We start from the raw sequence: 72,089 nt of genomic DNA, 5'->3' as shown, positions 1-72,089 counted from the left end.
CTTTGTTATTATAATTCTGAAAATTTTTGTTTCAAATCTGTATTGGCCACTGCCCAAAAGAATTTTTTTTTTGTGGGGAGCATGGGGGCTATGTAAGTAGGCTGTTTATGTTTTCTTATTGGCAACGTTACGTAGCGCTGTGTATGAAAATCACTGGCTGTGCTGTGTGCAGTCTGTGGTTAGTTTGCATTGTTGTCTGCCATTGTAGTGTTGGGCAGCTGGATGCGAACAGCGCGTAGCGTTGCGCAGTTGGAGGTGAGCCGCCAGCAGTGGTGGATGTGGGGAGGGAAATTTGTAAGACTGGATGTCATGAACTGCTATATATATTATGACTTTTGAACACTAGTAAGGTAAATACATTGTTTGTTCTCTATCAAAATCTTTCATTTGCTAACTATGCCTACCAGTAGTTAGAGCCTTCAAAAGTTTCAATCTTTTATTTAGCTGGCAGTAGTGGCGCTCGCTGTATTGCAGTAGTTCGAGTAACGAAGATTTTTGGTGAGGTAAGTGATTTGTGAAAGGTATAGGCTAATGTTAGTCAGGGCCATTCTTTTGTAGGGGTTTTTGAAAGTCAGATTGCGTTGCGCTAAAAATATTGTGTGTCACTTTAAACACAGTCATGTATAATTTTTCTAAGGGGACGTATCAACCTATACGTGTGAAGCGCTCAACACGTTCATCACCCATCTTTTAATCGGTTACTATTTGGCTCTTTCTCGTTAACTGCATGCATGCTCTTGCACTTATCCGCTTTTAGAGACAGTTACCATACCATGTATTACATCAAACGGAAATTTCTGTGCAGGTCTTTCCACATATCCTCATGATCGTCCATCGTCGATGCTGTTACTGTAAACCACAGGTGGGGAACATACGATCAGCAATCGGTTGCAGTCCGGCCCAGGGGTGAGTGACAGACAGAGATAGAGGCGCTCGCACAGTATTACGCCCGTTACGCCTTTTCAGATACTTGCCACTCTTTTGCTCATATTATTCTAGCTTTGCCTCAGTGTAGTACAGAAGATGCATGCCAAGTTCAAGCGATTTAGCCATTTAATTATTTTAAAAAGGAACAGGGGAATGTTGGCTTAATTTATTTAGTGTTACAGAAACGACTCATGCCTATGCAGTCAGTCAGAAAACATATACATTTTTATAATGTCAACTAACTGTACTTGTGGCTACTAATGCACTGAATTTTAAACACTCGGATGACGTGCATGTGGTCAAATATGGCAAAGTTACTCCTGATTGCTTATAAACCGAGACTGCTGTATTTTTTTCTGTTCTTTCTCGTATTAACCTTAGAAAAATATTCTTCTCCGTTGTGAACGTGCTAGAATACTGAAACTGTAGAAACTGAAGGTAATTTATAATGAATTAGTTGGAACCAATTGCTTTTTAGAGGTATTTATTCTTCCGTGATCACATTTCAAGCTGCCTGGCATAACAATTTCAGATATATACATTATTTATGTGCCGCAAACGTTATTTCTTTAGTATAAGCGTTGCAGAATTTTGCAACGGTTGTTTTTATGGTAAAACACTGTAAGTAAATAAACACTGCTGACAAAACATAAATACGCGTGCCCGCTACGTTCGCAGGTTCGAATCCTGCCTCGGTCATGTATATGTGTGATGTCCTTAGGTTAGTTAGGTTTAAGTAGTTCTAACTTCTAGGGGAATAATGACCTTAGATGTTAAGTCCCATAGTGCTCAGAGCCATTTGAACCAAAACATAAATGAATATGAACATCTACAGATGAAGAGAACATAAAATGTATGAAGTCTCAAAAAGGTGTGTTTAACGCTCAGTTTGTTTGCGTGGCTTGTCTAGAAATGGGTGCCATTGATACTGGTGCGTTATCCCGTAAACATAAACGTCACGGGTGCTATAGTTTTGACTTGAGGAGCGCTGCTGTCACATCACGTGACGAGCAGGCGTACGATCTTAAGTAAGTATGTGTATCAGACCAGCGGGTCACCAAAGATTGTCCATACCTGCTGTAAACAATAAATTCGTCAGCGGATAATCTTTTAGTGTAGGGGGGGGGGAGTAGGAGGATATTATTGTTTAACGTCCCGTTAACAACGAGGTCATTGGAGCACAGGCTCTGAGTAGGGGAGGACGGAGAAGGAAAGCGGCCGTGCCCTTTCGAAGGAATCATCCCGGCATTTGCCTTAAGCGATTGAGGCAAATCACTGAAAACATAAATCAAGATAGCCGGACGAAGGTTTGAATCGTCGCGCTCGCTAATGCGAATCCAATGGGCTAATCACTGCGCCACCTCGCTCGGTAATTGGTGTCTTCCTTTATCTAGGCGTTTACCCGTATTTTTTTGCCGGCCGGAGTGGCCAAGCGGTTCTAGGCGCTACAGTCTGGAACCATGCGACCGCTACGGTCGCAGGTTCGAATCCTGCCTCGGGCATGGACGTGTGTGATGTCCTTAGGTTAGTAAGGTTTAAGTAGTTCTAAGTTCTAGGGGACTGATGACCTCAGAAGTTAAGTCCCATAGTGCTCAGAGTCATTTGAACCATTTAATTTTTTTTTCATCTCATAAAGTGAGTCGAAACACATTGTGCATTCAAATAATTTATTTTGTTAAAAATGTTCTCATCCCATCATGGCTGGCTGATAACAGCAACCGGCTTAAAAGTGTATCAGAGCAAAAACAGTCTCGGTTGCAAAAACATTTAATGTCAATGACACGTTTCACCGTTTTGAGGCACCATCAGATAGTGTAATAGTAGCTGATTGACCCCGTACCCAGCTACTTTTTCACAATCTGATGATGCCCCAAAACGGTGAAACGCATCATTGACATTAAATGTTTTTGCAACCGAGGCTATTTTTGTCCTGAAACAATTTATCTTTGTCTCCAATGAACATGAACAACGTAGTAGTGACTAGTTAGTATTTGTTATCATATCATATAAATTGATCAAATTAAATGGTACGATTAAATAATTTATCTTGTTCTCCAACAGATGCCAATAATGTTGAAAACCTTGAGCGTACGTGGAAACATCAAGAACAGCATGAATGTTATTCGTTGGCTCGCCAGTACCAACGTACCATGAATTTATTGAAAGCATGTCCGACATTATTCCTTCCGAATCTGCGTCTTTTCAGGGTTGCATTCGGTACTGACAATGGATGACAATGCGCGACCGCATCGAATAGTACAGGTGGAGATGCTCTTGGTACGAGAAGATATTCGGCAAATGGACTGGCCTGCCGTTTCTCCGATTGAAATCCCATTGAGCACGCTTGGGTGGCGTTCGTGGGATGTATTACAGTACGTCCGCTTGCACAAACGATCATCTACCGAACTGTTGAAGAAATGTAACGCCGTAACACAGGGACTCCTTACCGACCTCGGGACCAGCATGGGAGCACATTGCAGAGAATACATTACTGTCCTTGGTGATCACAAGCACTGTTTACAACCATGTCCCTTCGTTTTTATGTCCAGGGAATCGTCGTAAATAGCGGTGACTTTGTAATTATTGTTCTTGAAAAAAGCGTCATTCCTTTTCGTCTAACTGAGCTTTCAGTTACCTCCTGTACTATGCGGGCTTTCAAATAAAATGAAATGATGGGACTCAACTACGTACACTCAGCCTCAGGGTTGAAATACACTACTGGCCATTAAAACTGCTACACCACGAAGATGGTGTGCTACAGGCGCGACATTTAACCGACAGGAAGAAGATGCTGTGATATGCAAATGATTAGCTTTACAGAGCATTCACATAAGGTTGGCGCCGGTGGATTGTAGCCTATCGCGAATGCGGTTTCTCGCATCGCGACATTGCTGCTCGCGTTGGTCGAGATCCATTGACTGTTAGCAGAATATGGGATCGGTGGGTTCAGGAGGGTAATACGTAACGCCGTGCTGGATTCCAACGGCCTCGTATCACTAGCAGTCGAGATGACAGGCATCTTGTCCACATGGCTGTAACGGATCGTGCAGCCACGTCTCGATCTTTGAGTCAACAGATGGGGACGTTTGCAAGACAATAACCATCTGCACAAACAGTTCGACGACATTTGCAGCAGCATGGACTATCAGCTCGGACACCATGGCTGCGGTTACCCTTGACGCTGCATCACAGACAGGAGCGCCTGCGATGATGTGCTCAACGACGAACCTGGGTGCACAAATGGCAAAACATCATTTTTTCGGATGAATTCAGGTTCTGTTTACAGTATCATGATGATTGCGTCAGTGTTTGGCGATATCGTGGTGAACGCACATTGGAAGCGTGTATTCGTCATCGCCATACTGGCTTATCACCCGGCGTGATGGTATGCGGTGCCATTTGTTACACGTCTCGGTCACCTCTTGTTAGCATTGATGGCACTTTGAGCAGTGGACGTTACATTTCAGATGTGTTACGACCCGCGGCTCTACCCTTCATTCGATCTCTGTGAAATCCTACATTTCACCAGGATAATGCAAGACAGCATGTTGCAGGTCTAGTACGGGCCTTTGTGGATACAGACTGCTGCCCTGGCCAGCACATTCTCCAGATCTCTCACCAACTGAAATCGTCTGGTCAATGGTGGCCGAGCAACTGGCTCGTCACAATACGCCAGTCACTACTCTTGATGGACTGTGGTATCGTGTTGAAGCTGCATGGGCATCTGTACCTGGACACGCCATCCAAGCTCTGTTTTATTCAATGCCCAGGCGTATCAAGGGCGTTATTACGGCCACAGGTGGTTGTTCTGGGTACTGATTTCTCAGGATCTATGCACCCAAATTGCGTTAAAATGTAACTACATGTCAGTTCTAGTATAATATATCTGTCCAATGAATACCCGTTTATCATCTGCATTTCTTCTTGGTGTAGCAATCTCAATGGCCAGTAGTGCATTAAAAGTTGGCTCTGAGCACTACGTGACTTAACTTCTGAGGTCATCAGTCCCCTAGAACTTAGAACAACTTAAACCTAACTAACTTAAGGACATCACACACATCCATGCCTGACGTAGGATTCGAACTTGCGACCGTAGCGCTCGCGCGGTTCCAGACTGTAGCGCCTAGAACCGCTCGGCCACCCCGTCCGGCAATTAAAAGTTCTGGCTGATTTCGTTGTCTTGGGGCTGGCATACGTAGTTGCCACATTACAAGCCGAAAGACTGATAAGGCTACAGCATACAATATGAATATACAAATGAATCGAATGGTCGAAGGCTCCTATCACTCGGAAATTGCGAATTTTGAACGTAACCTAGACATTTATATATGAAAGACTGCAATTAAATAAGTTCTGCAGGTACTATTTTAACGACTTTAAATGATGAGTGCGATAGCGGAAGTACTTTTAAGAATGCCCTTTTTTACTGTAAAACACTTAATGGAGTAGATGGTCCTGCAATTAAAATAAATATAAGTTGAATAACAGGGAAACAATAGATTCCTACTTCACGTCATTAGTTATGAACAACAACAAAGCTCGCGAAATATTCACTTCTAAACGCATACTACGTCTTCACTGCAAAAGCCACGGAATTCTCACAAGTGCTCAAGTCGGCACTACGAAATATTTCTGTGACCCGCGACAACGCGCTAACTTCTGCACTCTCCAAGCGTCTCCCGCCACCTTGCGTCCGCCGCGCCGTACTACCCAGCACTCTCTGTGTCCCGTGCGACTGTCCCTCGCGCTGCACTGTTCAGAGCTGCCCTCTCCTCTCTCAAAACGATTCTTCTCCCCCACTTCCATACAGTCGCTCCACGAGTTCTTTCTTGAACGATTGCTGTGATTGGCTAGAGCGCTCCTGCCCTGTCTCCAAGCCAACGCACACTCACGAACATAATGAAACACATTCGAAATACTGAATTTACATTTAAGTAACATGAAACTAAATAAATATTCCTACGGATGGACCATAAACACGCTCTATCACACATTATTAAATACATAAACAAATTAAATAAACATATATCAAAGGAATAGAACAGAAGTAAGCCAGTATCCTAATGCCTCAGTGCTTTCTGAAACACAATAAATAATTGACCAATTTCTTCATGAACAGTATAGATTTGATATAAACAAAGACATAGATGAAAAAATATATTTATAAGCATGCTGCTACCGTTTTTTGTGTAACTGCGGAATACTTATGTCCTCGCTCGATCGATAATAGTCTGCCACTTTGACCTTCAAGTAACTCATATACTATTGGAGTTACATGCCTGTAATTTATAACAACTTAGGTTTACACTAACACCTTTGTAAACACACGTCGATCGACAAAATCGGACGAGTCGTTTAGGTTTTGGAAATCCGATCTGGGTGTTACTTGTATAATTTATCGTCAGATACTAAACTTTAAACTAATAAAGATATTGAAAATCTGATTACACCATCAGAATCGTCGTGTAAATAATGGTAATGTACATGTTTCTTTTTGAGGTATCATGATTCATCTGGCGACTATTTATTGCTACACGAGCCTTGTAAAGTTTGCCATTATGGTTTCACAAAGTCCGCTATCTTTGGCACTCTGCGGCAGACGAATCTCCTGCATCGACACAAAGATCATTCTGCCACACAGCGTCAACGTGGAATTCCCAGCCACGTGGTCGGCCTGGACCACGCGCTGGTGCTACCCCTCCTGCACTGGCTAGCGTACGGTACCACGCGGTCGCTGACGAGCCACGGCTTGCCGAGTGGCCCGTGCGGCCTCGCCAACTCCGAACTTAGAATATTTTCAGGGCGCCACAACTCGCCCATTACCTCACAACTATAATGTAGCAGTTCTTTCTATGTACAGTCCAAGTTCTGTCGAGCTATGTTACTTGGCAGTGACAGATCAAACGAAAGTTACTTTCGTCCATGAGTTTTGCACATCAGTGTATTTGCAACTTGTGGTATTGGAAACGCCTTGAAAAAGGATATGTAGTAACTTTATTGTTAGTGACCGCAGTGAAATTTAATCGCTAGAGCAACCAAGAAATATGCTAAACTTGGACACTTAGTTTGGCAGAAGGAGCGCAATTTCACCTTTATATCTATGCGAACAACTCATAAATGAACTCCATGAGAAAGGAAGGAGGGTTAGAAGTCAACGTTTCGTCGGTGACAAGGTTATTGAAGGTGCTGCACAGAGGAGCTGGAACACAGCCGTGTTCTTTATAAAGAATCCACTCCAGCTTCGTCTGAAGAAAAAGGTACCATGACAAAGTTGGCACCTCACGGCCAAACCACAAGTAAACAAAGTCAGCGCCAGACACAGAGACGAGAGGGGGATGTCGGCATGGAGGCACTATCAAGGGTTTCCAAACGACCCTGTTGCTGAAGACTGACTTGCAACAGACCGGAGTGCCTCTCAGTCCTCCCTGCGATCATCGACGGAGACGACAGCATCGCCCTTTTATTGATCCAGCAATGCGGGAGTTGTATTAGACAGAGCTATGTAGCACAGTTTATAGTCAGTTGTACATGTACTGCATCAAGTGATACATAAACAGCCGTATGGACATTAATTCTTTCGAAGAAAGTGATGTAATAAAGTGATGTAATATTTTGTGTGTGCTGTAGTATCCACACTCGGCCTCCTCCAGAAATGAACCAAAGAACCAACGACAGTGCCGACAATTTTTTTTCGTTTGACACAACAAAATGACCATCTCAGACCGAATCCCGATGTCCGGATATGCTGCATGTTGCCAGTCTTTAACCATGGTTCATATCTGAATATCTACATAAATATTAATATCCTTCTAGAACGAAACCTAAATTTCTGGAAGCTCGCATAGAAAAAATGAAGGACGGTTTCTTCCTGATTATGGAAAAAGAGTAGAAGAGATAATTCTCATTTATATATTTAAGATAGCATAGCGGTAGCGTTATCGCCTACCACGCAGAGGTTCAGGGTTCGATTGGGTCTTGTGTGACCTTCATCACCCTAGATCCCCAAGCCCCCAAAGTGGCGTCAGCTAAAAAGGACTTGCAATACGGCGGCCGAACTCCCCCGAATGGGGAAATGCGCTAACGATCACTTCATTTTGTTTTATTCATTTTGGTGATACTGGATCATCTTCAGATCTAAGACAAAGTAAAACTAAATGTGTAACATCTCTTATTTTTCAATATTAAAAAAAACTGTACATAGAAGGCGAATCTACTTAATAACATTAGCAACCTGTTTTGTCTACTCAGCGCAATATATCGTAATACTGTATTTTGCGGCTACGGTCAATGTCTTATGTAGGTAGATGTTCGGCCGGGGGGGGGGCGGTTAGAGGGGGAGGGAGGAGAAATTGAGTGAGACTGACTGGAGGAGGGGAAAGGAAGCAGAGAGGGAATGGTGGCATGTCATGAGTACAACAAGAGAGGCTGTTTTAAAATAATAGAACGTATAATTGTCAAAACTCTCTTTGAAACAGTAATAGTGTAGAATAATGTGTACGTAAAATATAAACGGTATGAAATACTGAAATTACAGATGAACCGAGAGGGACTGAGACCGGGCAAAAATGGTAGGGGAAAGGGGCGAGGGCAGGGATGGATAGTGGTTCAAATCAAATGTCTCCAAGCACTATGAGACTTAACTTCTGAGGTCATCAGTCCCCTAGACTTAGAACTACGTAAACCTAACTAACCTCAGGACATCACACATCCATGCCCGAGGCAGGATTCGAACCTGCGACCGTAGCAGCAGCGCGGTTCCGGACTGAAGCGCCTAGAACCGGTCTGCCACAGCGGCCGGCTTGATAGTGGTAGGGATGCTATGGGGTCAATATGATTGAAGATTACAAAAATTATATAAATTGTCTTAATAGTTCATGCTCCCCTGTTAACATGGCGTTCACGGGGAAAACCCAAGTGACGCTAAGTTTGTGACTGTTCTGTAAATATCTGTACCTTCTGATCTAGTTGTGGATCGTAGAAAACCCGTGGTACATGGTTCTCGTAGGAAAGTGTTTCTGCACACATCTTATTTTCGACTATCGCAAATAACACGATGATCGTAAGAAGAAGACCACTAGCTGCTTGAAACGATAAATGATATGAAATTTCTGTTCTGCAACTAAATGCTGATTATTTCAACAAATAGAAATACAGTTGCTGAACGTGGCTACATTGTCTCCCACTGCTTAACATTGAGCCCTGGCGCGGTTGTCTTGTCCCAGTGGTTATCTTGGTTCGATGGGTCGTGCTAAACTGAAGCTCTGATTGCTTGAGGAACTCTGATACGGCTAATTTTAAAAGGTTGAGCACTGTGTCGCTGAAAGGTGAGTGAGACCAGAGATCGAGCACTTCCTTGCAGAGAGGAGAGATGGAGCCACCGTGCAACTAAAGTAGGCCCCGGCTTGTATGTTGTGTCCTGTGTGGACTTGCGGTCGCATGTGATGGTGTTGAGTTCGGCCAGGCTTAACGAAGTACACAGTGTCTGCACTCGGCACGTGCGAGCTTGGCTTTGTTCAAAGAGTGGATCGCGCTAACGCAAATGCAGTTGCTGTTTATTTCCTATTGAAGGCATCGCTACAGATGTTAACTTGTGGACCAAGTTATTGCCGAGAGTGTGTGGAATGCAGTCAGTTGCTGGGTAAGCCTTTAAATGCGGCTAATGTATGTGGTTATGGAATTACACAAATAGCGACGAAGGACGCAGTGAGTATTTATTGACTATTGAACACTACCTTGTCCTAAATACAGGTGTTAACGTAAATACGTGTGAAATTGTCTATCCTGGTTACCACAAATAGATTTAGTTTCAGTATTCGCGTAGTAATGAGACGGAAAGACCTATCTTTAAATTTCAGGAGTGGGGTGCGCGAAGTGATTCAAATATTTAAATTTGCTAGTTGCTTTTGTTAATTAATAGGGCCACGCTGCTTCTCTTGTTAGGCAACGAACATTCTTGGTAAATTAAATTCATTGTTTGAATTCTGCTAATTACGCTCAACCCTGGTGGTTTCAAGGTTAAAAGAATTTTATTCACGTTGCGTGGTTATTATAAGTGCTGAACAGTTTCTGTGTTGCAGGGCTATTACTACGTGCTGAAGGTATATCAGTAAAACTGATGTTAGGTCAAATTGGAAACCGTAGGGGCGACATGTATAATTCATACGAGCCGGGTGCCCAATCCATGTTTAATGACGTCAGGCAAATGGGTCCCTTTCGGAAACAAAAGGCCCTATTTGCCATTTTATTGATTACTTTTCGGTTGATTTGAATTTGTTGATAAATTTTGAATATTTTTTTGTTTATTGTAAAGCTTTACCTAAATGACTTTTAAAACTGATGAAATCTTTGAAAGTTGAAAGCTTTGAATTTTTGGTGTCTTTTATTTATTGTAAAGTTTAATTAAAGTTGTGGATATTTGTTTCATTCCAATGTTTATTTAAATTCAAACTTAAATTCTCATGATTTGGTAATGAAAGTAAACGAATACATTGCTTAAGACACAAGAGATTTCACCAAGTTGTAATTTTGAAATCAGCATTTCCTAGTATTTAGTGCAATAAATAAGTTTTTCTAAAATATTCGTTAAATGTTTCTTGTCCCGGAATCTCTCCCACTCCAAGCTTAAAACTGTCAGTCTAAAACTTTCCTTGAATTCATGTTTTTAAAATTGTGGCACCAAATAGGTTACGTTGATTAGCCCTGCACGATAGTTCTTGGTGTGTGTTTCACCTCCAACTCACAGTCCGGCCCACATCACAGTTGTCTTCCATCAGGCACACATTTCTCCAGTTTTTCCCACTCAGTTGTCTTTTTCGACATACGTTTGCAGAGGAATGTTCAAGAACTACATCATTTCTACTTCGGCTGTCCTTTACATCTAGTCCTCCTGTGCCGTATTGTGGAACTGTACCCCATTCGTATTCTTGTCTGCGTAGCTTGGTTTGTTTTTCAGTTTTAACATCGCACCAAAGGATGGCGATACTGTACTACAGACTGAGAGAGGACGAAGCGTCTTTTGCTTTGTGGCATTGCCTCATCGTATTTTGTAACGTGAATGCAGAGTTCGAAAAAATAGTAGCCGACGGCTTCTGTGACACAGGTTCAAGCGTATGAAAGGAAGAGATTGCAGTGCGCATGGAGCCTACAGATACGTGATACCTTTTCACTCTAACGTTCATGTCTGTCACCTCGTGTGTATGCGTGTGTGCGCGCGCCTGTGCTTGGTTTAGTGTGGCGCGCGCTGTAACTCATGACCCAGTGGTCTTTCCTTCAGATAACATACATGGACAGCGACGAATCAAAGCACGTAGGACCCTATACCCTAAATGTGCTATAGTACGCCTGGTTTCTTAACTTTCAGACTTAAATCTTTAAATCACTGAACTATAAAGAATAGCTTGTCATACAAAAGTCCGGTAAAAGTGATTTCTGAGAAAACATGACCCGTTAATAGTGCATACGATCTTCGTTTCGCCTTTTAAGGACTTGGGATAAGTCTATATTTTAGGATTAAATTTTAAAAGCCAGTCGATATCCAGATCGTCAGAGATTTATGTGAGACTATGGTGAAATCAAATCCAGTCTTGTAGCACAAGTGTGTAGACACTTCAGTGTGTCATACATCAATAGATCATATTCACGATAAACATTATAGTGTTCGGCATATCAGTTATATTTCTTTTAAGAGTTACTGTTGGATGCCAACAATTTTGTCATAAAATATTTACTTCGATTCAAGGATTCCTCTACGACATAGACTTCTCATAGAATCGATTTTGTTCAGAGATATTTTTCCTGAGTATGAGACATTTTATTTCATTGAAAAGACTGCCAAAGAGTTTTATCACTGTATATTTCATTTGCCTAGCACCGTTTTCCACAACATTTTTCAATCTGGTATTTAATTCTTCAATCTGTGCTCTCAAATTCCAATTAGTAGCTTACAACAAATTTCGTCATTGCATAAGTATGCTGTGAGGCTGTAGGTATAGACTAAAACGATGCCTACAGAACATTGCTTTTGAAGTCGAAGCAATGCTTTGCTATGTATTCCATGGTGGATAACATTTCCAAGAGCAGACTGTCTTTTCAGAACGTATGGAAAGTAATGTGAAGAGAGCTTGATGTCCTGCAATACATGTTAATGACATAAACTCACTCACTTGAAAATGGCATAAAAGATCGGAACCTAGGTCGTAATTAAACAAACAACAGTATAGTCAAATTGCGATGTGTTCATTTAAAAATTGTATAAGCGTTTCTCAGCAACATTAAAAACTGTTTACTGAAGAGAGAAAATTGTTGGTGGTTATGGACAGCGGTGGGATCAGCTAGAAATGGCGTGTTTTCATCTACGTAAAATAATTGCTTTAATTATGTATTACACACGTGATTAAGCATGTTAGAATGCTATACGCTACCACGAAGTGCAATAAGCTATACTGCCAGCCCTATTAAGGAGTTATTTGTCGTGGGGGAATTAGTGTACGACGTTTCTTTACCCTTGTTTTTACGTCGTAGGAGGTTTAGTCATAATCGATCAAGTCAGTGTTAGAGAGCACGTAGTTTAGTACACGTGTGTTCTTGTGACCCACTGGGAGGCAAACTGCACAGACTCAAGGGAAACGACATGGGAAAATATTTCGGCCGGTGAAAGGGACGAGGGCAGACGTTGTAGACTCAAATGGAATTTGCTTTGAAGGCGACCAGCGCTAACTAAAGAACTAATGCTATTGGCCTCTCATGACGGTTCATAGGGGCAATGGAGCATGGATATCACTGACCAAGGTAGCCAACCCAATTATTTTGTCTGCGACTGAATACTTTGAAAAATTTCAGGAAATTTATTCATTTTTGTCGGAGCGCCGTTGATCCGGAAGCTAAATCGGAAATAATTTCGCGATCTATTTTCACAGCTGCTGGTAAATCTTGTGGTTTTCATGGTCGTGGTCGATAAAATAATGGCTAAAAACGCAAATAATCACATACAGTAACTATATAGCAAGTATGAGGTAGTGCCTTCGTATGTGAAAAACTTAAGCACTGCTACAAATACAGGATTTCCAACAAAAAAGTAATTCGCCGTAATTTTAATGTTTCCTGCTCACCCGATCTTCAGATAATGAGAAGGGCGTAGTTAATTGTTACATTCGTAGCTGTTGTTTGTTGCTTGAAAGTGTGGTGAGCAGCGTTTCGTAAATCAAAGGAAAGTATACCGTATTCTGTGAGTACAGTTGACGTCTAGACCTATTGGTTCATTTAAGAAGACCCAAGTGTTCAGCAATACACATCAAAATGGCGCCAATGTCTACGATGCTAAGTGTAACAGTAAGCCTTCAGTTCGTATGAAGGACGCGACTGTGAACGTTTTGAAGGAAATTATTGCTAGTGCAAAAAAAAGAAAAATTGTCAGGCGTCTTTCGCAAGATAGTGGTTACACGTATATCTTATCAATAGGTACGTACGTGCCTAAACCCGAAACCATGCCGCTTTCATGTGTTCAAGCAGTACTTCCAGCTGGTAAGGAAAAAGAGAGGTTGCTTAAAAGGATTGTATACTCCGAACTAGTCCCGACACTATATTTTATGAGTGAAGAAGTATGTTTATTCACTAAATTCCGACAACTACTGCGTTTTCCAACAAGATGGATCTATGTTTTGTCAATCGCTGTCTCGTATTCGGAAGCCTTCAGACAAGAACGCACAGAAAACAAAGTTTCCTGCTACCTCATTCGACGGACTACTCTCCTTGCGATTTCGGAAAAAAGGAAGTGTGAAAATAACACCAAACTTATAGACCTTCGTATACCGGTTTCATCGTACAATTCAGGATTTTCACCCGTTTATTCTGTTATACCGCCATTACATAGGCACGTTTCTGTGCTTAAAATTTCGTCTCCAAGCGTTGGAGACATCCTCAGACTGATTTTCGAACTCGAACCTCAGCAAGTATATCTGCGTAGTGTGAATGTGAATGAGATTTCAGGAGCACGCAGGTATAAACCGATGCACTGGAATCATTTTGTGACATGTGCAGCAACTTTTAAATTACAGTTTTTGAAAGAATTTTCATTATATTTTTCCTGATAATGTATGGGAGTATTTATCGCTTTTATCTTGGATGTATTACAGTTCATATTTTGACTGCTGGCTTATTAAAATGGGCGATCAAAAAGTTTCCGTTCGAAGACCGTACAGTCAACAACCGGTATGCCAAACAATCCACGTCGCCGTGAGCATTTGTGGAAATCATTGCAACGACGCACCAGGTTGAACATACTCGTTCTGTGAAACATCCTCCTCCTGTGTGAATAAATCCGCAAGATACATCTTCGTCCGACAGCAATCGTATATCCTTCAAGGCCGTTCTTGAGGGACCGAAGGCGTTGTACTCGGATAGGGAAAGATCAGGACTCCAGTGCGACTGCTTGAGTGTCTCCCACTCAACTTCGTCTAACTTCTCTCGCTCCGAAATCGACCAGCATTTTGTATCGAAACGTGATCAGCACTGAACTTGACTCACCTACTCAGCGAGTTGGCGCATTGGTTAGCAGAATGGACTCGCATTCGGGAGAACGACGGTTCAATCTAGTGTCCGGCCGTCCTGACTTATGTTTTCCGTGATTTCCCCAAAATGCTTCAGACAAATGTCGGGATGTTTCCTTTGAAAGGGTACGACCGACTTCACTCCATATCCTTCCCTCATTCGAGCTTGACCACTCTGTCGACGGGACGTTAAGCACTGATCTCCTCCTCTTCCTCCTTTACGCATCATTCCACCATGGTGGTTTTCAACGGACTTGCTGCCCCATAATCATCCTCCATTCTCCCACGGATATCTACCAGAGATTGTCCATCGGAAACCGAATTTTCAGGACTAGCACTCTCGGAAGAAAGGATATTGTGGAGACATGGCTTAGCGAGAGCCTGGGGGGCACCTCCAGAATGAATTTTTCACTCTGCATCGAAGTGTGCACAGATACGAAACTTCCTGGCAGATTGAAACTGTATGCCTGACCTTTGCTTTCCGAGGGGAAATTACTCTGCCAATTGAGTTACCCAAGCACGACTCATGACCCGTTCTTACAGCTTTACTTCCACTGTAATGGACATATTCTATTCGGAGTCAGCAGCCTTACTGATATTTAAAATAATTACCATTTATTGTTAAGTCTCAGTTAGACAAGACGGGCTCAGCTGATGCTACTACTTGGTTCTGAAAGTTATCCAGAGCGATCGAAACACGTACTCTGGTATGAAGGACCGAAGAGACAAGGGTTGCTGATGCAAGTACTTATACCTGAAGATGAACCAGAGCGATGGAAACATGTAGTCTGATATGAGGTTCTGAACAGACAAGACGGGTTATTGTTGTAACTACTTAGATCTGAAAATGGTGTGGGGTGACTGAAACATGTCATTTAATTTTTAAATACTGTGTATCTCAGACTGAATATTAAATGAGAATTATTTTAAGCCAGCCGCAGTGGCCGAGCGGTTCTAGGCGATTCAGTCTGGAACTGTGCTACCGCTACGATCGCAGGTTCGAATCCTGCCTCGGGCATGGATGTGGGTGACGTCCTTAGGTTAGTTAGGTTTAAGTAGTTCTAAGTCTAGGGGACGGATGACCTCAGATGTTAATTCCCATAGTGCTTGGAGCCATTTGAACCATGACGAAGTGCGGGGACATTAATCGTCAGTGCTTACGGTCGCAACACCATTCCAAACGCAGCTATTTCTGTTGTATCGTCAACAACAGCCTAACCGTTCGATGGTAATTCCCTAGTGTGGCTGCAGCTGTTCCCCAAACGACGGTGCAGGGCTACACAGGAAATTGCAGGTGCATATCTAAATAGATTATGATGTTACCTTTGTTTGAGTGGCAATCTTCCGCAGCAGCTGTTGAAATCTGTTACTTTGGTTATCCGTCTTGAGCTGACTGCAATTTAATTAAAAAGAATTACGCTAGAGGCGTTTCGCTTTCATTTATAAAGCACCTTTCGTGGTTATTCTGCAAATTGGATACGCACGTTTCTACATTTTTTGTTCTTTTAGGTCAGAAACAGCGTTTTGTTCATAAAGTTGGTGTGCCAGTTACTTACTAAGAATGGCAAAAACTGCCCAGTGCAAATGTTAATCGAAGTCTTTCGACGTTAGCCGCTGCCATTAAGGTAGGAAGAAGCAGAATATGTAAAGGAATACGGTAAGTAAGTCGCACACCGCTGTTTTTAATACAAAAGAACGAAAAATTTACAAACGTATTTATCCAGTTTGCAGAATAACCACGGAAGATGCTTTATAAATAAAAGCGAAACGTGTCTGGTGTAATTCTTTTTAATTAAATTGCAGTGAGCTCAAGACGGATAACCGATAGTAACAAATTATGATGTGCTTGGTGCACAATATGGCGATCCTCTTTTGTGCTGGTCAGATGTGGCCAACCGGGACCGTGATTACGTCCCATGCCGTTCAACATCGGGCACTGTCACATTCGTATGCCCCAGATTCGCACGATTCGACCATCCCTCCAAACCGAAACTCAAAATGTAGCTCCTTTCGACCTCTGTCAGGTGATAACACTGTCTCAGAGAGCATGGAAAGTCACTTAAAATCTGATGCTTCTCACACCCTTGTATACTGTACTGCTGAAAACAATAAGTATGAACAACTCCTAATGCAGTCTCGGCACGTTATAACTGTCACACAGAACTGTAACTTCACACACCCGCCGTTTTGTACAAAGTTACACTGATACCCGGCCGCGTCTTCTAGGCGCTTTACTTTTCTTGTCAGGGAGCGTATAAATTCTGTCGTGGTGTGGTCGTGTGCAGACGGAGGGCCGTGTGTGGAGTGGGGAGTGGGAGGTGGCCTGACGGACCGCCTCGGCGGGCGCGACCTTTGCTGGCTGACTTTTACGGCTGGCGTGCAGAGGTCGATCTCTGCGGGCGGCAGGCAGTCTTGGGCGCCTGCTGGCCCGGGGCGAGCACGCCACGCCACGATACGCCACGCCATGTCACGCCGCCTACAGTGGATCGCAGCTGCGGACGGGTTGGGCAGCCGGCCAACACCATTTGTTCTCTGCAGCTGGCGACCCAGTCCCACAAACACGCTGCCTGAGGCTGTTGTGTACGACTTTGTACACAACGGTAAGGACAGGTAGTCTACACTGTTGTGTGGAAACTGTCGTTCTAGGAAAGCTGGATAGTAGCAGAACTGATTAGCGAACAAGTTGACCACGTTAACAGAATATTTATTTAACTTGTATTTTTGCAAGCGTAGGAAGACTGATTACAACACTTCAGCTACAACAATAGCAACGAAGATGGCGCTTTCTGAACTAAGCACGAACGAGCCACGACTAGGCGGCGTCTGCGTAGCGTCACGTAGCGAAGAGGCTCCAAATGCGAGTGGGCTGTGTCGTTGCCACCGGCCGTTCGACAATGAGGAGCGAAAGAAACTGGTACACCTACCTGCCTAATATCAAAAAATGGCTCTGAGCACTATGGGACTTAACATTTGTGGTCATCAGTCCCCTAGAACTTAGAACTACTTAAACCTAACTAACCTAAGGACATCACAAACATCCATGCCCGGGGCAGGATTAGAACATGAGACCGTAGCGGTCACGCGGTTCCAGACTGATGCGCCTAGAACCACACGGCCACACCGGCCGGCTGCCTAATATCGCGTAGAGCCAGCGCGAGTACGCAGAAATGCCGCAAAACCACGTTGGATGGCCTCCACTAATGTCTGAGGTAGTGCGCGATGAAATTGACACCATGAGTCCAGCAGGGCTGTTCATAAATCGGTAGAGTACGAGGAGGTGGAGATCTCTTCTGAACAGCACGTTGCAAGGCATCACAGTCATGTTTAATAAGGTTCATGTCTGGCGAGTTCGGCGGCCAGCGGAAGTATTTAAACTCAGCATAGTTTTCCTGGAGCCACTCTCTAGTAGTTCCGGAGGTCTTATGTATCGCATTGTCCTGCTGGAATTGCCCAAGTCTGTCGGAAAGCACAATGGACATGAATGGATGCAGGTGATCAGACAAGATGCTTACGTACGTGTCAATTCTCAGAGTCGTATCTAGACGTATCAAGGGTCCCATATCACACCAGCTGCACAAGGCCCACACCATTACAGAACCTCCACCACTTTGAAGAGTCCCATGCTGAGATGCATGGTCCGTGGATTCATCAGGTTGTCACTATACCCGTACATGTCCGTCCACTAGATACAATTTGAAAGGAGCCTCATCCGACCAGGCAACAGGTTTCCAGTCATTAACAGGTGTTGATGGGCCCAGGCGAGGCGTAAAGCTTTGTGTGGTGCAGTCGTCAAGGGTACACGACTGGGCCTTCGGCCCGAAAGCCCATATCGATAATGTTTCGTTGAATGGTACGCACGCTGACATTTGTTGATGGCCCAGCATTGAAATCTGCAGCAATGTACGGAAGGGTTGCAAGGGTTGCTCTTCTGTCACGTTGAACGATTCTCTTCAGTCGTCACTGGTCCCGTTCTTGCAGGATCTGTTTCCGGCCGCAGCGATGTCGGAGATGTGATGTTTCACCGGATTCCTGATACTCGTGGAATGGTCATACGGAAAAATCCCCACTTCATTGCTACCTCCGAGATGCAGTGTTCCATCGCTCGTGCGCCGATTATAACACCACGTCCAAATTCACTTCAATCTTGATAACCTGCCATTTTTCAGCAGTAACCGATCTAACAACTGCGCTATACACTTGTTGTCTTATATAGGCGTTGCCAACCAAAGGGACGGCCTGTTTATTTATCTCTGAATAATCCCCCCTCCCCCCCCCCCCCTGTAACCATTGACCTTGCCGTTGGTGTGGAGGATTGCGTGCCTCAGCGATACAGATATACAGTTGGCCGTACCGTAGGTGCAACCACAACGGAGGGGTATCTGTTGAACGTGTGGTTCCTGAAGAGGGGCACCAGCCTTTTCAGTAGGTGCAAGGGCAACAGTCTGGATGATTGACTGATCTGGCCTTGTAACACTAACCAAAACGGCCTTGCTATGTTGGTACTGCGAACGGCTGAAAGCATGGGGAAACTACGGCCGTAATTTTTCCCGAGGGCGTGCAGCTTTACTGTATGGTTAAATGACGATGGCTGAAAGCAAGGGAAAACTACGGCCGTAATTTTTCCCGAGGGCGTGCAGCTTTACTGTATGGTTAAATGACGATGGCGTCCTCTTGGGTAAAATATTCCGGAGGTAAAATAGTCCCCCATTCTGTTCTCCGGGCGGAGACTACTCAAGAGGACGTCGTTATTAGGAGAAAGAAAACTGGCGTTCTACGGATTGGAGTTTGGAATGTCAGATCCATTAATCGGGCAGGTAGGTTAGAAAATTTAAAAAGGGAAATGGATAGGTTAAAGTTAGATATAGTGGGAATTAGTGAAGTTCTGTGGCAGGAGGAACAAGACTTCTGGTCAGGTGACTATAGGGTTATAAACACAAAATCAAATAGGGGTAATGCAGGATTAGGTTTAATAATGAATAGGAAAATAGGAATGCGGGTAAGCTACTACAAACAGAATAGTGAACGCATTATTGTGGCCAAGATAGATACGAAGCCCACGCCTACTGCAGTAGTAAATGTTTATATGCCAACTAGCTCTGCAGATGTCGAAGAAATTGAAGAAATGTATGATGAAATAAAAGAAATTATTCAGATAGTGAAGGGTGACGAAAATTTAATAGTCATGGGTGACTGCAATTCGGTAGTAGGAAAAGGGAGAGAAGGGAACCTAGTAGGTGAATATGGATTGGGGCTAAGAAATGAAAGACGAAGCCGGCTGGTAGAAATTTGCACAGAGCACAACTTAATCATAGCTAACACTTGGTTCAAGAATCATAAAAGAAGGCTGTATACATGGAAGAAGACTGGAGATACTGACAGGTTTCAGATAGATTATATAATGGTAAGACAGAGATTTCGGAGCCAGGTTTTAAATTGTAAGACATTTCCAGGTGCAGATGTGGACTCTGACCACAATCTATTGGTTATGAACTGTAGATTAAAACTGAAGAAACTGCAAAAAGGTGGGAATTTAAGGAGATGGGATCTGGATAAACTGATTAAACAAGAGGTTGCTCAGAGTTTCAGGGAGAGCATAAGCGAACATTTGACAGGAATGGGGGAAAGAAATACAGTAGAAGATGAATGGGTAGCTTTGAGGGATGAAGTAGTGAACGCAGCAGAGGATCAAATAGGTAAAAAGACGAGGGCTAGTAGAAATCCTTGGGTAACAGAAGAGATATTGAATTTCATTGATGAAATGAGAAAATATAAAAATGCAGTAAATGAAGCAGGCAAAAAGGAATACAGACGTCTCAAAAATCAGATCGACAGGAAGTGCAAAATGGCTAAGCAGGGATGGCTGGAGGACAATTGTAAGGATGTAGAGGCTTATCTTACTAGGGGTAAGATAGATACTGCCTACAGGAAAATTAAAGAGACTTTTGGAGATAAGAGAACTACTTGCATTAACATCATGAGCTCAGATGGAAACCCAGTTCTAAGCAAAGAAGGGAAAGCAGAAAAGTGGAAGGAGTATATAGAAGGTCTATAGAAGGGTGATGTACTTGAGGACAATATTATGGAAATGGAAGAGGATGTAGATGAAGATGAAATGGGAGATACGATACTGCGTGAAGAGTTTGACAGAGCACTGAAAGACCTGAGTCAAAACAAGGCCCCCGGAGTAGACAACATGCCATTGAAACTACTGACGGCCTTGGGAGAGCCAGTCCTGACAAAACTCTACCATCTGGTGAGCAAGATGTATGAAACAGGCGAAATACCCTCATACTTCAAGAAGAATATTATAATTCCAATCGCAGTGAAAGCAGGTGTTGACAGATGTGAAAATTACCGAACTATCAGTTTGATAAGTCACAGCCGCAAAATTCTTACGCGAATCCTTTACAGACGAATGGAAAAACTAGTAGAAGCCGACCTCGGGGAACATCAGTTTGGATTCCGTAGCAATGTTGGAACATGTGAGGCAATACTGACCCTGCGACTTACCTTAGAAGAAAGATTAAGGAAAGGCAAACCTACGTTTCTAGCATTTGTAGACTTAGAGAAAGCTTTTGACAATGTTGACTGGAATACTCTCTTTCGAATTCTAAAGGTGGCAGGGGTAAAATACAGGGAGCGAAAGGCTATTTACAGTTTGTACAGAAACCAGATGGTAGTTATAAGAGTCGAGGGACATGAAAGGGAAGCAGTGGTTGGGAAGGGCGTGAGACAGGGTTGTAGTCTCTCCCCGATGCTATTCAATCTGTATATTGAGCAAGCGGTGAAGGAAACAAAAGAAAAATTCGGAGTAGGTATTAAAATCCATGGAGAAGAAATAAAAAGTTTGCGGTTCGCCGATGACATTGTAATTCTGTCAGAGACAGCAAAGGACTTGGAAGAGCAGTTGAACGGAATGGATGGTGTCTTGAAGGGAGGATATAAGACGAACATCAACAAAAGCTAAACGAGGATAATGGAATGTAGTCGAATTAAGTCGGGTGATGTTGAGGGTATTAGATTAGGAAATGAGTCAATTAAAGTAGTAAAGGAGTTTTGCTATTTGGGGAGCAAAATAACTGACGATGGTCGAAGTAGAGAGGATATAAAATGTAGACTGACAATGGCAGGGAAAGCGTTTCTGAAGAAGAGAAATTTGTTAACATCGAGTATAGATTTAAGTTTTAGGAAGTCATTTCTCAAAGTATTTGTATGTAGTGTAGCCATGTATGGAAATGAAATATGGACGATAAATAATTTGGACAAGAAGAGAATAGAAGCTTTTGAAATGTGGTGCTACAGAAGAATGCTGAAGATTAGATGGGTATATCACATAACTAATGACGAAGTATTGAATAGGATTGGGGAGAAGAGACGTTTGTGGCACAACTTGACTAGAAGAAGGGATCGGTTGGTAGGACATGTTCTGAGACATCAAGGGCCTACCAATTTAGTATTGGAGGGCAGCGTGGAGGGTAAAAATCGTAGAGGGAGACCAAGAGATGAATACACGAAGTAGATTCAGAAGGATGTAGGTTGCGGTAGGTACTGGGAGATGAAGAAGTTTGCACAGGATAGAGTAGCATGGAGAGCTGCATCAATCCAGTCTCAGGACTGAAGAGCACAACAACAACAACAACAACAGCAACATTTGAATAATCATGCATTTGGCGCTTCAGTGTATATCGTGGCAGCAGAGGGCACTCGTAGACCAGAGCCCTGTGGGAGGGGCTCAGTGTGCGTGCACTATGTGGTCCGCCAGACCTCTCACGACCGCAATTCCGTTTCTAACTTTGTCATATCGGTAGAGTGGTATGGATACATGATACCAAAGAGGCAGCGCTTTCTCCATCCGACAGCTTCACATTCAATAACGACTTTCAGTTCACGACCACATTAGCTCTATGATGGAAGTATAGATAGATTTGTAATTGTTGAAGTCCTCGTTCGCCGATAAACCAATGGACACGTCAGCCAAAGTGTCTACATGAAAAGTACACACGCTAGTCGGTATCTGCACGCTCTCAGCCACCACCATCGGGCACAAAATCGTCGCTTGCTGAACACTCTCGTCCATCGTTCTACAGTCGTCCCAGACACAGTAAACCTGCCAGTAGAACTAAACCACCCCCGAAGAATCCTCCGGGAAAATGGCTACAATTACCACTAGATACCACAAGCCATTTCTGGTGAGATGCACACGTATAACACTACCGTAGAAGAGAGCAAGAAGCTTCCGCTTTGCCTGCCTGTGGCACAGTGTCGGGAAACAGACTCCTGAAGAGACACAACATTTCATCAGTGTTTATGCCCCCAGAAGAAACAGGACTGCACATGTGGCCTGAGACTGACTTTTTTGGGCTCAAACGCCTGGAGTGTATAACATATCGTGCCTTTCTGGCGGCTGCTAGGGCGAGGAAGCAGTACGCAATGGACGCAAGACGAGATGACTTACGTCTACGCTATCCTGCACTATTTGCTTATTGCTTATCATATTGGACCTTAAAGCCCTATGTTACATCTCTCCAGGAACAACATATACCAAATACATTACAAAAACACTCACAGGAATAATAATAATAATGATATATAAACACTAACAATGATAATAATAATTAACAGTGATAATAATGATAGTATAGGACATTAAAAGAGATATAAATTAGTTTAGCAGGTTTAAGTACATGTTTAGTATTATAGATGCTGAAGGCATAAAGAAAGAGAAGAAGACTGAAATGACAAAATATAGAACCATGCCCACGTGCTGTGGGAGGAGGGATTGTGTCGGGGGAGGAGGGATTGCCGAGAGTAAGTTGCGGACTAGTATGGGGGAGAGATAGCTATTGTGAACTTTGGAAGGAATTTAACTTAACTGATTTTTTTCAGCTTCCTCAAACAGAAAACGATTTAGAGAACATTGCAGTGTTGTGTGATGGTACAGAGAGAATTGTACTTTGTTGAGAACGACTATTTCTGCTGTGCTGTTCAGGTAGTAGTGTAAGAGTTGAAGAGAGGAATGATTGAGAAAACGATGGAGTAAACATAGATTATAAAAGTTTGTACGTTTATCGGCACGTAGCCATAATAACCAGCCGTGGGAGAACACACTTTAGACAACAGACTCGCATTTGGGAGGACTGTGGCTCAAAACCGCGTCCGGCCATCCAGATTTCACTCTTCCGTCATTTCCTTAAATCGCTCCAGGCAAACGCTGGGTTGGTTCCTTTGAAAGGGCACGGCAGATATCTTTCGACATCCTTGACACAATCCGAGGTTGTGCTCCGTCTCTAAAGATCTTGATGTCGACGGGAAATTAAACCCAATCTTCCTTCCTCTTTAAAATGCTTTAGAAAATCCACACCGGACTATGATAGACGATACATCTATGAATATGAGGACGAACGGATTTTGAGATAAAATTATTAAAAGATCTGTGAAAATAAAAATGTTAAAACACAATGACGTCAGAAACACCTTCGGTCGTGTATAGCTCACGATCGTAATGCATAACCAAAGTGCCTAACGAAAGCCTATATCCTGCAGTAGATTTAAAATATATTATAATATTCACTCTTCAGTGGGAGACGTGCTATTGACTGGCTTGTATCCATAGTCACTTGCCTTACATAATCACGACTGAAATAACAGAAGTGTTGTTGCTATTTTTAAAATGTTTGCCGTATATGTAAGCGATGCATGATGTGTGGTCGACGCGTGACATGTGAAGCAGTTTGTTTACCGATATTCGACAGATGATGAAAGACTGCCCGATTACAGTAGGAATTGTGAAGAATCCGCGTGGTATGGCCGGAACTGTTTCTAAGGTGTTGACATTGGTTATGTTTGATGGTCACAATAACTTACACTGTTTACCGGCAGCATTCCTCGGGTCTGTCGTGGCCAGCGGCACTTCAAATGATGTGAACATTCTTATCCGATCCAGTCCGTAAGGTGCTATAGTGAGAATGGCGAAACGTTGCAAAACGAAGCGCTAGCATCTCCAATATACTACGCAGTATTAAATACATTCTTACAAAACAGGCGCTTGTTTCTTGTCGCACAGTTTATTTCTAGTATGCATCAGTCTTTGAAATTACGTAGTGCCATTACGTGCATGGAAGATCATAGACGAAAGTTTACTTGATGATTGAAATTAATTCCTTTTAGGTTATACGAACTAATCGCATCCCTTAAATTTGTTGTACCACTATTTTTCCGGAATTGAGAGAATGTAACGCAGTAAATTGCAGCGAAAGTAGACACCACATTTGTGTTTTTTAAGTTCCCTAAAAAGGCTGACGGATTTGAAACAGCACTTTACACCACTAAATAGTTTTGACTCTCTTGTAACTTACAGACACTTAAAGAAAAATGAAGATTCCCTTGAGAATAGTAAATGCCTAGCAAATGTCAGAAGACATCGTCTGTTGCAGAAACATCCTGTATATCTACACAATAATGTGAAGTTTTGTCGGCTACACTTCCAACCACATCAGTGTATCGATGCGGCAAATTGGACTGGTATACATAGTAGTACTTTAAATAATTAACCTATCATATAAGGCAAACAGCTGAGAGAAAACTGCCACACAAACGTCATTATAATAAAACGTAAAAAATAACGCAACTCTTGTCCAACACAGAAGAAACGAATTTAGCAATTATGGCTAAATCAGAACCACAATAACAGCAGGACAAGCTTTAGAATCGTCAACCTCTTGTGTTTTGGAGAAGTAATTACACTTAAAAATTATTCATGTGTTATAAAAGCGCATAAAGTATTATAAAGTGCAAATCACTGGGCTCTGTGCAAAAATGTTACGTGTCAAGCACTCTCAGTCATAATAGTAATAGAAATAAACGCTTCTTATGAGATAAGATTGATACTTCCTTACTTTCAGCGGGGCAAGCTGGAATTATATACGATTTCTAAATTAATTCTTCAAACTGACATTGTAGCTTACGTCATTTAATTAGTGAGTTTTAGCTATACATTTGATTAACCATCACAAGTGTCTCGCGTACTTCGATGTCCGCTCGTAATCATCTTTTAGTATCCAATTAATCTCCCAATGTTAGATTAGTTCATTATTACGTGTTATTACATACACTAAATAGTCAAAGAAACTGGAACATCTGCCTAATATTGTGCAGGCCCCACGCGAACACGCAGAAGTGCCGCAACACGACGTGGCATGGACTAATGTCTGAAGTACTGCTGGAGGGAACTGACACCATGTATCCTGCAGGGCTGTTCGTAAATACGTAAAAGTACTGGAGGGCGGAGATCTCTTCTGAGCAGCATGTTGGAAGACAGTCCAGATATGCTCAATAATGTTCATGTCTGGGGAGTATGATTGCCGGCGGAAGTATTTAAACACACAAGAGTGTTCCTGGAGCCACTCCGTACCAATTTTGAACGTGTGGATTGTAGCATTGTCCTGCTGGAATTGCCCAAGTTCGTCGGAATGCACAGTGGACATGAATGGATGCAGGTAATCAGACAGGGTTCTTACGTATGTGTTTCCTGTCAGAGTCGTATCTAGACGTATCAGGGGCCCCATTTCACTCCAACTGCTCACGCTGCACACCATTACAGAGCCTCCACTAGCTTCAGTAGTCCCCTGGTAACATGCAGTGTCCACGGATTCATGAGTTTGTATCCATACCCGTACACGTCCATTCGCTAGGTACAATTTGAAACGAGACTCATCCGATCAGCAACATGTTTCAGTCATCAATAGCCCAAAATCAGTGTGAGGGGCCCCGGCGAGGCGTAATTCTGTGTTTCGTGTAGTCATGAGGGGTAACCGAGTGGGCCTTCGACTCCGAAAGCTTATATCGATGATGTTTCGTTGAGTGGTTCGTTCGCTGACACTTGTTGATGACACAGCATTGAGACCTGCAGCATTTTGCGGAAGAGTTGCACTTCTGTCACGTTGAACGATTGTCTTCAGTCGTAGTTGGCCTCGTTCTCGCAGGATCTATTTCCGGCAGCAGCGGTGTCGAAGAGTTGACGTTTTACCGGATTCCCGATATTCACGGTACACTCGTGGAATGGTCGTACGGTAAAATCCCCTCTTCATTGCTACCTCGGAGATGCTGTGTCCCATCGATCAGGCGCCGATTATAACACCACGTTCAAACTCACTTAAATATTGATAACCTATCATTATAGCAGCAGTAACCGATCTAACAACTGCGCCAGACGCTTGTTGTCTTATATAGGCGGTGCCCACCTCAGCGCTGTACTCTGCCTGTTTACATATCTCTGTATTTGAATACTCATGCCTATACCATTTTCTTTGGCGCTTCAATGTATTTCTCGATATTGAAACGTTGTTGGAGACTGTGCTTGTTGTGGAATTGCCCGTTCTCAGTAAGTAAGTAGAAGCCGCAATGGCCACGGTCGGCAAGCTTCAGTCTTGGATGCTAGACCGAAACGACAATGTGGTGAAAAATTCGGCACGGTTGGTACGTTTGCCAAAATGTCTCATCCGAGAAGAGGAGGATGCATTGCCGGTGGTTACTGAACGCACAGAATCTGTCGACTACAAATCATGGATCATGTAGCGCAAATGACGCCTACACCTGGATTCTGAAGGCATACTTGATGCCTTCAGGCCACTGGCTGGCAGTGAAAATAGACTCGCGCGCGGAATGGAAGTAAGGCTCTCATCGCATCTGGAACCAATGGCACTCCTTTGATGTATAGCCGAGGAGAAACCTTAAGCTAGAGAGTCAGACGATTATGGAATGACCTCGAGTGCGGATTTCTTGACCTCCACCATCAACACGTTTTTAACAGTTTTCCACAGGTGAAACACAAAATTAAATTACCCGCTTTAGTAAATTTGTGATATAAACTTAGCGTTTCGAGTGCGGATTTCTTGACCTCCACCATCAACACGTTTTTAACAGTTTTCCACAGGTGAAACACAAAATTAAATTACCCGCTTTAGTAAATTTGTGATATAAACTTAGCGTTGGTTACAATTGAACCATGACATGTTTCTGATATTTTTATTCTGAACTGACATAAACTGCCCTTTTTAAAGTCTGAGTTCTCTGTACTGTCACCCTGTCAAGAATCTGTACCTCCAATTATGCCTCCAAATGCTTTCCACCAAATAGGGCCTATGAGACATGTTTTAAATTCTCTTGAAATTTTTAAAAGCGGAATATTAAAGCGCAAGTTTTCTCCAGTTAATCGTAAACGGTTACATCAAAACGACTAGTCGCCTGAAACAGTACACTAGTGTACGGAACAGTGCCGGCAGAAGTAAACAGAAGCTATTGTGAGACGGTGTGCCTCGACAGCTGAGTAAGTCCCGCATAATGCGGCATATAGTTTCAAACTGTCACGAAATGACATAACGGGCAAGAGTACGCCACATAGTGAGAGATACATTCTCTGCTTGTGCAAAGCACTATTTGGTCAAGCGTGGACGACCTTCAGTTGTATGACAGTTTTTTCAAATATACGAGGGTCGTTCAATAAGTAATGCCCCATATTTTTTTCTCAGAACATATTTATTGTTATGAATCACAATTTGGTGACAATGTACATCAATATGTCTTGTCCATGTCCTATTTTTCTACGTAGTCTCCGTCACGTTCTATGGCCGTACGCCAACGTTGTGGAAGAGCAAGTATTCCCTGCTGGTAAAAGCTCTTGTTCTGTAGGGATAGCCATGTTTTCACTGCGTGACTGACACTCTCATAACCTTCAAAGTGTGTTCCCCGTAGTGAATCTTTAAGCGCCCTAAGAGATGGAAGTCCGAGGGTGTCAGGTCTGGATCGTAGGATGGATGAGGCAATGATGTCCAACACAAATTGGCGACGTGTTCCCAGGTTCTGAGACTTGTGTGTGGGCGTGCATTATCGTGTTGGAGCAAGATTTCTGCTGGATTCTTGTCCGATCGAACGCGTCAGAAACGGTTCTTGAGTTTATTCAAAGTCTTCACCTATGCCTCTGAATTGATCGTTGACCCTCTTGGCGTCACATCCACGAGAGCTCTTTTTCTGCATGTCCTGAGGCTGTAACTTTCTTTACCCATCGCCCAACTGTATTCCTATCAACTGCAGCATCGCCATACAATGCACACAAACGTTAATGATTTCACCACGGTTTTGTTTTCTGCACACAAGAATTCAATAATAGCACGATGCTTGTAACGTGAGTCGCATGTCGACACCATTTTGACGCTGTTCTACGGCTCTGTCATCTGCCATAACGGCTCGAAACTTCACTGCCTCACAGAACAACATCAAATGTGAAGCACCAACAAGGACTTTTTTAAAAAAAATGTGGGACATTACTTATTGCACGACCCTCGTAGCTATAAAACTGGTAACTGTGGCGAGTACAATGAACAGCGCTGAAGCGAACTGAGTACCCAAATACTTCCGGAACAGGTATTACAAGGGTATTCACTATGCGGGAACAGATTTCAATGTGTGATGAGTCGGATTCTTCTCCTTCCTTTAATTGAAATCAACTAAACCACGACGCAAGACGAAACTGTGCACCATTTTCTGTGCCTATGAGCCAATTGTGTTGTGATGTGTCACCAGTTAAAGGTTGAGGGACTCCTGTGCAAAGCAGTATAATATTGAGATGCTGCCCTCTCACCGTCTAAGGTTGTCCAGTCGTAGAAGAAGGTAACGTAGCAACTTCAGTTTCGCTGCACACTTGTGCTAACAGTCACCTTGCAGGTGAGACACCTGATACCACATCGCCTCACCACAGACTGAGTCACCTCTCTTGCAGATGTTAGCTTCCCACGTATCTTTAACACCTGTCAAGTCTTCATGCTGCCTTGTATTCTCAACTTCCGCACATGCTAAAGAATCGAAGCCAATTTCCTTACTGATGGGAACGGAGTTCGGAACATCGGAACTTTTAAATGCTCCTTCACTGACACATGGCAATCAGTTTTTTTGTAATTTTTGTACTTAGGGTACGTGAAGTTCAGAACTCGAATATCCATCTCGGAAAACAGTTCGATGCAACTCTCAAAAACTGTGGAGAAACTCGAGTTCGAAGTTTTCCGACCATCTTTAATACGTTAAATTAATGTCGATTTTTCAACAAGTAGTGTGTATTTGTAACAGACTGCTTGCATGCGACGTGGGGGCGTGGATTCTATTCCCAGCAGTGGAAAAACAAAGAAACAAAACAAAACAAATGTAAGAATTTTTAAAATGTTGCAGCCCTATCAGCAACTGTGATAAATTAATATGTCAAAAATCCGCCTCAGTTGTGAAATGTTACTGGTCTTTACCAAGATTTCAGCTAATCTAACCTTCTTCAGAAGCATAAGATAAACTAAAATATGCCAGAATAAGGCACGGTCAAACATAAAAAGCTAAGTACCAAGGTACCATGTCAAGCTACGTTACCTAGCTGACCCGGCCCACTTCGTGGAAAAAGGTCAGTTAGCCGCGGACGCTATGTTGGAGTTCCAAACTACCGCACATTGAGAAAATTTCCTCATTAGAAATCGGCCGATCATCATCTTCTTCCACTCTTATACCAGGTGACGCAGCTAAGACAGGCCAAAACAAATATATCCACAATGAATAAATATTTCAAGTTCGGTTTTTCCGAAGTTATAGCGGACAATATGGCTTTCTAAAGTAATTTGTATCATTTATAATTGTCGAGGTACCCGGACTTTTCTCTAGTGGAACTATAAACTTTTTTTTTCTGCGGCATTTAAAAGGAGCTTCTAAGAGAATATCAACGACATAACATTTATGGCAGTTTATCAAATAGTATCACGATAAAAGCCTCTCAAACCACTGGCTCAGCATCGAGAGAAAAGGTTCCACAAAAGTGTTCAAAAAAAAAAAAACTGCAACATCTGCTTAATATCGTGTAGGGCCCGAGCGAGCACGCAGAAGTCCCACGACACGACGTGTCATGGACTCGACTAATGTCTGAATTAGTGCTGGAGGGAATTGACACTCTGATCCTGCAAGTCTGTCCATAAATCCGTAAAAGTACGATGGGGTGGAGATCTCTTCTGAACAGTACGTTGCAAGGCATCCAATATATGCTCAATAATTTTTCATGCATGTGGAGCTTGGTGGCTAGCGGAAATGTTTAAACTTAGGAGAGTGTTCCTGGAGCCATTCTGTAACTATTCTGGACATGTGGGGTGTATCATTGTCCTCCTAGAATTGCCCAAGTCCGTCGGAATTCACAATGGTCATGAATGGATGCAGGTGGTCAGACAGGACGCTTCCGTACGTGTCACCTGTCAGAGTTGTATCTAAACGTATCAGGAGTCCCATACCACTCCAGATGCTGACGCCTTCACCATTACAGAGCCTCCACCAGCTTGAACAGTGCCCTGCTGGCATGCAGAGTCCATGGACTCATGAAGTTGTCTCCGCACACATACACGTCCACCCGTTCGATACAGTTAGAAACAAGACTCGACCAACCAGGCAATATGTCATTAACAGTTCAAAATCAGTGTTGACAGGCCCAGGCGAGGCATAAAGCTATGTGTTGTGCAGCCATCAAGGGTACACGAGTGAGCCTTCGGCTCCGAAAGCCCGTAACGACGATGTTTCGTCGAATGGTTCGCACGCTGATACTTGTTGACGGACCAGAACTGAAATCTGCAGTAGTTTGCGGAAGGGTTGGACTTCCGTAACGTTGAACGATTCTCTTCAATCGTCATTGGTCCCTTTCTTGCAGGATCTTTTTCCGACCGCAGCGATGTCGTTGATTTGACGTTTTAGCGGATTCCTGATATTCACGGTACACTAGTGAAATGATCGTACGGGAGAAACCCAACTTCAGCGCTATCTCAGAGACGCTATGTCCCATCGCTCGTGCGCCAACTATAACACCACTTTCTAACTCATTTAAATCTTGATAACCTGCCATTGTAGCAGCCGTAAGCGATCTAACAACTGCGCCACACACTTGTTTTATGTAGGAGTTGCCGATTGCAGCACCGTATTCTGCCTGTTTACATATCTCTGTATCTGAATATGGTTGAATATACCAGTCTCTATGGTGCTTCAGTGTATAACGTATGTAAGCAAACCCGTGACTCGGTTAGTCGGCTGTCACACCAGGTGCTCAAAGTGTTGATCTTGAGCATTCCCACATGTCTTAAAGTGAGTCTGCAAAACCATTAGTGCAACTTGAATTTCATCTGGAGTTAACGGCTCCACAGGGCAGTGTTAGAACGCCTTTTGTGCCTTCGGGGGCCGTCGGTGTTTCCTCATTGACTTCTTATTTTAATTTTTACCTCAGATAAGGTAGTGAAGTCTTATATTTCGTGAGCGTGCAGACCATTTTGCCTTTCCACCATTTTGGTACCACGCTGATTCCCTTGTGTCGTGTGGGGTGTCTTCCAATATCTGCGGTAACAGCGTATTTAGGAACTAGAGATACATGAATGTATTCACACTGAACCGAAAAAGAGACTGGTACATGGCATGCGTATTCAAATATAGACATATGTAAATAGACAGAATAAGACACCGCTGTCGGCAGCGCCTATATAACACAACAAGTGTCTGGCGCAGTTGAGGGATCGGTTACTGCTGCTACAATGGTAAATTATTAAGATTTAAATGAGTTTGAACGTGATGTTGTAGCGATGGGACACAGGATCTCCGAGGTAACGATGAAGTGAGGATTTTCCCGTACGGCCATTTCACGAGTGTACCGTGAATAACAGGAATCCGCTAAAACAGCAAATTTCCGACATCGGTGAGGCCGGAAAAAGATCCTGCAAGAGCGGGACCAATGATGACTGAAGAGAATTGTTCAGCGTGACAGAAGTGCAACCCTTCCGCAAATTGCTGCAGATTTCAATGCTGGGCCATCAACAAGTGTCAGTGTGCGAGCCATTCAACGAAACATCAGTGATATTGGCTTTCGGAGCCCAAGGTCCACTCGTGTACCCTTGACGACTGCACGACACATCGTTTTACGCACCGCCTGGGTTCGTCAAAACCGACATTGGACTGTTGATGACTAGAAACTTGATGCCTGGTAGGACGAGTCTCGTTTCTAATTGTATCGAGCTGATGGACGTGTATGAGTATGGAGACAACCTCGTGACTCCATGGAACCTGCATGTCATCACCGGGTACTGTTCGGGCTGGTGCAGGCTCTGTAACGGTGTGGGACTTGTGCAGCTGGAGTGATATGGGACCCCTGATATGTCTAGGTACGACTCTGAGAGGTGACACGTACCTAACATCCTGTCTGATCACGGGCATCCTTTTACGTCCATTTTGCATTCCGACAAACGTGGGAAATCCAGCAGGACAATGTGACACCCCACACATCCAGAATAGCTACAGAGTGGCTCTAGGAACACTTTTCCGAGGTTAAATACTTCCGCTAGCCACCAAACTCCCCAGATATGAACATTATTGAGCAATTCGGGGTGCCTTGCAACGTGTTGTTCAGAAGAGATCTCCACACCATCGCACTCTTACGGAATTATGGAGAGCCGTGGAGGATTCTTGGTGTCACTTCCCTCCAGCACTACTTCGGAGTTTAGTCGAGTCCATGCCACGTCGTGTTGCGGGACTTCCGCATGCTCGCTGGGGCCCTACACGATATTAAGCAGGTGTACTAGTTTCTTTGGCTCTTCAGTGTTATTCCCATCTATGAAATGACCATCAGTGATGGAGGTTTTGAATAACACGCGCCAAATGTTGATAGACGAAGAGGTTGTTTTTATTCACTTCTTTGAGGCAGCGTTGATTTTCAAGTGACGATTATTGGATATTGCGAAAATTGACGTGCCCATGGTTTTGTAAACGATACTTCTTCCGTAAACCAAATATTGGATAGATGTCCCGCATCACTTTACACTTTTGGTAGTTACCATTCAGGGAACGTTAACCAACTCTGGAAATCGCTGTTATGAGACTGTAGATGATGCAGGGAAATGTGAAGAGGATGAAATGTGTTCGCAGGACACTCGTTTGATAGTTCCCTCTCGTACTTCCGAAACGGCTCTTACTGACATTTGCACTGTGTGTTACTGCTACTAAAAATGTCAGTTTCATTTCTTTCGTCAACTGCCCTGCTTTTTTCTTGCCGTATTTTAGTCTTCAGATTTCCATTTTCTAGAGCTTTTATATAATATTTGCAAAGATTGATCGTGATTGCTTTGCTCGACCTTAGATGGTCTTCGGGATGTAACCGCGCACCGCGCCGCTGTTATAATAGTTTACCGACATTCGCCATTAACAGTATTCACATTGTGAATGCCTCAGTAGCTTCACAAAGAAGTTATGTGATTTCTACAACAGCAGAAATCAGACTGATGTGTTTCAAGGCTACAAGTAAGCACAAGTACCATATGTGTTATGTGTTTGCTTACATTTTGTGTAATAGAACAGACATTTGTGGAATTTGTGAAACCTCTTCTCACAATGGCAGGACGGTAGTTTGCGGCGCAGAAAAATGTATACAGTGCCATTAGGAAAAATAAAAAATAAGAAAGGTCGGTGTCGTAATTGGGCGACTATAAACAATGAAAATTACCTACGAACCTCAGGAAATTGTCCATATTGTCCACTATAACTTGACGAAAACGTCACCGCAGTACATTTATTCAGTCTGGATATATTAGGGGCAGCTTGTCTTAGTTGCCTATTCTAACAAAATGCAAATCAAAATTAGTTTGAACGTAATTGTACACAACTAATCCATTTTATCTTGTTTTCATGAAACCCAAGCGACATATGCGACAGCTGTAGCCCTTTATATGTTACACACAAATTCTCCAAATTCGATCACGATGGTTTCTCGAGATTCTCTGCCAAGGATGGCCGCTTCAGATCCATTAACATCCCTGTTTCAGTGTCATATAGGCTGAACATACTTGTCATGATCCTAGTATCACATCCCGTAAGTGAGTTGATAAAGATCCATGTACTGGACCACTCTTTGGCATAGAGCTGAATGTAGTTTTCTTAACATTACAGTTTATGCCACTGGCGAAAGTAAGGTTGTAAGGGTGAATGGCAAGTCATGCCTGAATAGCTTAATTGTTGATAGGATCGCCTCGGGGAGGCGAAGTTCCGGAATCGAGTTCCGTTCCGACACAAAGTTTTAACGTTCGTTGAAATGTCAGATGTTGTTCACTTTGCTAGGATCCTGCCGACAGGCATGTGTTGGCCTGTTAATGAGTTCTCGTGTTCGTTCCACTTCGTGACACGTGACTAGCACTACTAGTCGGTGTTCAAACGATGTTTCGGGCTCCATAAACTTACTACTGTAATCTGAACCACCCGATTTCTTCTTTGGGTTCTAATAAAATTAAAATACTTCACATACACTTTGAGGGACACCAGTGCAAACCATTTCACAATGTCGCCATTTTTCTTTAAGGTCGGCGTATGGGATTTCCGGCCAGGCAAGGGCTAACAAAGGCCTCTCTTGAAGCAACTCTGTAGAAGCTAATCTGTAGAATATCGATATAGTTGTCGATGTTGCGTGCAGATACACGCTGCTGGCTTGGTATTACGCACGGCAGTGATATTGGCAGCACGTCAAACGCTTTAAATTAACGAAGTGCCGCGCTACTTAACACAAAACGGATCAGCGGCTGGTTGAACGAAAAAGCTAACGAACAGCAATGAGTGATTAACTATGTTACGGAGCACGGTCAAAGGCAATAAACTGGCTACAACGGCACGTCATCAACGATTATTGGAGAATAATGACTTCACAGTCACACAGCCATACGAGGGGCAAAGCATGGAACTGCAGACTGTTCATTCCACTTCGTTTTGGGGATTGTAATGCAGCGTTGACGGTTATTCTGTTTTTCTCATCTCATATTTTCATTGATATAAAATGACAAATAATGTTGATGCAGTGTGATGAATCCTGACACATTCATATCCTGAAAAGGGGTTCGACAATCCATTTATGTTTGAAATTCTTAGAATAAAGGTACAAGCTATACGGAAAGACAGCTTACGAACAGTAAATGCAAGAATCCAGAGGGAACAAGAAGAACAGGAGACGAAGAAAGAAGTGCTTGGTTTAAAAGCGGTGTGAAACAGGCATACGGCCTTTCTGCACTGTTGCTCAATCTGAACATCAAAGAAGCATTGACGGAGGTAAGTAAAGCTTCAGGAAGGGGATTAAAATTCAAAATAAAAGACATCAATGATAAGATTATATGATGACAGTGGTATCCTGAGTGGAAACGAGGAAGAATTACGTGAGCTGTGGAATCGAACGAAGAGCCTAATGAGGAGGCGATATTTGATTTGAGACTAAATCTAAGAAATAATTTATTAATTATGGGTTCACAGCCTCAGTGTATTGTCTAAGTCATGGAACTACTTTAACCACCTTTAGCTGTCAGTTTTATTCCTTTAGTGCATCATGCGTACAAATTACATTATCGGCCAGTGCTGCCCTTAAACCATTTTCAGAGGTCTGCAATATAATACCAAAAGTACAATAAATAGTTAAAGACACATTAATGAACAACATTATAATTGCATATTAGAAGTGTTGTTCAGATTATTAAATGATACTGATGATGTGTGTGTGTCACTTTAAAAATGCTTTTATCGTGTTATGTAGGCACGTTTCACACAGGCAAGAGTGATGACGAGTTCCAGATAGGACATACTATTAAACATTGATGACGATAGACTAGACGAAGTGAACGAATTATACACCCTGGAAATAAAATAACGCCTGTTGGACAATGGCAGGAGGAGAAAAGAAGCACCTAGCAGGAACAAAGAGAGCATTTTTCAATAGTGGAAATCTAATACTATCAAACATTGGCCTTTATTTTAGGAAAATCTTTCTGAGAATGTACATCTGTACCACAGGTATTATATAGATGTGAAATATGGACTCGAGAAAACTGGAAAAGAGGAAAATCCAAGCATTTGAGACATAATATTACAGACGACTACTGAAAATTGGGTGCACCACTAAGAAATGAGGTTTCCCGTAGAAGAGACCAGCCGAGGAACCGGATGATTGGACATACGTGAGGACATTGGGCAGAACTTCCATGGCGTCAGAGGGCGCAAATAATAGGCTGTCTCAGAAACTCGAACGTATCCAATAAATAAGTAAAGACGTTAGATGTAAGCACTACTTTGAGATTAAGAACTTGTCTCAGAAGAAGAAATCTTGGTCGACCGCATCAGAACTGTCAGTAGGATGACGACCCAGAAAATATACCATTCACCTGGTCACATATTATTGAAACAGACCTGTTCGTTTGACACAAGACTAAGTATTCTTGAAGGGGGACACCTAGTACCTTATGAACTGAGAAAATTTGAAGACCGATTGAAGAGTGACAGATAATATCTTTGAATGCTCGGAGGTCTTCCTGCATATCGCTTGTATAGTAGCTATGAAGATAAAACTGAGCTATTAATAATCCCACAGAGGCACGTAGAATCACTAACAAAATAGTTTGAGCAACTGGAAGGAATTGTCTAGTGAAGACGATGCAGCAGCTGTATATGCCATGAATACAAAAGCTCTGTATTTACTCAATAGTTTTGTCCGGGAACCACCAACTTTCACCGAGACAGTTCCATTTCACTTCCAACCCAGTGGTCGACAGAAAAGGAATGTGAGATAAGTGACATGTATTGTCGAAGTTCTGGCAGACCAAGCCTAACAACAACGAGAGAAATTGCCCTACTGTGCACAAGGCATCTCTTAACCTCCCATCCCAGCGTGACAATATGCTACATTCACCTCATCTGGACAGAGACTAAAGGAAGCTAGGCTCTTAAATCGCAGTCCAGTGGTGAACTGTCATTAACAGCCTCGTGATGACAGGGTGTTGTGTGATGTCCTTAGGTTAGTTAGGTTTAAGTAGTTCTAAGTTCTAGGGGACTGATGACCTTAGATGTTAAGTCCCATAGTGCTCAGAGCCATTTGAACCATTTTTGTCATAAACAGCACAACACAAAGGGATGTTTTTACAGTATTGTCATATCTGAGAAGCAAGGACTGCTAACAAGTGCTACAGCAAAACTTTCAGCTATGAATCTCTACTGTGTGCTACCCTGGTGGTCATAATCTGTGAGCACAGCGACTGCGAGCGAACACATTCTGGACATGTTCTTATGAATCACATTTGTGTTTTTTTCAACGTAATGGCCTGGAGAATCAACTCATCTGGCGGTAATTCAGGAATCTCGGACGGCAGAGCAACACGCCACCGACTTCTTGAGCCCGCATGCGTTACCTCTCACGAGACGGTATTCTGATACGACACGACTGTTGATCAACTCTCAGGAGCTGCATAACTGCTCCATTTACTAATCAGCCCCTTCTTATTTGCGATAATCAGGTTGTGAAATGCGATACACAGGATGTCCTGACTATCTCTACTTCCATCGCTACCCACTGAGGAATAATACAACTCGTTAGCAGGTGACGGGACCTCAATTTGGAGGTTCGCACTTCACCACTGAGTGCAGATTTCCTCCCACAGAACAGTTCCTACGAGGCCGCCTCGGCTAAGTGACACTGCACCATGCATCGATGTAACCGAACGTCGCTATTCGTGTAGTGAGCACTGTGTGGAACTCCAGCCTGTAGTGCTCACATAACGTGGTTGACAAAATCTACCCATTGTCGAGCTCTGATTCTTTTAGGCTCACAAGGCTCTAGCCCTGCGTAGCTAGCCTTGTTCCCATGCACCCGCACTTGGTTTGCTGTATGTTTACCACTCTTACCATTCGTGTTGACACGATTTCTCTTAACGCGTTTGGCCGGCCGGTGTGGCCGAGCGGTTCGAGGCGATTCAGTCTGGAACCTCTCGACCGCTACGGTCGCAAAAAAATGGCTCTGAGCCCTATGCGACTCAACTTCTGAGGTCATTAGTCGCCTAGAACTTAGAACTAATTAAACCTAACTAACCTAAGGACATCACACACATCCATGCCCGAGGCAGGATTCGAACCTGCGACCGTAGCGGTCGTTCGGCTCCAGACTGTAGCGCCCAGAACCGCACGGCCACTCCGGCCGGGCTACGGTCGCAGGTTCGAATCCTGCCTCGGGCATAGATGTGTGTGATGTTCTTAGGTTAGTTAGGTTTAAGTAGTTCTGAGTTCTAGGGGACTGATGATCTCAGATGTTAAGTCCCAGGGTGCTCAGAGCCATTTCTTACCTCGTTTGACGAGTCACCTACGTAGATGCTTGCATGCTTCCTCTAGCAGATATATCATACTGTTTCAAAATGCCTGTTATCTAGTATCCAGGGATTGGGTGGATACTGACAGCCATACTAACTCCCAAGGAGAAGACCTCATGTCTCCGAAAGGAACCAGCTATATCTATAGATGATTAGATGCCACAAACGACTGCTCCAAAGAATTACACCTTTTTCCCATGGGAACGAAAAGTAATCGAATCTGTAGGATTATTATCACCATACTGGACGAGTCATTGTCACTGATGTTTCCACTTTGCTTTTTCTGCACCTCATAGTTCTACCAGAGGACTCCCATTGGCCAACCCAAAGAAGTTGGTCGTTTTCGATCTCTTTGACGGCTAACAGTGTTCGATCTGCTAAGGGAGCTCTGTCTTGATCCCAGAGAGCCTCAGATACTTGCCAGTGCACCACTGCTTTGCACAACAGCTCAAATAATACTACCAGCGTTTTCCACTTCTCATAAACTGACATATCGACAACATATCGACAAGTTTAGCGAGTCACCGCCGAAGACAGTTTCCAGAATCTCTTTTGCGCCTCTTATGCTGCCAAGAACGGCCGTTACCCTCTGTGCCGACATCGAGTCGTCAAGAGTTGCGGCTACTTGAATTCCCGCACCGCCTCGTCAGGACTTCCTGTGGCGCGGCGCCGGAAGCGGTGCGAGTGTGGCTTCATCTGCTTGCAGCCGGTCATTCCCGGTCACATCACGACCTCTCTTTCCATCCAGCTATCCGTCGGCAAGCCGGCCGCTGTGGCCGAGCGGTTCTAGGCGCTTCAGTCCGGAACCGCGCTGCTGTTACGGTCGCAGGTTCGAATCCTGTCTCGGGTATGGATGTGTTTCATATCTTTAGATTAGTTAGGTTTAAGTGGTTCTAAGTCTAGAGGACTGATGACCTCAGATGTCAAGTCCAATAGTGCTTATAGCCGTTTGAACTATATCCGTCTGCAAGGGTTGATGAGTCGGCTCGCCTTCCTGCAGCAAGCCGCTCGTCGCACCACCGTTTGGTCGGTACCGGTGTCACTGCCGCTGCTATTGAACTTTATGTTTTGACAAGCGGTTAAGAAAAACTTCCTACCGGTAGTGGTACATGTTGGGCGCTGCTGAAAGATTTGGCCGATGTACTTTAGCGGGAGCTGGGTCTTGTTATCATACGGGCGCTGTTTAAAGCAAAAAAATGTGTTCGTTTGGTAAAAAGACACGAAGTGCGGGCTGCCTTTGGTACAAAACTTTTGTAACAGTCTTGTTCATGCATGGAGTGCTAAATTTCCCATGATTTAGGGTGATGCATTCTCAAAATCGCTTACCTGTGTACTAGATGGGGCGCACAAACATTCAATTACACGTTCAACTGACCTAAGTCATTGGAATCAACTGTTCGAAATCATGTATCACTATTACATCTATTCAGTTATTGTGTCCAGGATTATACTAACGATTTCGCCGCGCGGAGTGGCCGCGCGGTTATAGGCGCCGTGTCACTGCACTGCCACTCCCGTCGGAGGTTCGAGTCCTCCCTCGGGCAGGTGTGTGTGTGTGTGTGCTGTTCATAGCATAAGTTAGTTTAAGTAGTGTGTAAGTCTACGGACCGATGACCTCAACAGTTTGGTCACTTATAAATTGACACACATTTGAACATTTGAACGATTTCGCTTACTGATGACCTTGAGATTTCGAAGAGTTTGCTGTACTTACAATTGTAATAAATACAAGTTGTTCAAAAGAATGTCACATCCACTTCCTCCTAGTCCTTCCACTCACTAGTTGTGTTACACCTCAGATAAGAGATTGGACAGTACACGGCTTTTCGGTAATCGGCTGGCTCTGAGCACTATGGGACTCAACATCTTAGGTCAGAAGTCCCCTAGAACTTAGAACTACTTAAACCTAACTAACCTAAGGACATCACACACACCCATGCCCGAGGCAGTTTTCGAGCCTGCGACCGTAGCAGTCCCGCGGTTCCGGACTGCAGCGCCAGAACCGCTAGACGACCGCGGCCGGCTTTTCGGTAATCACCTTGCTTTCTGTCAAGGGCTACATTACATCATTGTAGGGCATTACAAATCCCACGGAGAATTCGTGGACCGACACATCAAACAACAGCCCAGAGTTCCCTCATTAACGGCGAGAATCAGACTATTCAGTGATTCAGCAGATATTCAGCCACAGCCCTCAATTATGAATCACGCTTCTGATGACTCGTCTGATCTGTCCCTGTGAAAGCATCGCTATCCAATGGTCAGCCTAGATTAGGGACTGTAGGTGCTGCAATATGGATGGACTAAATTTGTCCTCATACGGGACCTGTCTCTGCGAAATGTTGAGAGACTCCATTATCCAGCTAGATCCTCCGCGTCGGACCAGATCGTACAGCAGTTCAGTGACTTTGCCAACATACAGGATAGCGACGACCAATCACGATAGTTATGGGACAAGTTAACTCAGAACACAGTCCCACATGTTACGAGCATAAGAATAGGTTCTCAGGTATGTGAGTGGTTCGAAGATGTTTTAAGTAACGGCGTCCTATACGGTGAGTGTTCATCAGAAGTAAAACTATAGTCAGGAGTGTCCCTGCGAAGTGAGATACTACCGCTCATATTTATATGCGTAAACGATCTCTAGGATACAGTGTGCAGCAATCTCTGACGGCATGCTAATGATGCAAAAGTGTACGGGACAGAGTCGTCTATAAATGACTGCAGGAGGATACAGGGTGTCTTGGACAGAATTTCTTCTTGGCGTAGTGAACAGTAAATTTGTTCTAAATGCTGAAAAGTGTAAATTAATCCGTATGAGTAGAAAAAAGAATCTTGTAGTGTTCAAATACAGTATCAATGATGTGCTGCTTGTTTCTCCTCACATTGATTAAATACCTAACCTTGACATTCTAATGCAACGTGGAACGGAACAAGCACTTAAGGCGAATGGTCGTCTTCGATTTGCTGGGAAAAGCTTAGTTCATCTATAAAGGAGACTAAATCGGATTAAAGCAAGACATAAAAGCAATTCAGAGACGTACTGCTAGATTGTCAGTACAATTATTAGTATTATTTTTGTTATGTACCATAAGGCGTGCACCGACTCACACTAGACAAACTAAATTCTTAATAAATCGGAGAACACAAAAATCTAATATTATAGCCTTTGAATTCACAGCCGAACGGAATTGCACTATTGTTCTAAACGATCTCGGCACCCGTAAAAAGAAAATCACAAAGCTCAAACAGTAACAACTACGAAACATCTTTTGAAATACAATCCTGGTTAAATGCATTGGACACTACATATGTTAAACATATGTGAACTGATGACTTATTAGGCCTGACGACTCGTACATTAATGCTAACTACACACGTGACAAGACGTTCGCAAATGCAAGCATGAGTGCTTAACTGATTAAGTGATTAACCGCCAGAGTCAAAACGGAGCCGGCTTCTGCAAACACTGTAACAATAATTTGTCCAGGAGAAAGATAGAATTCGTCAAGAAAGCTCGAATGGAGCTACCTAAGTCACAAAACACAAAATGGGAAAGACAGCAATCCGATATATATATATATATATATATATATATATATATATATATATATATATATATATATATAGTACCGGCTCAAATGGAAATAACTATGATATATATATATATATATATATATATCGGTCACAACGGCCTGCAACACCTTCCACCAAGTACTTATAATTGGGGACGTGGTTAGCTTAGGTGTCTACATTAAAAGTGTTCTAGTTTAGCTCAGCCCTGTATACGGTACCGGGACTTGATAGCTGAGCAACATTGTTATCAGAGCCGGCATTACCGGCTAGTACCGGCTCATGTGGAAATAACTAATATATATATATATATATATATATATATATATATATTTATATATCATAGTTATTTCCACTTGAGCCGGTACTAGCCGGTAATGCCGGCTCTGATAACAATGTTGCTCAGCTATCAAGTCCCGGTACCGTATACAGGGCTGAGCTAAACTAGAACACTTTTAATGTAGACACCTAAGCTAACCACGTCCCCAATTATAAGTACTTGGTGGAAGGTGTTGCAGGCCGTTGTGACCGAGCGGTTCTAGGCACTTCAGTCCGGAACCGCGCTGCTGCTACGGTAGCAGGTTTGAATCCTGCCTCGGGCATGGATGTGTGTGCTGTCCTTAGGTTAGTTAGGTTTAAGTAGTTCTGACTGATAACCTCAGATGTTAAGTCCCATAGTGCTCAGAGTCATTTGAACCATTTTTGGAAGGTGTGCTGCCCTCTCCTCACAGTCTTCTGGAACAGCCTACAGTTGACGCCTCTTCCGAAAGCCATAGGAGTCAATCGGCACACCGTCTAGTATAACATTTATTAACATTTTGTTTTCAAACTGTGACTGACTGTTGATAATAGACAACATAAGGGAATGAGTGTACTGTGTGGCTCTTGTTAGCATTCGGGTTAAAATAGCAGTCGACAAGTGCTTCTACAATAGACACGACATACACTGTCTAATCACATTAATGTGACCACCTGTCTAAAGCCTGGATAGTCGTGGTTTGCACTGCGGCCGCTGCGAAATGTGCAGGCAGAGAGCCAGAGAGGTTGTGGAGGGTACCGACATGGATGTGGAGTCATGCGTTCCGTGCTGTGGCCAGCTGCGCTACGTTTCTTGTTTGAGGATGCACGGTGAGGACAGACCTATCGAGGTGGTCCCATGGATTCTCGATTGCGTTTAAATTCGATGAGTTTGGTGGCCAGGGGAGTACGGTAAACTCAGCATGGTGCTCTTCGAACTACTCACGTACACTGCGAGCTGTGTGACCCGTTCCGTTGCCGTGCTGGTAGATGCCACTGTGCAGAGGAAAAACAAACTGCATGTAGGGGTGGACACGGCCCCAAGAATAGATGCATACTTGTGTTGACCCATTGCACCTCACAGAATGACGAAATCACACAGGATATTCCACGAAAACATTCTCCACACCATAACGATCCCTCCTACAGCCTGATCTCTTCCAACAATTGTTGCAGGGCCTTTTACGCCAACGTCCATGTGATGGATGGAGCATAAAATGTAATGCACCTGAAAAGGTCAACTGTCACCACTTAGTGGACGGCTCTAAGCACTATGGGACTCAACTGCTGTGGTCATCAGTCCCCTAGAACTTAGAACTGCTTAAACCTAACTAACCTAAGGACATCACACACATCCATGCCCGAGGCAGGATTCGAACCTGCGACCGTAGCGGTCGAGAGGTTCCAGACTGAAGCGCCTAGAACCGCTCGACCACACCGAACATAGACCATGGTCACATTAATGTTACTGGACTGTGTGTGATCTTCATTACACGCATCTCTGCAACATCTCGACGATGACTTACACCGGAACGGATTTCATAAACCATTAGTTAATGACAGAATGGAGAGTATTTCAACTTCATGACATTTCCAACTACAATATCTAATACTATCCTTAACGAAAAGTTTGCTGTGTTTCGACTAACAATATTTGTAAAACGTGACTTCCATTTTAGATTCTAGTTAAAATAAACACCTTAGAATATTTTATTTATTATTTAAACTCAAGCATTAGTAGTCAGGCTTTCCACAATACTGAAATTTAGGCATTGTGTTTCACTTAAATCCAGTGACAGTCCATTTGCAGAGAACCGGTTCTTTTCTAAGAAAATATTCCATATATTTGAAATGTTGAAGTTAGTTCATAAGGCTTAATTATAATACCTGCATTGTCACCAAAGAGAGCTATTTCTGCTTCTTGGATATATGAAGGAATATCAGTCATATGTAATGGTAACAAGAATAGGCCCGATACTGATCCCTGTGGCACACCTGCAGTAATTATTCTCCGTTGAAAACTTGCTGTTTCACTACGTATACTCTTTCATTATCTCAAAGCAACACACTGTATCCTTTCAGTCAGAATGAAAACCAGTTATCGGCAAGATCTCAGATCGCTTCTCTCTAGGAGAATACTACGAACCACACAATCAAATGCCTTTGACAAGCCGCAGAAAATACCATTCACGATTTGAAAGATAGTTTGTTCTGTGGAAAGACCTTTTCATAATCCAAACTGAAACCAAGCGTAATTGTTCTTGCACGCATAATGTTCCCGGTAGTTTTCTGAAGGAAATACGTAGTGATATGGATAAACTCAGGTGACTCTCCGAAACGTATGTTACGGGGTGGGGTCTCTGAGACCCCTACGTTTTAACGAGAATTAAGACGCAAATCATTTGAAATTTTTAAGATGTATAACATTTATTTTTACAATTATTTAAGTGTTGTTTAAATATTTCTTATTGATTTTATTGCACTAAATAAGGCCTGCAGGAATTTACTTTTTATCACACAGAATCGCAATGTTCTGTGAGGTTTATTTAAATAGCACACGTAAATGAACTCGTAGATAACACAATTTTTCATTTTGAAAAATTGTAGGTTCAATGTACCAAGTCAATTTTCACAAAAAACTAAATATCGGGTTTTAAACTTGTAGATGAAAATTTCCCTTTACAGGTACAAAAGGAAAGTCTGCGAAATTGACTTTCAGTGTTGGGATCTACATTTTTCTCTACCACCACTCAAAACAGATTTGCTTGTAACTAGCACTTTAAGTATTTTATTGGAGAAACATAAATGTCCCAGTCACAATATTTTCCTGATGTTCTTCCTCTGGTCAATCTTCCACTAGCAATTGCGATCAGTGGCTATCGTAAGATGTTCGTCTTTTGAGTCTATTTCTCAATGTATACCTCGTGTTTTTCCCTCCATAGAGGAACAATTTTATCAAATTAAGATCGTTAAAACTCAAACGTTTCTGCGAATATATTGTGTACTATACCGAAGAAACTTGGTACGTAGTTTACGAGGTGCGGTCTATGAGCACCAACACTTTGCAGTAACACGTGACGACAAGAAACAAAGAAGGCGATAGCACAACCGATAGCCAAACATTGTAGAGTTTGATACTGAAGGAGGGTGGGAAAGATATAGTGGCCTTCCGCTGAAACTGACCTTGGAGAGCGAGTTCGAAATTTTCGTGTGGTCAGAGAGACCACAACTCCTGAGTTACGGCTGAAGCTGTATGTCTGAGATTGTACAAAAAACCACGAATAAAAATATTCTTGGACTCCACTGTTAAACCTGTTTCTAACAATTTGGATCAACAGTATACACAACTATTAGAAACAAATTGCTAATGAACTGCTCTGTCAGACATATTCTTCCCGTTTCTGCAAATTTCGTGAAATGTGACGTATAGATTAGATTAGATTAGATTAGTACTTGTTCCACAGATCATGAATAAGACACTTCGTAATGATGTGGAACGAGTCAGGTTAATGAAAAGTGTCTATACAAGATATTACATTACACAAAATATTACATGACACTTAATATTTTTATTTTATTTTCTGGGGGGGGGGGTGGGGAGGGGAGGAATTAACCACTTACTATACACAAAAAAATCATCTAATTAGTAGGAGGAGTTGCCATTCAGAAATTCTTTTACTTTCGTTTTAAATGCTATATGGCTATCTGTCACACTTTTGATGCTATTAGGTTAGTGACCAAAGACTTTTGTGGGAGCATAATTTACCCACCTTCTGAGCCAAAGTTAGATTTAACCTTGAGTAGTGAAGATCATCCTTTCTCCTAGTGTTGTAGCCATGTACACTGCTATTACTTTTGAATTCATTCGGATCGTTAATAACAAATTTCATAAGTGAATATATATATTGTGAGGTTACAGTGAAGATCCCTAGGTCTTTAAATAAGTGTCTGCAGGATGAGCTTGGATGAGCTCCAGCAATTATTCTGATTACACGCTTTTGTGCAATGGACACTCTATTACTCAATGATGAATTACCCCAGAATACCCTCATCAATGCATACACCCAGAAATTTTGAATATTCTACCTTAGCTACCGATTTCTGATCGAAGTCTATATTTAATAATGGTGTCATTCCATTTACTGTGTGGAACTGTATTTACTGTGTTTTGTCAAAGTTTAATGAGAGCCCATTTGCAGAGAACCACTTAATGATTTTCTGAAAAATATCGTTTACAATTTCATCAGTTAATTGTTGTCTGTTGGTTGTGATAGCTACACTTATATCATCGGCAAAAAGTACCAGCTTTACATCTTTGTGAATATAGAATGGCAAGCCATTAATATATATTAAGAACAGCAGAGGACCCAAGACCGAACTTTGCAGCACCCCATTCATGATTGTTCCCCAGTTTGAGCAATCACCAGTTTTTTGTTTATTATGTGAACTGCTTATTTCAAGTTTCTCCACACTTCCAGATAGGTATGATTTAAACCATTTGAGCGCTGTCCCATTCATACAACGCTACTTGAGCTTATCTAGAAGTATTCCATGATTTACACAATCAAAAGCCTTTGAGAGATCACAAAACGTCCGAACGGGTGACTTCCGGTTACTCAGAGCATTTAATATTTTATCAGTGAAAGTATATATAGCATTTTCCGTTGAAAAACCTTTCTGGAAACCAAACTGACATTTTGTTAAAACTTTATTTTTACAGAGGTGTGAAGCTACTGTACAATACGTTACTTTTTCAAGAATTTTGGGTAAGGCAGTCAGTCTGCAGCTCGTGATCGTGCGGCAGCGTTCTCGCTTCCCGCGCCCGGGTTCCCGGGTTCGATTCCCGCCGGGGTCAGGGATTTTCTCTGCCTCGTGATGACTGGGTGTTGTGTGATGTCCTTAGGTTGGTTAGGTTTAAGTAGTTCTAAGTTCTAGGGGACTGATGACCATAGATGTTAAGTCCCATAGTGCTCAGAGCCATTTTTTTTTTTTAATGCAGTCAGAAGAGAGACTGGGCGGTAGTTGTTGACATCAGATGTATCCCCTTTTTTATGCAGTGGTTTAACAATGGCATACTTCAGTCTATCTGGGAAAATACCCTGCTTGAGAGAGCTATAACATATGTGGCTAAGAATCCCACTTATCTCTTGGGAACAAGCTTTTATCATCCTGCTGGAAATGTCATCAATTCCATGTGAGCTTTTATTCTTGAGAGAGTTTATTATCTTCCTAATTTCAGAAGGAGAGGTGGGTGGAATTTCAATTGTATCAAATTGTGTGGGTAAGGCCTCTTCCATTAACGGCCTTGCTTCTTCTAATGAACATTTAGGTCCCATTTTCTCTACAACATTTAAAAAATGATTCATTCATATCTGAATGTTGACACGCGCGCATCATACCGTGAACCAAAACGCACAAAATTAATGTAGCTACACTGCTGTCGCTGTCGGCGTGTGCAGCGCAGCCGGTTGGCGGGTACAGATTTCGCCGTGAGGAGTTCTCCACCTCGTTGAGGGCGCGTGTGCTTTGTCACAGGGCGTCCGAAGGAGGGCGACAGGGAACGCGACAGGCAGGTAAAGGGTGACGGGAGGCAGGTGGGACGGGGGGGAGGTGAGGTGAACGACGGTCCGGCGCCACCAGAAGCGTGGAGAGCCGTCCGCTTGCGGGGGAGCTGGGGCGCTCGCCTGATTGAAGTGCGCCGTGCCGCGCTTCTATAGATAGCCGCCGCTTTGACCGCGCCGGGCGTGTGAAGTGCCGTGCCCGTCACACAACAACACACACACTCACACACACACACACACAAACACAAACACATTTACTGACTAATCCGACTAGTACAGTTGGAAGAACGGAGAAACCAGTGCTCCCGTAGGGAAATCCTGTGTGCTAGTCATTATGTTTGATTTGGTAGGCACCAGGCAAAATTATATTCAGCTGTAAAGGCGAATTTAATAATTTATTGCTGTACTTTTCTCTGCGTATAGGGAGCTGTGTGAATAGTCATCCACTGTAGGGTCAGGGCCTCTTCAGCCAATGCGGGCAACCATATCCGTTAAACTTCATAGCTTCACGAACTGCAAGATAGCTGTAATTGGCGAGTTCCTTGTCGTCACAACCGGTTTCGCTGCTTTAAAACAGCTTCATCAGGTGAACTCACCAAGAATGAAAGGATCCCATGTAACATATATCATGAACAATATCTTAGTCTTTCAAAAATTGTTGAAAAAGTTTTTCGAGAAATTCCAACAACATTTTTAAAATATTTTTATAGATCTTATGTAAAACATTTTAACAGATCAAAAAAATCAAAATTGAATCTCACAACAGCGTCACGTTACCGAACCAAGACGCGCCTAACTTTCGTAGTGAAAAATCAGACTCCTGAGACCGCCGTCCGCCCTGTACCCTTATAGTTTTCTTTTACTTCAAGTTTTCTGTTACTTCAAGTTACTTAGCGGTTTGCTATATTATTATCTTACATTTCTGCCATGGTTAGGTGTCCTTTCACTTAATATAGTCTGCCTGACAAAAATTAAACAAAAAAATAAAAAATTAAAGTGTCAGTATGTGTGTCAAATATGTTGCGGTTTTCATTTATTGTTCTCTATTACAAGGATCCCACTTGGATATGTTTATCGGCTTTTTGCTCAACCAGCCTTACGGTCTTCTCATTTATTCATAATGGTGTGAGGGTGACTGAAGGGAAGAGGACGTAAGAAAGTGTCGGCCCGAGGTGGGGTATTTAACTCGCAGAGGTCCCCATTTTTATCGTTGCTTATTTATGTCTTTTGTTTTCATTGACTGTGTTTATATATGGTTTCTTTCTAGTAGTGCGCCACCACTCTATGTCGATGTCCCGTTTCATTTATTTTGACGACTTTACCTCTTCAGAGGTTTGATTTTTGACAGCGAACTTTGGGGGCGTCTTGATGCGCTAATTTGACAGTAATGTAAAAAGACTGAATTTTGATATTTTCTATTTGTTTTAGTAATTTACATAAAATTCTGAATGGTTTTTAAAAAATGTAAAAAGCTTCTTACAGTATTTTTTTATCATATGTCTTAAGCGGGATGCCTTCCTTCTTCTGTAGTTCACCTGAGTCTGCCGCTTTAATCCAGCGAGACCGGTTGTGACAGTACAGAAATCGCCGATTACAACTGTCTTGAGGTCCATTTTACTTCCATTCATTATCAGGAGAGCTATTAATGGGGCAAGGAGATTTCCGATATCTGTGTATGAAAAGAAATATCCTGACAGATCCACCAATTCATCGTCGCCAATCCAAAATCGCTAAGGATAGAAATTATGTGACGGTGTTGATCTTATACTACTGGCCATTAAAATTGCTACACCTCGAAGATGACGTGCTACAGACGTGAAATTTAACCGACAGGAAGAAGATGCTGTGATATGCAAATGATTGGCTTTTCATCACACACACACACACACACACACACACACACACACACACACACACACACACAAAATCGTTTCAGAGGCTGGCAACACTCACAACGCGGTCAACGAAAACAAACGAATAGGCATAAACACTGTGGCAGTGAAGAATGAAAACAGTTAAGAAAGTCAGTTGTCAGTAGTGCGGAGCAGGAAATACTGCAGAATGCCAAAAACTGCCAAGTGGAGATCAGAAATAAGGCCTGTTGACACCAACCACTGCTAGCAAGTTGAGAAGGAGCAGATTACGTAAAGAAACACAGTAATTAGCTTCCAGACCGAATTTGTACAGAAAACGCTGTTTTTAACCCGAAACAATAAAAAATGTACAAACGTGTATATCCAATTTGCAGAATAACCACAGAAGTTGATTTGTAAATAAAAGCGAAACGCGTCTGGCGTAATTCTTCTTAATTAAATATGAGTTCAGCTCAAGATAAACCATAGTAACAGATGTTAACAGCTGCAGCGGAAGATGGTGACGCAAACAAACGTATTATAAGACTATATAAATTACACAATGAGGTGTTGTCCGAATTTTCAAAGCCAAACAAAGAGAGAAAACAGGCAAACAGGGTATCAAAGGGACTAGCATGTCTAATTTTCCATGAAAATGTTTAATTGCTTGAAATTAACCAAGTTAATTAAGGAAAATTTAATTACTGAGCTGAGGAAAAACTGAAAGCTGCTGCAAGCTACGTAAATGAAGTGTCAAAAATTTCATCTGTTCAAGGAGAAGCTATTTTGCACATAAAAAGATACATTAGTGCGATATTTAAGTGTGAATCAAGTTCGAAAGTTAGAATGTTCGAGAACAGATGGCGTCAGTAAGGCAAATGAAATGTCAGTAAGAATATAACTGAGACACATTTGACGTGCCTTTGAATGGTGCTCGAAATCATGAACAGAAAATAAGTTGCCTCAAATGTTTCTCTAATATTTTTTTATTTCATACCATTAGACGAATCATTTACAAAACGTTTGACCTTCTTTTAAAAAATTTTGTATTCTTTACTTACACAGAGTATTTGGATTAACTGGGAACGCTTGCCCTTAACATTGACTGCTGATGAATTACGTTCGCAACAACAAATATCAGTAAAATTTCATGGTTGTTCATTCTATTTTATTAGTAATTTAATGTGTGTGATATACTGGCATAGGTACATATACATTTACAGATCAAGTACTTTGACGAGAACTTAAAAATATACACTCCTGGAAATTGAAATAAGAACACCGTGAATTCATTGTCCCAGGAAGGGAAAACTTTATTGACACATTCCTGGGGTCAGATACATCACATGATCACACTGACAGAACCACAGGCACATAGACACAGGCAACAGAGCATGCACAATGTCGGCACTAGTACAGTGTATATCCACCTTTCGCAGCAATGCAGGCTGCTTTTCTCCCATGGAGACGATCGTAGAGATGCTGGATGTAGTCCTGTGGAACGGCTTGCTATGCCATTTCCACCTGGCGCCTCAGTTGGACCAGCGTTCGTGCTGGACGTGCAGACCGCGTGAGACGACGCTTCATCCAGTCCCAAACATGCTCAATGGGGGACAGATCCGGAGATCTTGCTGGCCAGGGTAGTTGACTTACACCTTCTAGAGCACGTTGGGTGGCACGGGATACATGCGGACGTGCATTGTCCTGTTGGAACAGCAAGTTCCCTTGCCGGTCTAGGAATGGTAGAACGATGGGTTCGATGACGGTTTGGATGTACCGTGCACTATTCAGTGTCCCCTCGACGATCACCAGTGGTGTACAGCCAGTGTAGGAGATCGCTCCCCACACCATGATGCCGGGTGTTGGCCCTGTGTGCCTCGGTCGTATGCAGTCCTGATTGTGGCGCTCACCTGCACGGCGCCAAACACGCATACGACCATCATTGGCACCAAGGCAGAAGCGACTCTCATCGCTGAAGACGACACGTCTCCATTCGTCCCTCCATTCACGCCTGTCGCGACACCACTGGAGGCGGGCTGCACGATGTTGGGGCGTGAGCGGAAGACGGCCAAACGGTGTGCGGGACCGTAGCCCAGCTTCATGGAGACGGTTGCGAATGGTCCTCGCCGATACCCCAGGAGCAACAGTGTCCCTAATTTGCTGGGAAGAGGCGGTGCGGTCCCCTACGGCACTGCGTAGGATCCTACGGTCTTGGCGTGCATCCGTGCGTCGCTGCGGTCCGGTGCCAGGTCGACGGGCACGTGCACCTTCTGCCGACCACTGGCGACAACATCGATGTACTGTGGAGACCTCACGCCCCACGTGTTGAGCAATTCGGCGGTACGTCCACCCTGCCTCCCGCATGCCCACTATACGCCCTCGCTCAAAGTCCGTCAACTGCACATACGGTTCACGTCCACGCTGTCGCGGCATGCTACCAGTGTTAAAGACTGCGATGGAGCTCCGTATGCCACGGCAAACTGGCTGACACTGACGGCGGCGGTGCACAAATGCTGCGCAGCTAGCGCCATTCGACGGCCAACACCGCGGTTCCTGGTGTGTCCGCTGTGCCGTGCGTGTGATCATTGCTTGTACAGCCCTCTCGCAGTGTCCGGAGCAAGTATGGTGGGTCTGACACACCCGTGTCAATGTGTTCTTTTTTCCATTTCCAAGAGTGTACTTAGCGATACAGTTACACAGTATACATGAAACTTAATATACTGGATTGCAGCTGAGTCAGTTAAAACGTAACAAGTAGACGGACCCGAGCACACGTCCTTTAACGAACCGCCGTTGGCATTTGAGCACGCTACCATTACACTACAGCTAGCCCTCGGACGGCATCCTCATTCTTTGTGTTTAAGGTACTCAGTCATTCTTCCGCATTTATCGGCTATTAAAAGCTCTTGATCACGTAAAAAGACATTCGTCTTTCATTTATTGACGAGATAAATGTTCCTCTGATCTCTCACGTGTATTCGAAGAATTTGTCTGGTGGTCTTCGTAGTTGACAGTATAAATTATGAAAGTCTCCATGAAGATTCCTATGTTTGTAAATTTCATGACAGCATTCCTTTTCGTTTTATTTACCTAAGTAAAGCTAATTTTGTAGCCTTATTCTCGAGCTTCACTACTCTATAGTTTAGCGACGCCGTTTTATTGAAACAGTAGGACGGCTCTAAGTAGGCATCTTGTAGTGGGAGATGAGGACACCCGAGCTTTTCGCCCAACGTCGCTGCGTGTTGCTGGATTGTTGCGTATCCTACGTCGCCCGCTCTCGGTCGCTTCTGACGCTTACGTGCGACACAGCCTAACAGTACAACTGGTGCGAGCAGCCGGCGGACGACCAAGGAAGACTTCGTTTACTGGACTCGCATTCCGGAGGACGACGATTCAAACCTGAGTTCGGCCACTCTGTAGTAGGTTTGTCTTGATTTCCCTAAATCACATCGGGCAAATGCCGGGTTGGTTCCTCTGAAAGGCAAGGCCGATTTCCTTCCCCACCCTCCTCTAACACGAGCTTGTGCTCTGCCTCTAATACCCTCGACGTCGACAGGACTTTAAACGCTGTTGATCTCCTCCTCCTCCGTTTACTAGATACCGGAGGAAGCGCACAGACGCATACACTAAGCGTGGAAGTACATGCCTTGTCTCATAATCCAATAGAAGTTGGTAACGTGTTCGAAGGGTATCTCAGGGCGTTGTCTGATGCTTTACAGGGAGTTTCTTTTATCTCATACCATGCGTAATATATGTTGCTTACCATTCTTGTACAGATTGAAGATGTAATTGATCAATTTCGAGATACTTTCCTCTCTGTAACGAATCACACCGCTAGAGAATAAAGTAGATGTACTTCAGGTCGAACAAGTGTCTTCGAAGCGTTTTCCTTTCTCTTTTAAGCTACAGAAGGTGTTTAGCTTCTCATTTTAATAAGGATTACTGATTTAACTGTATGATTTAAAAAAAAAATTCTTTATTTGATGGACCGTATGTTCTCTGACCCTTTAATGAGCAATCTAAACAGAATAAATTTTTGCCAAAGCGTCCATTTCCCCTCTCTCAACGGCGCAGACCCATTTTACTTGCAATTCTAGTACGGATTCTGGGGTTAGTTGATCAATTCCGTGGTACATCCTTCTCCAGAAAATCCATGTGAGAATCCAGGGTTGATGCCATGCATTACTGGAAATTCCTAGACACAGATACGCCATCTCTGTTTATGTTGAATCAGTACTGCTTTTGTGTGTGCATTATCTATTTTCCTATCCATGTACTAATGTAACAGGTCCTACATCCGATTTTTGTACCTCAACTTTTCTTCGCCTCGGGGCCTGTCTCTTTCCTTATCACTAGTATGGGTTGTTTCCCAGTTGATTAAGAATTGTAAGGCACGACTTTTATTGGATGCGTATATTTTATTATTGTTACACAGTTTCAGTAACTGTACTCACTAAACAGAAGGTGTGGGATGTTAGAAACCTGTGCAACGAATGCCATTACAATTTCAGATATTTTACTTGTCACCTGATTCCTGCTGCATCATCTTGAAAATAAATTCCGATGACTATATCCATTAAGTTTGCGCTCAAAAGCGCCATGTTAGTAAACCAATCTGACTTGTTTTTCTTACGGATAAGGCAGAATCAGAATATATTTTGTGTAACCCTGATCTCTTCATGATCCAAACAAGAGTACTCAAAGACGACAGATTATTACGATAATTGTTTAAAACAATCCCGAACAAAGTAATGATGGAATGGGAAGAAGACGTGAAAATCCAAGGACACTGGAAATCAACAGGACTAGGACGATTCCGGGACAACATAGAAATCTCAAAACTAGCTTACACAGACGACCTGGCCTTACTATCAGATAACGAAGCAACGCTAACCAAACTGTATAGAAATTCTAAAAGAATGTGCAGGAATAGTCGTCCTGGAAATATCATTCCTGAAGTCTGCATTTTTCTGCTCAAAATTAAGCACACAAAAGTTAGATACAACATAAGGCAAGATGAACAGAGCTGAACACTTCAAATATGTAGGTTAAATTCTCGACCTTACAGGAGAATGAAAGTTTAGGAGAGGTAAAGTTCTCACAGAATACTACAAAAATAGGAAGGAGTGTATGGCAAGACACAGGACATATGTAACGAGAAATGCATGTCCATTCACACAAAGATTAGGCACTACATCACAATAATAAAGCCGTAAATACCGCATGCCAGTGAAACATTAACACTCCATACGAAAAACGACGTGGAAAGCATACTGAAGGAAGGATGCAAAATCATGTGAAAAATTCTCGGTTCAAAACTGACAGAATCAGAATTGAAATTCTCACAGAAGATTTTAAAGCTAGCGATAGGTGTCAGAAAAAGGACGTTAAAGCCCTACAGGCACACCAGCAGGCTACCACTAAAAGGACTCACCATCAGGTGAGTGGACCACTCAACTAACACTGACATACAATAAACACAAATCGATACAGTAGTAAATGAAGACAGAAGCATATATAGAAACAAAATATACAAGTTTGAAAGGCTTTTTGGTAGGCAACTCCTGCTCTATAGGTGAATATCCTAACAGCGACTATTTGACCAGCTTAAGTAGAAATCTTCGGTAGATTTCAGTTATGACAGCACTTGGCCACGACAGTCAAGAGTAGATATTCTGTCTGTGATTAATTTATTAAAAGCGTATAGCTGTGTTCCATTTTGACACTGTATTAATTCCGTAAATACTAGCAGTTCCAGTTTACTGTACTGCACTCACTTATTTTGACAATCTCCTAACAGATTATCAGGAAAGCGAGTGTTATATTCAAATGTTCTTTGTTCTTTATGTTATATTTTTTTGACATCTTCCACTCCAGTGAGAATCATCTAATTTTTGGGTCTATCTAATCTAATGCGAGGTCAGAGAATCAAGTCCTAAAGAAACCATACACAAAGAGATGTGTGTGTGTGTTTGTGTTTTTAATGTGTGTGTGTGTGTGTGTGTGTGTGTGTGTGTGTGTGTGTGTGTGTGTGTTGTTAATGCCATATACAGTATTTACTGCGTACTTTTTGCCTCTTAACTGCCCTTGAAAGGTATCCCTTTTTACTTGTCTTACGCATTACAAATGCTGTTTTGTACATTTCTTCCCCGGAAAACAGTTCTTAGCTATGTGCTGCTGAATTTTCGTTTTCTAGGGGTCAGAGCGACTTCCATCTTTCTCAACGTGAAGCACTACGACACGTGCATGAACGGTGTCAGAGAGTTTCTGGTAGGTAGCGACAGGGATAAGGAGTCATACCAACGCCAATGCCATGGGCAGCTGATTAGGTTTCTCGGTTAAGATCTGTAGCGTGAATAGTCCACTTGCGGCGTTACTACAGGTTCTCGAGTGGGTTTTAATCCGCAGAGTTCAGTGGATATGGGAGTACGGTAAACCCATCAAGGTGCTCTTCGAACCACCCACGTATACTGCGAGCTGTGTGACACTTTGCATTCTTCTGCTGGTAGATGCCATTGTTCCGAAAAAAATCGTTCAAATGGCTCTAACCACTATGGGACTTTAGATTTGAGGTCATCAGTTCCCTAGACTTAGAACTACTTAAACCTAACTAACCTAACGACAGCACACACATCCATGCCCAAGGCAGGATTCGAACCTGCGACCGTAGCAGCAGTGCGGTTCCGGACTGAAGCGCTTAGAACCACTCGGTCACAGCTGCCGGCCATCGTTCCGAGAAAAACCAAACTTCGTGTAGGGGTAGACATGGTCCACAAGGATATCTGCCTTCCAGAATGACGAGATCACCCAGGAAATGCGACGAAAAATTCCCCACGCGATAACGCTCCTACTATTGTTACATGGTGTCTGTTTTCAGACGTTTCACGCCGTACACGCGAACGGTCATGTGTCCGATGGAGTATGTATGTTATTTCGGCGATGGCATGCCATTTATGCATGACTAATATTTTATGACATTTGAGCTTGCGCATGAGAATGGCTATAAAGCCGAATCCATGATCGTTTGAAATCAATTAACATTAATTTAGAACCAAATAACAAAAATTTCTTCCAAAAAGCAGTACTTGAGAGGACGCTTGGTGTCAAGGCAGTAAGTACAACGCTCACGGCATCCGAGGTACACGACTGTTTCGGTCGTTGAAATATAGCTCACAAAAATGGAATCAACAATCTGGTTGAACACCCGAAAGGATACCATTCAGGACTGGGAAATATTATTTCCCGGTAAGGAGGTTTCCATGTGCCGTTGAATTCCAAGTCGTCCCAGCTGTATCAGACGCTCGTCTTGGGAAAAGATGCAGAAGGAAACCAGCCATGTCTTTTTGAAAGCAACAATCCTGGAATTTGTCTTAAATTACTTAGGAGAAACATGGTAAACATAAATCTGGGAGACCGAATGGATATTTTAACCCCCGGTTTTCCGGATGCAACGTCTAATATCCTAACCAGTGGACCACTCAGTGTATTTATTTGTGACATTTAGAAAATCTGCGTCTCAAAATCGAGCGAATAGTGGAGGAGTTAGGTTATATGTAGAGCAACGGCATGCCTCGCAAGAAAAAAATTATCTTACAGCGATCATTCAATTTTAGTGAATAGACCATCACACTGTTGTCATCGGCCCATTTCCAATATCTTGGAAACCTTCAGGTCTGCAAGGCGATATTTGAGAATGTTCGTTTACTCTTTTGACTCGAAATACATAAACAGCTGATTTCTCTGAGATGCCTATGAGTTCACCAAAAATTATGGCTTTAACAAGAGAACGCTTTGTGAAAAACGAATCAGAAATTATTGATAAACGAATGGTGGTGGGTTAGTTATTAGTTAAAAATGAAGTTAAGGAATCCGCAGTTCCATCACTGGTTGTTAATCATGATGGAGACCTTCAATGATCGATATTAATTAACAACAACAAAATACCATAAAGTGTAAAGGCGAAGATCAGATGTTAAGAAAATCAGCAATTCAGTTACAAATTTTCGAACCAACCTCAAACTTTCTCATGCGTGAAAGTATGTATCAGATCTGTGAACGAAAACTCACAGGTAAAAGTAAATTCATCCCTGATGCTTGGAATGCGGAGCGAAATGAGTTTTGTTTCTTACTCATAACAAGATTTCCGATTTAACTGCAAAATTTCCAGAGTTTCTGTCAGCGAGCCACTATACCATAAGTCCTCAATATTTTCAAATTTATAAATAAAAATGTAAAGACACAGTGATATGAAGACATTGTCTGGCAAAAGAAAAGAAAGCAATTATTGATTACTTGTGAGTGACGAACACTATGAGTGATGCAATAATGGAAGTCAGATGAGCAAATCAGTCATATGTGGAAGTCAATGGAAAAAATTGCGAATGTAGAACGTTAAATTTGATTCGAATGTCTTTTTTTCTTTCTTTCTTTCGAGTTTTGATATGGTCACCAGGAAAATCATAAATATGCATGGACTGGTAACCATTTACGTTGGAATATATGGAGCAAGTTAGGTCTCTTCCCCAACTTGCTGTACATACAGCAGTCCAATTTAAAAAATTTGCACGTCCCAAACTGTTTCTTGCATGCGTTGCAGTATTGACAGGTCCTTGTTTCTCGTGTGCATCCTGCTGCGCATTTTAACTAGCAGCTTGTTTTGCAGATTCTGGCTGCCGCATTTTCAAACCTAGAAGTAATCTCTGCATTGCGGTCATGACAACTCTCCATCAACTTAATTACTCCCATAAGCAGAATAGTAAAATACTGTAAATATAGCATTTAGTGAAGTGTGTGCGTGTGAATTTCTGAGGGGCCAAACTGCTGACGTCATCGGTCGCTAGACTTGCACTCTACTTAAACTAACTTATGCTAAGAACAACACACATCCATGCCCGAGGGAGGACTCGAACCTCCGGCAGGAGGGCCAAGCAATCCGTGACAAAGCGCCTCTAACCACGCGGCCACTCCAAGCGGCTTTAGTGAAGTATGTATAAGTAATCCTCTATCTACTCTCGAGGCCATTAAAGAAAAACTACTTTGCCAGGAAGAATATAGTAGTAAGGAAGATTCCAAAGCTACATTGAGGTTAGGTTTAAAGCAATGTTGTCTTTTTTTGGCAATAAAGATGTGTTTCTTTTCATTTAATTAGTAAAAGAATGCGATACATACGTTTCTTTTTAAGAATGGACATATTACCAATGTAAATAAGCAGCACTAATTGTGTTTAATAATTTATCACAAGAAGTCCTGAACAAAGAAGTGGATACCTGGTAAGCCACCAGCTGTGGATGTTTTAGAAATATTCTGTTTGTATCAGACTGATTCACTAATTAAACAAATGGATACCCTTTGTGTGTGGCCAGTTTCTCCTTGCATCCTATTGGTGGATGCTAGGAGAGGTGTATTTAGTGGAATTCTACCGTGAAACTGTCCGATTTTCAAACCCTACTGAATTTCTTTCCTTTTGCCTGCTGTTGGTGGATGCTGCTAAGTTAGGTCATGTGGTAGGAAGTCACTACGTCAGAGGTAGTTGAAAATTTCAAATTTCAGGTAAATTGCGTCCTATGTCCTTAAACGATTTTAAGGATGGGCTGGACAGACGAGTGTCCTCGCAGTATCACTATCGGAAACAATAAACTGACCAATACGGTATTTGACGCTGCAGTTGGGTTTTGAAAGCACTTCAGAATTCCTAAATTGGTTCTCTCCACTACATTCAAAGAAGGAGGCGCACGGGTCTACTGCGTGATAGGATAGAGACAACAGCAGATATCAGTGTAAGACATACTCCACCCCAATGTATTGAGAAGCACTAAACACAACGCTCTTAAACGACAATCCAGTCGCTAGAAATAGATGTCAGGCTAGACATCAGCCGGCCGTGGTGGCCAAGCGGTTAAAGGCGCTACAGTCTGGAACCGCGCGACCGCTACGGTCGCAGGTTCGAATCCTGCCTCGGGCATGGATGTGTGTGATGTCCTTAGGTTAGTTAGGTTTAATTAGTTCTAAGTTTTAGGCGACTGATGACCTTAGAAGTTAAGTCGCATAGTGCTCAGAGCCATTTGAACCATTTGAGCTAGACATCAGAGATCGTTGAAACTCTCCACATCTCACGCACTCATACCTCAATGTCCACAAGTAGCATGCCAATCCCCTCATACACCACCAGCGCCAATGCTTTCGGTGGCGTTGAAGTCGCAGTCTCCCATGTCAAATTCATATTGCCCTTATGATCGGACATAGTCATTTTCTTTACACATGTTGGAACAATGAGCACAGTAACCTTACACTCCAAGACAAACTTCATAAACCTACCAATCACACAGAATCTGTCACACATTCGCTACTAAGCAGAATACTTGGTCAATAACTGTGTGCTGGTGGCACAAAACAATATTGAGCGAAAATCCGTGATGGATGGAGATGCCTCATTTGTTTTTCTTGCGAGGCTACCAATGTCTATTGGGAAGAGACCAGATGTTCATAACACGATCTCAACGACCATCTTAATGTCACCTTACATAAAAACCGGTCTTTGTTCTACAGGCACACACAAGTATGACAAAATATATCAATGTTAAAAACTATACGTTCTTCGAAATTCGATGTATGATATAACTTCCAAATGATGTAGACTTCCACACAAATACTGCGACATTGAATATAGACAGAGATCAAGAGGTGTGTAATAACAAACTGAAAGCGCAGGTGCACATTGCGAGGGGTGTAAGTTTGGGATAAAATCACCCTTATTACCGAATTTAGAAACCGATTCATCCGAGGAACATGGTATTAAGCTGATATATGGAACTCCCTCTTGCCACTGATAGGTATTTCCCACACTAATAAAACAGTATTTTTAACACATTATATCTCTACACCATGAAGACAGTGTAACAGAGGTTCTGTGATACATCCAGAGGGTTATAGGGAAGGGACGGTGATGGTTAATTGAGAATGATGACGTAGACTAGATGGTGTGCTATGTGAGGAATCACTTAAGAAATGCAATGTTAGGTTGACATCGTAAGAAATGTACAAAATCCTGACTTTACAGGGCTATAGTGTTACACTTTCTGGAGGAAACGCGGCCTGTGATTTGGAATCAGTTCTATCCATTTAGCCACATGTTTGGGTTGAAACCTATAGAGGTGCCTTTTGGTAATTACAGCCACTGGCGAACCATATTTGTGTCACTTTCATATCTCGAAACAAGTCACATTTTACGAACATATCTACTTAGGAGCCCTTCCAGCAAAACTCCAATGTGGTTTTAGACAGCCACTCTACATCTTGTAACTGTTCCTCAGTCTATTCGCCGCCCTTCTTGAAGCTTTCTCCATGTGCTCGTTCCAACTTAAGTCGGAACTAAGTGGAAGTCAGAGACCGCTATATCTAAGACTTTGCATCCCATGGAGAAACTGGTTGAGCTGTGTTAATGTGACAGGACCATAGGTTAAGCACTCTGAGTAAATGTGAACATGTTGCATAGTTCCACCAATCATATACAGTGTGTAAGACCAGCGCAAATCTAAGCTTCCTCCTGCAACCCGGGGTACTTCAAAAGATTAAATAAGCAGTTACTGTGGTGTTTCTTTCTGGAAAATTCGGAAGACTCTATATTATATGGGAACTGGAAGAAGGATGAAGATTTTCCTACTGCATTGCAGTGCAAAAAAAAAAAAAAAAAAAAGGTTCAAATGGCTCTGAGCACTATGGGACTTAACATCTGTGGTCATCAGTCCCCTATAACTTAGAACTACTTAAACCTAACTAACCTAAGGACATCACACACATCCATGCCCGAGGCAGGATTCGAACCTGCGACCGTAGTAGTCGCGCGGCTCTGGACTGAGCGCCTAGAACCGCGAGACCACCGCGGCCGGCCATTGCAGTGCATCTCCTAACTATGTACAGGTACTTAAGTCCAAAGGAGGCCTGCATCCCTCAGGACGCATTCATGTCACCCAGACATTCTTTCTATCGTTGATATTTTGTACCATCCAACAGAGAAAATCTCTGGACTACAAAAACTCCACTAATGTCATTCAGTATAGAACTAGATAAGATATATGGCATCCCTTTCTTCCAATGTATTGGCAACAAATACTATCTGCATGCTGACATAAAATATATGTAGCGATCCTGTTAAATGTACAGGTATTGGTCCATTGGAGCAGGTAGCCAGTGGTAAATGTTGCGTCCTCAGACCACTGTAAAGTTTCGTCATATATACTATAAGAGGACCATGTACCACAGACTGTCTATCACAAGAGATGTTCTCTGTGCCGTTCTTTTATAAGCAGTTTGATCCAAAAAAAGTTCCCTAGTGTAACACATCCAAGCAGTGTATTACTATAGATTTGTGCACTGCCATACAATTAGTTTATCCGCCATGACTTCGAGGACTGTACCAGGTGCTAACCTAGCCTTAGCAGGTTTTGATCCAATGGTTCTCACAGAAAGACGGACATACATTTTATACACATTTTTCATCAATTTTCATACTTTTATTGATATTATGTCTCTTCTGCCCATGTGAACATGACATCATTTCTCGCTATGTGTTCTAAAATTGCTTGTAAATGTCGAACACTCCTCAACTTCTAGTTATACTCGACTTCATCCAGTCACTTCCAACGACATATTCTACAGTTGCAGTGGTTCACTCTGTTTTCTGTATGGCTGTGCCTGTGGGAGTGTCACGAGTAGTGATGACATGTTGACATAGGTCGAAGTGACATAAAATTGATAAAATTGCGAATATTGACGAAAACTATGTAGAAACTGAGAGAGAAAACGGCAAAAAGCGGGGAAATTGAGGAGAATGAGGGATACTTGCATGTCTTCTGCTTGGTGCAGGAAAATTCTCGTGCATGGGAACGAGCATGCGATAACAAGACGAAATTGAGACAAAGTTATTATGGAACCACCGATAACCAAGGAATCATTCATTTTTGTGAATAGCGATAAGATAGGTCGAACAGATTGTTTAACATGGAAGGTCACCAAATGTAGAGTAATATATATACACTCCTGGAAATTGAAATAAGAACACCGTGAATTCATTGTCCCAGGAAGGGGAAACTTTATTGACACATTCCTGGGGTCAGATACATCACATGATCACACTGACAGAACCACAGGCACACAGACACAGGCAACAGAGCATGCACAATGTCGGCACTAGTACAGTGTATATCCACCTTTCGCAGCAATGCAGGCTGCTATTCTCTCATGGAGACGATCGTAGAGATGCTGGATGTAGTCCTGTGGAACGGCTTGCCATGCCATTTCCACCTGGCGCCTCAGTTGGACCAGCGTTCGTGCTGGACGTGCAGACCGCGTGAGACGACGCTTCATCCAGTCCCAAACATGCTCAATGGGGGACAGATCCGGAGATCTTGCTGGCCAGGGTAGTTGACTTACACCATCTAGAGCACGTTGGGTGGCACGGGATACATGCGGACGTGCATTGTCCTGTTGGAACAGCAAGTTCCCTTGCCGGTCTAGGAATGGTAGAACGATGGGTTCGATGACGGTTTGGATGTACCGTGCACTATTCAGTGTCCCCTCGACGATCACCAGTGGTGTACGGCCAGTGTAGGAGATCGCTCCCCACACCATGATGCCGGGTGTTGGCCCTGTGTGCCTCGGTCGTATGCAGTCCTGATTGTGGCGCTCACCTGCACGGCGCCAAACACGCATACGACCATCATTGGCACCAAGGCAGAAGCGACTCTCATCGCTGAAGACGACACGTCTCCATTCGTCCCTCCATTCACGCCTGTCGCGACACCACTGGAGGCGGGCTGCACGATGTTGGGGCGTGAGCGGAAGACGGCCTAACGGTGTGCGGGACCGTAGCCCAGCTTCATGGAGACGGTTGCGAATGGTCCTCGCCGATACCCCAGGAGCAACAGTGTCCCTAATTTGCTGGGAAGTGGCGGTGCGGTCCCCTACGGCACTGCGTAGGATCCTACGGTCTTGGCGTGCATCCGTGCGTCGCTGCGGTCCGGTCCCGGGTCGACGGGCACGTGCACCTTCCGCCGACCACTGGCGAAACATCGATGTACTGTGGAGACCTCACGCCCCACGTGTTGAGCAATTCGGCGGAACGTCCACCCGGCCTAACGCATGCCCACTATACGCCCTCGCTCAAAGTCCGTCAACTGCACATACGGTTCACGTCCACGCTGTCGCGGCATGCTACCAGTGTTAAAGACTGCGATGGAGCTCCGTATGCCACGGCAAACTGGCTGACACTGACGGCGGCGGTGCACAAATGCTGCGCAGCTAGCGCCATTCGACGGCCAACACCGCGGTTCCTGGTGTGTCCGCTGTGCCGTGCGTGTGATCATTGCTTGTACAGCCCTCTCGCAGTGTCCGGAGCAAGTATGGTGGGTCTGACACACCGGTGTCAATGTGTTCTTTTTTCCATTTCCAGGAGTGTATGTCAGATCACAAGCCCAGGTGTGACTCCGAAGTTATCGGCAACCACTTTGTAGATTAACAGGTTTACTGATGTACTTAGCTAAAGAACTTGGTACTACTAGCTGGGGACTGCAATATACAACTACAGAATGGATCACGTGTATGACCTGGTGCATGACTGTTTTAGTGTTTTAAACCTAACATACAGTACTTAACACGCTCCTCTGTACTTTCCATCAATCACAACAATGTGGTTCAGCAAACAATACCTTACAGAACAGTTGTTGAACGTTTTTTTTATTAACATTATACTATATATTTATTGAGGCAATATGATACATGCAAGTTGACTGCTGTCTTCGATGCTTTCCTGGAAATTATAACTAGGTGCCTCTAAATTCACAGGGATTGCTTTAAAGAATTATAGAAGTAGATGGAGTGATCAGTTGCGAGGGGTTGTCACAAGGTATAATTAAATGGTAAGCTAGTGATGGAATCTAGAGAGAGGGAGATGTTGTTGCAGGTCATTTATCACACATTTATCCAATCTTTTTTCCTTTGTTTTCTCGGTGTGTATCAGTTGTAGAACCTGCAGTTGATTCGTATACAATTATGTGTGACTTAGAGCGCTATCTATCTGCAATCGTTAATAGGAAACGTCTCCATACTACAGTCAGCAGAGGACTTCCAACATATGTGGAATGAATCATGTCCATCGATGGAAAATCTATTTCAACACCCACCTCTAGATGAATAAAGATATATGTGAAGTATTCCATTCCTCTGCCGCATCTTGGCCATAAAACGAGTCTTCAGTTTCATAACCATTGCGATTCTAAGTTTGTTTGTGAAGTACTGCAAAATATATGTACACATTTGCTTCACAATTGTCCAGTTTACAGAGTTAGCACAGCATGGCATGTAATTTCACATGCCAAACATCACTGGTAAGCATTTGCCTGTTTCGTTGTAAGGGGCATTTTCCTTTGCTAATGATCATTTTATAGGTCTGATGTGAGCATTTTTGAACCATAACCAGATGTGAACAGTGGGTGCTGTACTCCTCTGTGTAGCTTTTTATGCATGCATCACACAGAATCAACGTTTTTCTCTGCTGTAGAAGGAAGTAATTTCATCATCTTAAAGATCATCTCCTAGTGAGTGGGGTAGAAAACTTGCAGGGTGGATGTATGCCAGATGTTGAACATATATGTCCTGCATTCGAGTGTTGAAAGTGTTGCACTCAATACGACTAATATTGACGCAGTATGACTAATATAATATAGCCTTAACATTACAGTCTGATTAAGGGGAGAACAGTGTAGCCTTAGGACTGCATGTGTTTAGGTACTATGAACGTTTCTCTCTTGTCAATACCTTCTTGATACTGACACCGGCACTAGAACAATACTTTAGAAATGATAGCACCGTTGATTTATGTAAAATGCTTCAAACTACATCAGTCTGGAACACCATCAGGCATAAACCACGTGCTTCTCCTTAACTTTCTGTTATATCATCACAAAACTTTCATATCTGCTATACACTGATAAGGGGTACTAACCTCACCTGTCACTGTGAAAGATGGGATTAAATGTAGAGGTAATCACCTTCAGGCATATGTTTGGAAACACACCTAAATGCCACAACTCTTCCACTTCCCACATGCTGTGATGTCTTCCACATTTTTGTCAATGCGAAACACCACCTTTGTCTTTTATTTCAGCCATCCGGTATGTTGTGCGAGCAGCTTTCACGAACTTCATGTGAGAGCTGATTGATCGAAATATGTTAAGGCCAGTTTAGCATCTGGCACAGACCTTCGAGTCCTGATTGGAAAACGAAATGTATGGCGGTGTGCAGCTATGTAGCAATACACTTCTTGGATGTGTTACACTAGAAAAAACAATTTATCAAACTGGTTGTGAAATAGCAGTACAGGGACCCTCTCTTGCAATTAACAGTCTGTGGGACATCGTCCTCCTACACTGCAGGTAACGAAACTTTACACTGCTCTGTGCAAGTGACTTCGATCACTGCAACCTGCTCCAATGGACCAATACCTGTTTATTTAATAGGATAGCTACATAGACTTGATGTCAGTACACACACAATATTTGTTTTCGATATATTGAAAGAGAGGAATGCCATACATCTTATCTAATTCTCTGACAGGTGACGTAAGCGGAATTTTTATAGTTCATAATTTTTCTCTGCTGGATGGTACATGATGCCAACGATAGAGAGAATGTTTGGGTGACATAGATGAATGCACCCTAAGGGGCACAGACCTTCTTCGGACTGCAGTATCTGTATGTAGTTTACAGATGCACTGCAATCCAGTAGCAAAATCCTCATCCTTCTTCCAGTTCCGGTATGATGTGGAGTCTTTCTAATTTTCTTGATAAAAGACACCACCATAACTGCTCACACTGTCTTTTGTACTACCCAGTACTGCTTCGATTAGCGCTGGTCTTACACATTGCGTAGTGTTGGCAGAAATATGGCAACATGTAGACTGAGGAACAGCATCAAGATGCAGAAGGACTGTCTACAACCACGCTGGAGTTTTGCTGTATGGGCTCCTTAGTAGATAGTTTCGAAAAAGGTGACTTGTTTTGAGATATGGAAGAACCACTAATATGATTCAGCAGTGGCTGTAATCATTAAACGACGTCTACGAACGATCCATCTCAAGTATGTGTTTGAGTGGATGGACTTGACTTGAAATCGCAGACAGAATTTCTACCAGAAAGCGTATTTTTTTTTTCCTTTGAGTCATCACTCTTCTGACTGGTTTGATGCACCCTGTCATGAATTCTCTCCTGTGTCAAACTCTTCATCTCAGGGTAGAACTTGCAACCTACATCCACAATTATTTGCTGCAAGTACTCCAATATCGGTCTTACTTACACTTTCTGCACTCTATAGGTCCCCCTAGTACCATGAAAGTCATTTCCTGGTGTCCTGTGATCCTGTCCCTCTTCCTCGTCAGTATTTTCCACATATTCCTTTCCTCTCCAATTCTGCACATAACCTTTTCATTCCTTACTTTATCAATTTTCAACATTCGTCTGCAAAATCACATCTCAAATGTTCCGGTTTTCCCACAGCGCATGTTTCACTACCACACAATTCTGTGCTCCAAACATACATTCTCAGAAATTTCTTCCTCAAATTAAGGCCTGTGTTTGATACTAGTAGACTTCTCTTGGCCAGGAATGCCGTTATTGCCACTGCTAGTCTGCCTTTGATGGCCTCCTTGCTCCATCCGTCATTGGTTATTTTGCTGTCTAGGTAGTAGAATTCCTTAACTTCATCTACTTCACGGCCATCAAAACTGATGTTTTCTCGCTGTTCTCATTTCTCCTGCTTCTTATTACTTCTGTCTTTCTTCGATTTACTCTCAATCCGTATTCTATTCTGATTAGGCCATTCCATTCAACAGATCATGTAATTCTTCTTCACTTTCTGTCAGTATAGCAATGTTGTCAGAAAATCTTGTCATTGGTATATTTTCATCTTGAATTTTAATTCCACGCCATTATTATTTCTTTGAAGTACAGATTGAACACTAGGGGTGAAAGACTAGGTCCCCGTGGTATACCTTTTTTATTCTGAGCACTTTGTTGGTGGTCCACTCTTATTACTCCCTCTTAGCTCTTGTACATATTGAGTATTACCCATCTCTCATTACAGCTTACTCCTATTTTCTCAGGATTTTGATCATCTTGCACCAATTTTATTGTTGAATGCTTTTTACAAGTTGACAAAGCTTATGAGCGTGTCTTGATTTTTCTTTCTTCTTGCTTCCATTATCAGCCACAACATCCGAATTGCATCTCTGGTGCCTTTACCTTTACTGAAGTCAAACTGATCATCAATAACACATCTTCAACTTTCTTTTTTAATTTTCTGTACATTCATCTTGTCAATAACTTGGATGCATGAGCTGTTAAGCTGATCGTTAGATAATTCATGCACTTGTCAGCTCTTACAGTCTTCAGAATTGTGTGGATGATATTTTTCCAATGTAAGATGGTATGTCCGCAGACTCATACATTCTACACACTAACGAGTGGTCGTTTTGTCGCCACTTCCCGCAGTCACATTACAAATTATGAGTTACGTCCTCCAAAGCTCTTTTAAATTCTGATTCTAATACTCAGTTCCATAGCTCTTTAAAAAAAATGGTTCAAATGGCTCTGAGCACTATGCGACTTAACTTCTAAGGTCATCAGTCGCCTAGAACTTAGAACTAATTAAACCTAACCAACCTAAGGACATCACACACATCTATGCCCGAGGCAGGATTCAAACCTGCGACCGTACCGGTCGCTCGGCTCCAGATTGTAGCGCCTAGATCTGCACGGCCACTCCGGCCGGCCTAGCTCTTCTAAATCAGCTCTTCTTGTATCACATCAGACAAATCTTCTTTTTCATAGAGACCTTCAATGTACTCTTACCACCTATCAGATCACTCCTCAGCATTTAATAGTGCAATTCCCATTGCTCTCTTAATGGTACCACTCTTGCCTTTAATTTCATCAAAGGTCGTTTTGACATTCGTATATGCTGAGTCTTTCCTCCGACATTCATTTCTTTTTCGACTTCTTCACACTTTTATGCAGCCATTTCATGCCAACTTCCCTCCAATTCCTATTTTTTACATTTATCAGTGCCTTGTATTTCTGTATTCCTGAATTTCTCTGAATGTATTTGTATTTCCTTCTTTCAGCAATCAAATGAAGTATTTCTTCTGTTACCCAGGGTTTCTTCACAGTTACATCTTTTGCACCTACGTTTTCCTTTCCAACTTCTACGTTTGCCCTTTTTAGAGATATACATTCCTCTTCAACTTTCCTGCCTAATGAGCTATTGCTCATTGCTGTATCTACAACCTTAAAGAACTTCAAGCATCTCAAGCCATTCTTTAGTACTTCTATATCCGACTTCTTTGCTTGTTGGTTCTTAGTAACTAATCTCTTAAACTTCAAAATACTCTTCATCACTACTAACCTCTGATCTGAGTCCATAACTGCGCCGGCCATTGTGGCCGAGCGGTTCTAGGCTCTTCAGTCTGGAACCGCGCGACCGCTACGTCGCAGGCTCGAATCCAGCCTCAGATATGGATGTGTGTGATGTTTTTAGGTTAGTTAGGTTTAAGTAGTTCTAAGTTTTATGGGACTGATGAAATCAGATGTTAAATCCCATAGTGCTCAGAACCATTTGAACCATATTTTTCCATAACTGCTCCTGGGTAAGCCTTATAATCCAGTATCTGATTTTGGAATCTTTGTCCGACAATGATATAATCTAACTAAAATCTTCCTGTACCGCCTAGCCTTTACCACGTATACCGCATCTGATTGTGTTTCTTGAATTGAGTATTCACAATTCCTTCCTCAAATTTTTTACAGAACTCAATTGATCTTTCTCCTCTCTCAGTCCTTGTCCCAAGCCCATTTTTCGTATGCTCCTGCCCTTACGGCATTCCAGTGCACCATGACTATTAGATTTAAATCTACTTTTACATACCCTGTTACCTTTTCAACATCCTCATATACTTTCTCTATCTCTTCGTCCTTTGCTCTCAACATCGGCATGTATACCTGTACTATCGTTGTTGGTCTTGGTATGCTGTCGATTCTGATCAGCACAACCATATCACTGAACCGTTCACTGTAACACACTCTCTGCCCTACCTTCCTATTCATAACAAATCCTACTCTGGTTATACAATTTTCTGCTGCTGTTGATACTACCCTATCTTTTGACCAGAAATCCTTGTCTTCTTTCTATTTTACTTCACTGACCCCTACTGTATCTAGATTGAGCCTTTACATTTCACTTTTCAGGCTTTCTACCTTCTCGATGACTTCAAGCTTCTGACATTCCATGCCCAGACTCGTAGAACATTATCCCTCTTCAGATATTCGTGCTTCCCTAGCACATTCAAGCTTCTGACATTCCACACCCTGAATCATAGAATGTCATCCTTTCGTTGGTTATTCAGTCTTTTTCTCTTGGTCACCTCTCCCTTGGCAGCCCCCTCCCAGAGATCCGAATGTGGGACTAGTCCACAATCTTTTTCCAATGTTGAAATCATCTCGACACTTTTTCAGTTACACGACGCATATCCTGTTACTACATATTATGTGTATTTAATGCAGTGATTTCCATTGCATTCTGCATCCTCACATCGTTGACGGTTACCGATTCTTCCACCTCAAAGACAAGAGAGTGCCCTGAAATTCTGCCTGCTGTTCTGCCTTCTTAGCGTAACATTATAGATCTGAAAAACCAGTGTGCTGGTCAGAGGATTTTTTACGGATCTTACAGCATAAACCTAGCGTTGATTTTCATATAGCACACTATCCACTGTGCGTGATCATTAGGTATCATCCATCACTCTTCCTCACCTCTAACACTGTAGATGTATGACAGAACCTCTGTTCCATTGCCTGCATGGTATCAAGGTAGAATGTGTTACATATTCTGTTGGTTGGCGTAGGAAATATCTAGCAGCAGAAAGAGGGAGTAGCAAATATCGGCTTAGTACCACGTTCCTTAGTGGAATAACTTTCTAAATTCGGTGATAAGGGCGATTTTATTACGAGCTTACACCGTTCGCCACGCGCACCCGACTTTCGATCTGTTAATACACGCCTTGCAATCATCGTCTATGTTCAATGTTGGGGTATTTGTGTGGAAGACCACTTCATTTGGAAGCTATATCATACCTCGATTTATAAAGCATGTATAGTTTTTAACATAGATGACGTTGGCGATACTTGCGTGTGCCTGTAGAATCAAGACCGCTTTTTATGCAGGGTGACATTAACATAACCGTTGTGATTGTGTTTTTAACATCTGGTCGCCTATAAGACGATTACGTCTCTAAATTTTTAGACAACATAGATGTATGCAGATAAACAGTGATTAATTTACTTATAATCAATCAATCAGGCAGGGTGACGACTCCAGCGGGTTGGGAGCGGTTGGCGGCAAAATAAATAATGCGATTGTGACTGTCATTTTGAATAATTGATTACGTTTCTCTTCCTAAGACACACTAGTACCACTCGCAAGAAAATCAAATGAGGCTTCTCAGTCCATCGCCAATTTTCGCTCAATATTGTTTGACGACACCAGCATTCGGTTATTGACGAAGTAGTATACTTGGCAGGGAACGTGTGATAGATTCGCTATTATCGGAAGGCTTATAAAGTTTGTCTTGGTGTGTAACGTTACTGTGCTCATTGTTCCAACATGTGCAAAGAAAATTACAGTGTCCGACCATATGGGAGGTATGGATCTGACGTTGGAGATGGTGATTTCAATGCATCAATAGCCATAAGGGGGTAAAGGACTTTATGTGGAATACTATGCCCAGTCCTAAGAGGGATATAGATATTGATTTTTCCAGAGCCACAGCCGTCAGGAAGAGGTATTTCCCATACTTTGCTCAGTGTCAAATGTTATTGGATAAATATGTGGCTCGTTTCCTAGAACGACATCATTTGGCGGCGGGGGTTGGTATGTGAGGAGGGTGGTAATTTAATAGTGACTTAGATCCAATAGTTGGAGAAGGGATAAAAGGCATACAAGAGAACATGGGCTTGGTAGTAGGAATGAGAGAGGAGAAAGACTAATCGAATGCTGCAATAAATATCAGTTAGTAACAGCGAATACACTGTTCAG

This window comes from Schistocerca cancellata, chromosome 2 (genome assembly GCF_023864275.1).
Source record: "Schistocerca cancellata isolate TAMUIC-IGC-003103 chromosome 2, iqSchCanc2.1, whole genome shotgun sequence".
NCBI classification, from domain to species: Eukaryota; Metazoa; Arthropoda; class Insecta; order Orthoptera; family Acrididae; genus Schistocerca; species Schistocerca cancellata.
This window is presented reverse-complemented; position numbering follows the sequence as displayed.